The following is a 65,694-nucleotide window of genomic DNA, read 5'->3' as shown; positions in this document are numbered from 1 at the left end:
AAAAAAAAAAAAAAAAAAAAAAAAAAAAAAAAAAAAAAAAAAAAAAAAAAAAGAACTACAGGCCAATATCCTCGATGAACACAGATGCAGAAATCCTCAACAAGATCCTTGCAAATTGAATCCAACAGCACATGAAAAGAATTATCCACCAAGATCAAGTGGGATTCATTCCTGGGCTACAGGGCTGGTTCAGTATTCACAAATCAATCAATATGATCCAACAATTCAACAAAAGAAAAGATTAAAGCCATATGATCCTGTCGATAGATGCAGAAAAAGCATTTGACAAAATACAGCATCCCTTCTTAATAAACACTCTCGAGAAAGTCGGGATAGAAGGAACCTACTTAAACATCATCAAAGCCATCTATGAGAAGCCTTCAGCTAACATCATTCTCAATGGGGAAAAACTGAGAGCTTTCCCCCTGAGATCAGGAACACGACAGGGATGTCCACTCTCCCCACTGCTGTGCTGGAAGTCCTGGCATCAGCCACCAGACAACAAAAGGAAATCAAAGGCATCAGAATTGGCAAAGAAGAAGTCAAACTTTCACTCTTCGCAGACGACTTGATGATACTCTACATAGAAAGCCCGACACACTCCACCAGAAGCTTACTAGAACTGATCCAAGAATTCAGCCAAGTTGCAGGGTACAAAATCAATGTGCAGAAATCGGTTGCATTCTTAAACACCAACAATGAAGCAACAGAAAGAGAAATCAAGAAACTGATCTCATTCAGAATTGCACAAAAAACCATAAAGTACCTAGGAATAAACCTAATCAAAGATATAAGAGATCTGTAGGATAAAAACTATACAAAACTTATGAAGGAATTGAAGACACAAAGAAATGGAAAAACATTCCATGCTCATGGATCGGAAGAACAAATATAGTTAAAATGTCATTACTACCCAAAGCAATCTACACACTCAATGCTATCCCAATCAAAATTGCACCAGCATACTTCTCAAAACTAGAACAAACTATCCTAAAATTTGTATGGAACCACAAAAGACCCCGAATAGCCAAAGTAATATTGAAGAAGATAATCAAAACGGGAGGATAATCAAAACCATCCCAGACTTTAGCCTCTACTACAAAGCTGTCATCATCAAGACAGTAGGGTATTGGCACAAAAACAGACACATAGACCAATGGAATAGAATTGAGAACTCAGAATTGGACCCAAAAATGTACAGCCAACTAATCTTTGACAAAGCAGGAAAGAGTATCCAATGGAAAAAAGGCCGCCTCTTTAACAGATGGTGCTGAGAGAACTGGACAGCAACATGCAGAAGATTGAAACTAGATCATTTTCTCACACCATACACAAAAAGAAACTCAAAATGGATAAAGGACCTGAACGTGAGACAGGAAACCATCAAAACCCTAGAGGAGAAAGCAGGAAGCAAACTCCTTGACCTTCACTGCAGCAATTTCTTACTTGACACATCCCCAAAATCAAGAGAAACAAGAGCAAAAATAAACTATTGGGACCTCATCAAGATTAAAAGCTTCTGCAAGGCAAAGGAGACAATCCATAAAACTAATAGACAACCAACGGAATAGGAAAAGATAGTTGCAAATGACATATCAGATAAAGGGTTAATATCCAAAATCTGTAAGGAACTCACCAAACTCCACACCTGAAAAATAAACAATCCAGTGAAGAAATGGGCAGAAGATATGAACAGACACTTCTCCAAAGAGGACATCCAGATGGCCAACAGACACATGAAACGATGCTCAGCGTCCCTCCTCATCAGGGAAATACAAATCAAAACCACACTGAGATACCACCTCACACCAGCCAGAGTGGCTAAAATGAGCAAATCAGAGGACTCTAGATGCTGGCGAGGATGTGGAGAAATGGGCACCCTCCTACACTTTTGGTGGGAATGTAAACTGGTGCAGCCCCTCTGGAGAACAGTGTGGAGGTTCCTCAAAAAATTAACAATAGAACTCCTCTATGACCCAGCAATAGCACTGCTAGGAATTTACCCAAGGGATACAGAAGTGCTGATGCATAGGAGCACATGTACCCTAATGTTCATAGCAGCACTCTCAACAATAGCCAAAACATGGAAAGAGCCTAAGTGTCCATCAATGGATGAATGGATCAAGAAGATGTGGTTTATCTATACGATGGAATACTACATGGCAATGAGAAAGAATAAAATCTGGCCATGTGTAGCAACATGGATGGACCTTGAGGGTGTTATGCTGAGCGAAATAAGTCAGGCAGAGAAGGACAAATATCATATGTTTGCACGTATAGGAGGATTAGGAGGAACTTAATGGAGGACCATGGGGGAGAAGAAGGGGGGAAATAGTGGGGGAGAGGGAGAGAGGCAAACCATGAGAGACTCTTGAATGCTGAGAACAAACTGAGGACTGATGGGTGTGGGGGGGAGGGGGGTGATGGGCATGGAGGAGGGCACTTGTGGGGATGACCACTGGGTGTTATATGGAAACCAGCTTGACAATAAACTATTTGTAAAAAATTAAAAAAAATAAAAAATTCTTAGAAAAAAATGTTAGGGGAGCAATTTTTAAATTGTTTTTATAGATTCTTAATGTTATTATTATTTATACAATTCAAACTTCTTCTAGCTGCAGAACCCTGGAGGTATGATTAAGTTATTTCCTGTCTCCTTTGACTTAACTGTATACCCTTTGAGAACAAAGACTTCTTTATATTTCTGTAACCAAAAATATTTAAAACCATGGGTTCACACTAATACCACTAATTCAAATGCAACACTGTAAGGTTCATTCTACCTTTCTCCTTTGCATATTTGTAAATCATTTCTCTGAGAACAAGAAGCCTAGCTCTTATTATCCTTAATATATTTATTTATTTGCTCAAGTCCCTTATATGTAACCAACCTCCCAACCATTAGGCTGCTGCACTGCCTATCTTCTCTCTCTGAGCTCTGACACATTCTGGGTAGCTTTCCTTAAGTCTGCCTGATGGCTTTTAACTGGTGAGGAAGGGAGGATGGAAAGGAAGGAGGGGAGAGACATGGAGGCTTTACAGGCAAAACTGTAAGCATAGAATATTGATCCTATTTTCATACTTATTGATTCTTAAATAAATGTTTTTTTCATTTTGAATCTATCAGCCTTCAGAACAAAATTTACATAAATTTTCGCAAACTGAAGACATTCTTAACACAGTCTTTCACATAATTATTTTCAAAGTAGTGAGGGATATGGTTTTGAAGCCAGTTTGAACTTGACACAACTGTTTTGAAATGGGAAGTATTTACATGATTTAGAAATGATGGCAAACTTTCAGTAATTAAGTGCCATGTCTGTATTTACTTTTTTGGGTGGTTAGGGGTAGTGGATGGTGAAAGGTAGTGAGCAAGACACAGACTTTTTCTTGTTATGTGGAATTCTGTCTCTAAATGACTTGGAAAATCTCAGGAGAATATTCATTCACTTAGCTTAGAGTTAAAATGATTCTTGTCTTTCTAAAGACTACTAGGATATTCAAGATTAAAATATGTATGATAAAATGATCTTGTGATGGCTTTACACTGAACCAATCAAGTTCTCTTACATAGCCCACTTTGTAATTGCTTAAATTTGAGACAATTTAAATTGCTTAAATTGCAGTGAACAGGATTTTGACATAGAGTCCTTGTGGAGAGGCTGAGACTTTGGTTTTCTTAGCACCACACAATAACTGCATGGTTCAATAGTTAAAAAGGATAACTTTATCAGCTAAAAACTATGAGCATTTAGAATGATCATTCAAGTGGATTCTTCCTAACTATAAGGTTTCAAGGTAGATGCTGAAAGAGGTCTTTGAAGACCAAAATAGATGAAATTGATAAAATGTGAAGCTCATCCCAGTAGAAGATGGTAGTGTTTAAGCTAGAAGCTGGAAAATAAAAGAGACAAGCCGAACTGGGCTGAACCCTCAACTTCTGTTCTGACCACAGAAATGAATTGAGTTAAGGACATCTTAGTAAGTTCAGGGTTTCTCCTCTTGATCTCTGTAGGAGCTACTGGTCTTCGGGAATGATCAACATAGGAAGGAGTAGGGATGCCGCCTCTCATGCACATGTTAAAAAGAATAAAATGTAAAATTTTATTCTCTCATGCAGGAAGTTGTATTGTTAATTTTTCCTTTATTCTGTATGGTAACAGTGTTTTCTTAATTCATTGTGGACAGATGAACTACAGGAAAAATGATTTATTAGAGCACTGAAATTAAAAACGACAATCCAGAAGTCATTATTAGATTGAGCAAACATAAAAGTACTCTTTTAAAACTGCTATTAGATGCTTCCTCCTAATCTCTGACTAAACTTGTTGCAAACAGGTTAACAGTTTAGAGTCTGGCATTAGTGTGCAAACCGCACTTTGAGTGGTATCACTTTATACTAGCAGAGCTTCTCAAACTTTAGTGAAGAAAAGGCTCACTGGGGCTCTTGCAGAAGTGCAACTCTGGGGAGGGGGGGGTGGTCCTGTATTTCCTCACAGGCTCCCGGGTGATACTGATGTTGCTGGCCTGCAAGCATACTTTGTGTAATAAGTCACAAACTGTTTTGATTTTCACAGTGATATTTTGAACTAAATTCTTTTTCTGTTTTACTCATGTTTAAGTCAGACATTAAAGTCAGATTTATTAAGGTATAATTTCCATAGAGCGAAATTAAACGTTTTTAGTGTACACTGCTGTGTGTTTTAATGAAGTCACAGTTGTGTAACCACCACCATAATCAAAACCTAAGCAGCTCCACCACCCTCCCACCCCCAAAGCACCCTTACGCTCTTACATACACCTCCCACCCGCCCCAGCCCCTTACAACCCCTGGTCTGTTTTCCGTCCCTTTAGTTTTCCTTTTCCAGAATGCCATATAGCGTGTTGTGTGGTGTGGGGATTCACTCCTTGTTATCACCGAGTAGTGTTCCATTGTATGAATGCAACACAGGCTGCTTATCTATTCATGCATGTAAGGACATTCTGCTTGTTCTTGGGTTCTGCTGATCATGAATAAAACTGCTATAAACTTGCTTGTACAGGATTTTGTGTGAACATAAATTTTCTCAGTCAAGGTTTTGACAGGTCATTCCTCGAATTACTACCAAAAAAAAGAAAAAAGAAAAACATTAAAGTCTGGGATGACGGTTACATGCAGTCTCTCTTTGAGTACAGAGTATCCACAGGAGAGGTTAAAACAGGTTTTTAATGACAGAAAATCTGATGAGGTTTGAAGGTGTTTCCAAAGGAAGAGGATAATTTTTAACAAGATTGGAAATCAGAAGTGACATAAAGAAATAAATTGGTGTCACAGTGATTTAACTAAACAGGCAGTCCTCAATTTACAAACTCTAGATTCACCTGTGCCTTAATGTATATAAAATGGCATGAGGGGAAGTGAATTCAGGGTCTGAGTTCCTGGGTTTTGTTGGAAGAGCTAGTCTTTGTTTAGTTATTCAGAGGATGTGGGTAGAGCCTTATAAGTACAGAGTTGTATCTCCTGCAGATAAGAGCAATGCAACAATAGTTTCTATTAAGCAGCTGGTGGAGGAACAGGGAGTTATTACAATTGGTTATATCTCATTTTGTTCGCATTGAGAGTATTAAAGTCTTTCCCATACAATGTAAAACCCTGTTGTTATGAGGCAGATATTCATACTCTCATGTTCTGATGAGAGGCTACTCAGAGAAGGTATGCCACATTTCCAAGTTTACACAGCGGAAGAATTAGGACCCTGCCATTTTCTCTATCCCCAGTGTTCCTTGTCTTCTTCCACGTTATGAAGGAAGCCCTAAGCCATGTAACTGCACCCATCGTGAAAGAGAGAGGGCTGAGGTTCTCCTGGTAACTGCTGTTGGCAAATGCTCCCCCTATGATTTATCAGGGGCAGATCTTACTAAGCTGTAGGGCTAAGTAGCCTCTCTTTTGACCACTGCCCACCTGGATGAACGTTGATCTTTTCTGCCAAAGACCCTTGAGTTTTTCCTTTTTTACCCCAAGTTGTATTGAGACATAACTGACATGTAATATTGTATTAGTTTTAGGTGTTCCTTTTTGTTTTTTAAATTGCTTTCAGCTTTAACTTGTTTCTTTTTTTAATAAAAATTTTTAATGCTCATTTTGAAGAGAGAGAGAGTGGGGTTGGCGCAAAGAGAGGAGACAGGAGACAGCAGACAGAGGATCCGAAGCAGGCTCCGTGCTGTTCGCTCAGAGCCCATCGCAGGGCCTTCCATCCCACGAACCTGTGAGATGCCGACCTGAGCCAAAGTCAAGAGCGGCGCGCTTAAGGGACTGTGCCACCCAGGCGCCCCCTTAACTTCTCTTTCTTAAAGAATTCCCATCCCAGGTGTGCAAGCACCGAACTTCCTCATTTTTGTTCATGGACAACAGGCCCGGAGATGTGTGGTGTCTCTGGAGCCACACGAGACAGAAATCTGTGCCGACCCACACGGTTCACTTTCCATGCAGAGAGGACTAGGTCTGGGCAGCCTGAGACTCCAAGCTGTTAGGGAAGGGAAGGGGGCTTGAAGGTTAAGTAACCTGAGCTTCGAACTGCCCTCTCCCCGTTCCCCAGCACTTACCCACAGCCTCTGGGGGGCTGGCTCCTCTGACCGCCCCACTGAGCCCGAGCAGGACTCATCCGAACCCCCCCCCCCCCCGGTTCCACCGCCCCTCCGGAGACCCCCCGCTGCCCTCGCACTTCCTGCTGCGTTCTCGGCAGCGCCAGGCCCGCCCCTCCACGCCTCCGAGGGAGGCTGGCGCCGGGCGAGCTCCTCCCCGAGCAGCAGCCGGAGCGGCCACTCCCTGCGCGCCAAGCGGGGCTGGGTTGGGGGCTTTGCTCCTGCTCCCTGCACCTCTCAGCCGGGCGGCGGCCGGGGCGCTAGTCCTCGTGGCACGCCCCGCGCCCCAGTCCTCTCCCCGGTGACTCCCCCCCGCGCTGCGCCGCCCCGCGCCTCCGGGACCATGCTGCGCTGGCTGCGGGGCTTCGTGCTGCCCGCGGCGGCCTGCCAGGACGCGGCGCCGCCGACGCGCTTCGAGACCCTCTTCCAGAAGCTGGACCGCAACGGGGACGGCGTGGTGGACATTGGCGAGCTGCAGGAGGGGCTCAGGGGCCTGGGCGTCCCCACCGGCCAGGACGGCGAGGAGGTGGGTCGCTGCCGGGCGCGGCGGGAGGGCTGCAGGAAGGCGGAACTGTGCGGCTGCCGAAGCTCGGGGAATGGGGCGCGCGGCCAGCGACCCCCGGAACCGCTGCGCGTCGGCACCTCCGAGCCTCCTGGTATTTTTCCAAAGGAAACCCTGCGGCCCACTCTTAACGATTTCAAACGTCTGTGCCGCAGTCCTTTTGGTCTGACGTATCTCGGCCCCTTTACCTGCCTTTTTTGCGAAATTTAATCATAAAGATTTTTTTTTGTTTTAGCTCTCATTGAGTTTATTGTTTTCTTTTTCTTTGTTTTTTAAGTTCTCAGACTTCAGTGGGCCCCAGAATCTGTAAAAAAAAAAAAAAAAAAACCAAAAAACTCACATTTTGTATCTCTCAGAAGCTGCTTTGTTATACCAGCTAGTTTTGTCTAGCGTTTCAGAACTTGTGAAAACCAGTCGTGCGTTTTTCCCAGCTTCCTGTTGAGGAGAGGCAACATTCCCTTGTTTAAGACTTTCGTAATGTCCTAAGTACATACATTGACCTAAAGCGTTGGCTTGTCGCTGAGCAGTTTCAACTCCTATGAGTCATTTTGATTGTGCCTCTGAAGTTCATTCCCCTTAGCGGGGTGGGGATACTTGGAACCCCGCCAACCGCTCTGAAACCTAAGAGGACACTGCGACATTCCCCATCCCAAGAGGGAAGGTGATTTAAACTATAAGAGCCAACAACTGTTTCACAGTTATATTTTAAGCTACTCATTCAATGTCTTTAGTAGATCCCTTTAGTTTACTATTTCTTAGCGAGTCAGGTGTAGTAAGTTACAACTTTTAGAAAACTGTCCATTATGTCCACAGTTCATAATATTCACTTACAATTTTTAAAAGTTATGCCTATCTGTAATTAACTTGCTCTGTTTCATTTTTGATATCGATCTCAACTCCTGCCCCTTCAATTTTGCCAAAGATTTTTTTCTATTTTATTTATACTTTGAAAGAACCAACTTTTGATACTTTTTGCTGATGGTCTCTTTTTAATTTTTTTTTCCCATTAATTTCTGTGTCTTTTCTTCTACTTTCTTGGGGTTCATTTGCTCTGTTTCTAATTTTTTTTAAGTTGACTGCTTGATGCCTTAATTTTGAACTACAGTATCCATTTAATTACTTTTTTTAGCTGCATCCCACAAATTTGTATTTTTGTTATTTAATTCCAAGTATTTTCTCATTTCCAATGTGATTTCATCGTTGATCCATGAATTATTTATTATTTAAAAATTTTTTAATGTTTTTAATTTATTTTTGAGAGACCGAGAGAGAGAGAGAGCACAAGTGGGGAAGGGGCAGAGAGGGAGACACAGAATCCGAAGCAGGCTCCAGGCTCTGAGCTGTCAGCAGAGCTGGACGTGGGGCAGGAACTCATGAACTGTGAGATCATGACCTGAGCCAAGGTCAGACATTTAACTGTCTGAGCCATCCAGGCGCCCCTTTATTTATTTAAAGAAAAGTTTTAATGTTAATTTTTTGAGAGAGAGAGAGAGAGACAGAGTGTGAGTGGGAGATGGACAGAGAGAGAGGGAAACAGAATCTGAAGCATGCTCCAGACTCTGAGTAGTCAGCACAGAGCCTGATGCGGGGCTCAAACCCAAGAACCATGAGATGATGACCTGGGCCAAAGTCTGATGCTTAACTGACTGAGCCACCCCGGTGCCCCAGACTTATGAATTATTTAAGTATGTACTTTAAATTTCCAAAGATATGCTGTTTTGGTTGGTTCTTTGAAAATATGAATAAAATAGGCAAACCTCTGGTAAAGCTGATTAAGAAAATAAGAACTCAAAATCAGAAATAAAAAATGTCTTTAGTTTTCCAAATTTATATGTGAACAAATTATAAAGTAAGTTATATAAAAGTATGTGAATGCAAACATAGAACAGGATGGAATATATTTATCGCTATCACACACAGACATATATTATACATAAGCATAAAATGTATTTTATACATACATATACATATATATAGTATTACTCCCGTGCTTATGCTAGATATTATTGATTATTCCCAGCATTTTTACTTTTTTTTAATCTTTATTTATTTTTGAGAGACAGAGACAGAGACAGAGAGTGAGTGGGGGAGGGTCAGAGAGAGAGGGAGACCTAGAATCTGAAGCAGGCTCTGAGCTGTCAGCACAGAGCCCGGTGTGGGGCTTGAACTCCTAGACTGTGAGATCATGACCTAAGTCCAACACTTAACCAACGGAACCACCCAGGTGCCCCTTGACTTCTTCAATAAAATGTTAATAATGGTAGTGACACTTGAGTGACTCAATTGGATAAGCTCTGACATGGATTCAGCTTGAGTCATGATCTGGTGGCTCATGAGTTTGAGCTCCTTATTGGGCTCCACACTGACAGTGTGGAGCCTGCTTGGAAATCTCTTTCCCTCTCTCTCTCCCCTTCCCCTGCTTCCACACTCTCTCTCAAAATAAATAAACTTAAAAAAAAAAAGGTTAATAATAGTTATTTATGGATGGCAGGAGTTAAATTACCTTTTTACTTTTTTCTTAACAATTTTTGTATTCAATTTTGAAAAATAATTGTATATTATTATAATTAGGGGAAAATAGAGGTTTTTGTTTTGTTTGCATAAGTACCACCTCCTCTGAGATGAGCCTATCTGGACCACCCTCTGTGGAAAAGTTGACCCTACTATATGTAGATCATTTGTTTCACATGTCACTTACTGTCATCATTTTCAAAAGGTATTATTTTCAGTTACTGCCTGTGCCTTCCACTAAGACCAAGCATCTGGAAGATGAGGGTCATGCCCTAGTCACCTAAACACAGTAATTCAGAAAGATTTAGGGCTTTGATTGGAAACAGCCTAAATAAGGCAAGTGGCTCATTTGAGATAATTACACAGAAAAATATAAAATTTAAGTGTAAAGCAGTTGTTAATGCTTGTATTTCCAGCCTCCGTAGGACAAGATAACCGAAAATCTTCTTATTGCAAGACACCAAGAAATGCGGGATAAAATAAGATAAATATATATTTTTTTAATGAAGACTTATTTTTTAAGATCAGTTTTTAGGTTGAATTGAGAGGAAGGTGCAGAGATTTCCCATATGCCCTCTGCCCTCACCTGTCACACACGTAGCCTCCCCTATTGTCAACATCACTCAACAGAATGGTCCTTTTTTTTTTTTTTAACCAAGAGTGAACCTACACTGACACATCATTATCACCCAAAGTCCATAGTTTATCTTAGGGTTCACTCTTGGAATGTATATTCTATAGGTTTGGACAATTGTATAATGACATGTATCCATCATTACAGTATCATACAGAGAATTTTCACTGCCCTAAAAATTCTGTGCTCTGCCTCCTCATCCGTGTCCCCCACTGCTAATCTTTTTATTGCCTCCATAGTGTTGCCAGATAAAACATCTTTTTACATGCATAAGAAAACAGCAAAAATCTAATCAAACTGTCTTGGTTTGAATCTTGGTTCTGCTACTTACTAGTTAACTTTGGACAATTTTCTTTTTTTCTCTTTTTTTTTAAATTGAAGTACGGTTAACACACGTTACATTCGTTTTGGCTGTACAGCATAGTGATTCAGCATCTCTGTTCTGTGGTGTTTATCACAAGTGTAGCTATGATCTGTTACAATACCATTAACCATATTCCCTATGCTGTGTCTTTCATCCCTGTGACTTACTCATTCTGTAACTCCCCTTCACCCATTTTGCCCGTATCCCCACCCCTCTTTGGACAATTTTCTTAATCTCTCTAGTCCCAGTTTCCTCACCTGTGACAGAAGCAACACTAAATCTTACCTCATAGGGTTATTGTGAAGAATAAATGAATTAAAATATGTAAAGTACTTAAAAAAACTGCCTGGTACCTAATAAGCAATCAGTTAGCCATTAGCCTTTATTTTTTTTAAAAATTATTTATTTATTTTTAGAGAGAGCAAGCATGAGTTGGGGAGGGGCAGAGAGAATCTTAAGCCCCGATGTGGGGCTTAAGGGCGGTAGGACCCTTATTTCATGACTTGAGCCAAAATTAAGAGTTGGATGCCACTCAGGCACCCTAGAATTATTTCTTTATCAGACAGGATCTATGAAAACAGCAAAAGGATTTGTTGAGAAAGTTTGGTGCCCCCCTCTGAACTGTAGACCATCATATCTATTTACTTCATGAGTGCAGTGTGTGTAGTGGCTATTATTATGAGCTGTGGAATCAGACCACTTGTGACCTTAGGTGAGCTATTTAATGCCTGGGAGCCTGAAATGTAAACTAAGAATGGTTAAGAGCTGCATAGTAGGAAGCACAAATATTAATATCATTCAATTAATGTTTTTGAATAGTGCCAGACATTGTTCAATGAACTGGGGATATACTGGTGAACAAGAAAGACAGGGTCCCTCAACTGTGTCCTTACAACTTTATGTATAGGAGGTCTATGTTGGATAGGTGGGTGGGAGGTAATTATAAGCAAATAAGGAACAAGATAATTTTTAAAAGTGGGAAGAGCTAGCTATTCAGCAAGAATAGTTGCCTTTTTATTAATGAGACTATCAACTCTATGTTTTGTTTCCTCCTATCAGTTCTGTAAGATTCTGTCAGTCTGTTTTCCTTATTGCTCTGGCCATTACTTTTGTCTTTTCTCCTTGGACCACTGGACTCCTTTTGTCTTGTTCTAATGTTTATCTTTTGAGAGAGAGAGAGGAGAGGGAGAGAGAATGTGAATGGGGGAGGGGGAGAGACAGAGGGAGACAGAATTTGAAGCAGGCTCCAGGCTCTGAGCTATCAGCACAGAGCCTGATGCAAGGCTCGAACTCTCGAACTGTGAGATCATGACCTGAGCTGAAGTCTGACACTTAAGCAGGTGCCCCTGGGCCACTGAACTCTTGTGTCCTGTCTGGATGTCTGTCTTGTATGACTCTTTGTGACTACTTGCCTTCCCTGTGGACTATACAGTTCTTTTTTTGTGGGAGAATTCATTCTCAATTTGGGGAGAGAGAGAGGATCCCAAGCAGGCTGAGCATTGTCAGCACAGATCCCGATGCGGGGCTCCCTCTCATGAACCAGGAGATCATGACCTGAGTGGAAATCGAGTCAGACAGTCCACCGACTAAGCCACCTCAGTGGCTCCTGTTTGGATGTAATTTTTTGGCTCTTTTGGGTAAATACCAAGGAGTGTGATTGGGCCACACCACATCTAATGAAACAGCGTTAGATGTTTGCCACTGCTCAACAGCTCTGGGGGGGAAAGTGTTTATTGCAAAGCCTACCATGGTACTTAGAACTAACAGTAGCATAACCTCCACCTAGAGGCAAACCTGTGGGTGTTTCACGGACATGTGACAGACCTCGTTATGCTGTCAGTACTTGACAGGGTGAATGAATACAGTAAGAGCTAACAGATAATGGTCAGATTAAATTTTCTTTGTGAATTAAAAAAAAGGTATTTATTTTTGGGGGGGAGCAGTTTTAGGTTCACACCAAAATGAAGAGGTTCTAGAGATTTCCCATTTACTCCCTGCCCCCACACATGTATAGCTCCCCCCATTATCAATATCTGGCACCAGAGTGGTACCTTTGTTATAACTGATAAACCTACAGTGATACATCATTATCACCTAAAGTCCATGGTTTATCTTAAGATTCACTTTTGGTAGTGTCCTCTGGGTTTGGACAAATGTATAATGACATGTATCCATCTTTATAGTATCATGTGGAGTATTTTCACTGCTCTAAAAAAATCCCCTGTGCTCTGCCTATTCATTCTTCTACCCTTTCCCCCAGCCCCCTGGAAACCACCGATCTTTTAAATGTATTCGTAGTTTTGTCTTTTCCAGAATGTCATATAGCTAGAATCATATAGTGTGTAATATTTTCAAATTAGCTTCTTTCACTTAGTAATATGTATTTAAGTTTCCATATTTAAGTAATATGCATTTAAGTTTCCTCTGTCTTTTCATGGCTTGATAGCTTATTGCTTTTTAGTGCTGAATAATATTCCATCATTTGGATGTACCACAGTTTACTTATCCATTCACCTACTGGAGCCCATCTTGGTTGTTTCCAAGTTTTGGTAATTATTAATAAAGCTGTTATAAACATCTGTGTGCAGGATTTTGTGTGGACCTAGGTGTTTTTTTTTTTTTAAGTTTATTATTTTGCGAGATAGAGAGCGCACAAGCAGGGGAGGGGCGGAGAGAGAAGATCCCAAGTAGGCTCCGCACTGTCAGCACAGAGCCCGATGCGGGGATCCATCTTATGAACCAGGATATCATGACCTGAGTGGAAGTCAAGAGTCAGTCAACCAACTGAGTCACCCAGGCTCTAGTGTGGACATAAATTTTCAGCTTTTCTGGGTAAACACCAAAGAGCATGATGGCTGGATTGTGTGGTAAGAGTGTGTTTAGTTTTGTAAGAAACTGCTAAACTGTCTTCCAAAGTGGATGTGCTGTGTTGCATTCCCACCAGCAATGAATAAGAGAGTTCCTGCTGTTCTGCATGAATTTTAATATTCAACTTTTTAAAGAGTACTCCATATTTAGGAAAATAAATTACATAAAAAGTGGAGTTTTTACTGTGAAAGTATGCTTCTACATTTCCAGTGGAGCAGGGGAGAGACCATAGGTATATGCATAGGGGAGCCAGAGGCTCTGGGGAGTGGGATGAAGAAGTCACAGACATTGTTTATGAAGATCTCCTGATTTCTCTCTGGGATCCCAGCTGACTTAACTTATGTCCATTTTGAGATTATCCTCCTGAGCATGCTGCCAACATCTGCAAGGACAGAGCTGGGACCCTGGCGTTGGAGCAGCCTTGACCCGGAGCCATGGCAGATACTGGCTGAAGTTAGGGAACTGGGGGTGGGGGTGGGGTAGAAGGAAAGGCTCAAGTGAGCTGATTTTCATTAGGTCCCCAATTCTTAATCTTTACAACAATATTATGCGCCTCAATCTTTCTAGAAGGCTTTTCTAAGATGGCGTCACAAAACAACTTAAAAAAATGTTGGACATCAACCACCAGTCATTATGGCCCCACAGTCCATGCCCTAACCACCACCCCCTCCCCTTCACCTCCAACCTTTTCTCCAAAAAGATCCTCTATCTTTAGAGAAAGTCCTGTGCAGAGAGGTCTTTCCAGAAGTTTGGGTGAAGGACATGAGTTGTCCCTCCGAGGCTCCTCCTGGAATGGCGTGAGAACCAAGGCATCTTATCCCCCTGACATCCGAGCACAGCCCGAGCACCAAGGCCTCTGCCTGGGGCCAGGCCCCAGAGGGTCCTAAGGGAGGCTCCCAGCAGTGAGTCCCCACGGACCAGACGCACCTCACGCCTCTCTCCTAGAGCCGTTGCGATGGTCCCTCCCCTTACTGTTTTAATCTCCGCCAAGGAGCCTGGGGGGGGCGGGGGGGGGCGGGGTGAGGGGGACACTGATATGATAGGTCCCTGCCGGCTGGAAGTGTGGTGCGCAGTATCGCCTTCCTCCCTCTCGCTTCCACTTCTGGGAGACTTGTAGGGTCCACAGCATGGTCCATGTCGGCCGCCAGAGACATCCCAAATGGATCCCCTTTATGAAGAACTCTTTTGGTACATGGATCATAATGAATATGGGACCCTGGACATCCTTGACCTTAAGGAAGGCCTGCAGGATATAGGGGTCATTGATTTCTGGGAGGAAGGGCAGGTGGGGCCTCGGGGCTGTGTTCGGAGAGGTGTGGGGCTGGGAGGTCTGGACAGGTCCTGGGCAGAGAGGGGTGAAGCCAAATTGACATATTCCCAATTGACCGGCTGATTACCCATGTTTTACCATATTAAGAATAACTCACCACAGTTAAAACTTTTCTCAAACATTTTTCTCATTATTTCCCCTGGCCCTCATAAAACTTCCAAATTCAGATGGTTCTCAAGATGTTGACTACAACCTTGTTTTGGGGGGGTCACCTCATTCAATGTACTCACCTGTTATTAGCAGCCTCAATAGGCATCTTGGCCTTCCCACTTTGGGGAACTGGGATAATCACTATATGTATGTTTGGGAGTGAGGTGATAGTTAGAAATTGTCTAATACTATCTTTTGGTTTTTGTCTCCGGAAGGAGGGCGTTCAGCCTGAGTGGCTTATAGTCCTGGGGTTTCACCAGTACCAACCTTTCCTCATAGCAAGCCTTAATTAGCAGACTTTTGAAGACTGAGCTCAGGCATCATTACCTCTTAGAATCCCTCTTTTTTCCCCAGCTGCCTAGATTCCAGGTTGCTTCTCAGTATATAATGCCTTATACCTGTTTCAATCACTGTGTTTCCAAATTATTTTTTGTTTGGAAATTATTATTGAATAGAATTACTTTCCAATTATATTTGCTCTTTGAGTGTAGAATGGGAGATTCAAGAGTATGAGGACCATTGAATTCATTTCAGATCATTTGGTACTTTGTGCTCAAAAATCTCTTGGCTGAGTTCTGTCAATGTTAAGATTTAGTAAAACTCTTCTTACTAGCTGTGTGATCCTTGGGATGATGATCCCAAGCAGATCAATCCAGCCAGTGATTGATCAATTGTATTTTGGGTATATTCTCTATGTCAAGCACTATGCCTCAGTTTCCTCATTTGTAGCATCAGAGGCCTGGATTGGGTGTTGTCTATGGACTAGGCCAACCCAAAATGTTATCTTTGAAAAGTTCACTTAATTTTTTTTTATCTTTTATTTATTTCTGAGAGAGAGACAGAGAGAGAGAGACAGAGAGACAGAGAGACAGCATGAACAGGGGAGGGTCAGAGAGACAGGGAGATACAGAATCCAAAATAAGTTCCAGGCTCTGAGCTACCTGTCAGCACAGAGCCTGACACGGGGTTCGAACCCACGAACTGTGAGATCATGACCTGAGCCCAAGTCGGACGCTTAACCGACTGAGCCAACCAGGCATCTCAATTTTTTAATCCCTAAAACAAAAACTAAAATGTTTTTCTTTTTAAAGCTAAATATCCTTTAGACTTACTTAAAGCCACTCGTGCACTTAGGTTTTCAAGTGTGACTTGTATTTGTTTATTTGATACAAATATGCTTTCATAAGAAAGTCTGGTAAGCCATTTCAATTCTTGAAACACATTTTTTCCTTATCAAAAAAAATTTATTTTTTTTGCAAATCTTTTGGTTTTGGTAAGAGATGGTGTGAGCCATGTAAAGGCTTTGTATATCCAGTGATGACTGACGAGGGCTCACGTATTAAAACCAAGGAAGAGTTAACTCTAGAGGGTTTCAGCAACTACACAGAACCTTATACTTGAGGGGAACACTGATGTGGCTTTTCCTCAGGTAACAGTGACATCTTGAGGGGATTCTGATGTGAGTTTTCTCCCACATGTCTCCAGTGTCCCTAGTAGACAATTCATTTATATAGATTAATAATTCAATCAATTAAAAAATAGAAATGGTACTTATATAACATAATGATAAACAAGAAAAGATGTAACTTTTTGTTCTGATAACTCATAGGCTTCTTTTTAAAAAATTTTTTTTAATGTTTTATTTATTTTTGAGAGAGAGAGAGTGATCAGGGGAGGGTCAGAGAGAGAGTGAGGTACAGAATTTGAAGACAGGCTCCAGGCTCTGAGCTAGCTGTCAGCACAGAGCCCCACACGGGGTTTGAACTCACGAACCATGAAATCGTGACTTAAGCCAAAATCAGACACTAAACTGACTGAGCCTCTCAGGTGCCCCACTAGGTTTCTTGAATGATGTTTTATTTGGCTTTTTACCGTGAAGGGGGAGAGACTGAATATACAAGAATGAACAATGGCTTGCCTGTATTTAAAATTGAACTTTGGCTCACAACTTGTAGCAGTCCTCTCAGGAAACCAATTTTCTGTAATAACGACCCTGGGAGCCAACCTGCTATAAGTAAGACTCACAGGAGGCCAGACTGCAGTCTCTGGACAATCCTGGGAGCAAAATAATAACTTCTGTAACAGCCCCAAATGGCCAGAGATTGATCGATAACTGACAGCTTCCATAATTTTTATCTCCATTTCCATATCAGGACCAGAAAGCTGAATAGGTACACCTAACCAATCACACAGGATGCCCCCACTTCTATTTAGTTTGCTCACAGCTTCCCCAGGCCAAGAGCTGCCAATCAGGGCACACCCGAAGCCCCCCTTTTCCCCACTGTAAAACTTGCCCACTCCGTGCCTGCCTTTGAGCCTCAGCCAAAACTGACCATGGCTGATTCCTTTGTTCTGTCATAAGCTCAGAACAAGTAGCCTTTGCTTTTCTCATTTGATAGGTCTTCATTTATTTCTACAGAGGAATACAAAAGAAAGTTCAAATGGGAAACCCTGGTCTTTCATATTTTTATAAGTTGGAGTCCTTATTTACCACAAGAAGGGTTAAAGTAATATGGATTTAAAAAATCAAGCTGTTCAAAGATAGGGTCGGGGATGTCTTTTAATTTGTAATTTCTGAAATGATAATTGTTCTCTGATATTTCCATTGACCAAAATACAAACTTCTGAGATGAAACTTTAGTTATGTAAATGGGGCCCCAGAATGCATCTCAGTCTTTGTGTTTGAGTGAGTAATCAAGAAACAATGTCCAGATGAAAACGATCCTCAGTCTAATTTATGAAAGTAAACAGCAGTAATTATTTTGCAGTGATAATATAAATGTATTTGCTTTCAAAACTGTAAGGAATAATTGATGGTTTTTGAATTCACACTGTTTAGGTTGCAGATGAGAGAATCCTACTCACACTATGTGAAGCAAAAAAGGCTAGAATTCTTTGTAGATACCTTTTATCAGATTGGGGAAACACCACTGTTTCTAGTTTGCTCAGAGTTTTTGATCATGAATGATAATTGAATCCATCAGATGGTTTCCTGCATTTATTAGGATGATCATATGATTTTTATTCCATTAAGTGGTAAATTACAAGATTTTTTTATACTGTTAACCTAACCTGATGTTACTGGAATCCATTCATCTTGTTATATGTAACCATACGTATCGTATATAACTGTATATATAAAATCATATATGCACGTATAACTATATATAACATATAAAACTACATATATAAATATAAAACTATATGTAAGTAAATATCCATTTTGTATGTAGTATTACAGTTTTATATATTGTTAGATTTGATTTGCTACTTATTAGATTTTTGCGTCTATTTCACTAATGACATTGCTTACAGTTTTCTTTCCTGGGAATTTTTTTTTTTTTTTTTAATTTATTGCTAGGAGAGAGAGAGAGAGACAGCATGAGCAGGGGAGGGTCAGAGAGAGAGGGAGTCACTGAATGAAACAGGCTCCAGGCTCTGAGCTGGCAGTCAGCACAGAGCCCGACGTGGGGCCTGAACCCACGAACAGCGAGATCATGACCTAAGCGAAAGTCGGACTCTTAGCCGACTAAGCCACCCAGGCGCCCCTCCTGGGAATGTTTTAAAATTACAGATTAAAATTTCTCTAATACTTATAGGCCTACTCAGATTTTCTGTTGAATTTTATTTTGATAAGTTCTTTTTTTCTAGGCATTTGGCTATTTTATCTTGATTTCATATTTTTTGATATAAAACTTTATAATATCTTTCATATCTGTAGTATCTAGTGATTTTCACTGTCACTGTCATTGGCTATTTGCCACTTTCAGGGGTTTATCAGTTTTACTGATAAAGAGCCTTCATTTGTATTATTGATTGTTTCAATTATACACTGTCTTCATTTTACTCTTTATTTTTTTCTTTCAACCTTGTTTCAAACTTTCTAATGTTTTGAGATTGAAGTAAGCCTTGTTGACTCATCATTGATTTCTAGCCTTTCTTCATTTCTTTCTTTTTTTTTTTTAAATATTTTTATTTATTTCTAGGAGATAGAGAGAGACAGCGTGAACAGGGGAGGGTCAGAGAGAGAGGGAGACACAGACTGTGAAACAGGCTCCAGGCTCTGAGCTGGCAGTCAGCACAGAGCCCGACGCGGGGCCCGAACCCACGAACCGCGAGGTCATGACCTAAGCGAAAGTCGGACGCTTAACCGACTAAGCCACCCAGGCGCCCCTTCATTTCTTTCTTTTTAATGTTTGTTTATTTTTGAGAGAGAGTGTGGGTGAGAGGCAGAGAGAGAGAGAGAGAGAGGGTCTGAAGCAGGCTCTGTGCTCACAGCAGAGAGCCCGATGCAGGGTTCCATCTCATGAACCATGAGATCATGACCTGAACCAAAGTTGGACGCTTAACTGACTGAGCCACCCAGGTGCCCCTAGCCTTTCTTCACTTCAAATTAGGCATTTAATTTTTAAAAATTTTTTAAAAATATTTTTGAGAGAGAGAGACAGTGAACAAGTTGGGGAGGTGGTGGGCAGAGAGAGAGGGAGACACAGAATCTAAAGCAGGCTCCAGGCTCTGAGCTGTCAGCACAGAGCCTGATGCAGGGCTCGAGCCCACAAACCACAAGATCATGACCTGAGCCAAAGTCGGATGCCTAACTGAGTGAGCCACCCAAATTATGCATTTAAAATCACAAATTTTACTCTAGGCTTTTATTATATCTTATGAAGTTCAGATCGTTTTCTTTCTGAGTTTGAAGCTTAGAGGCCTGGCCATTTCACATTCTGCCACAAGAAGGCATTGTTTTCCCCGAAAAGTGTGACCATTAATCCAATAGAGTCTATAAACTTTGAGTGGGTGATTATGAGTATCTTAACAGGCAGAAGGTTTATATTTTGAGTGGTGGTGGTTGAAGGCTTGCATGTAGTATCAAATAACATAATTTTATTTCTTTCTCAAAAGCGGTGATTTGTATTAATAGAGATAGTTTGATATGACAGCTGTTTATAAGGATCGCTTTTTGGAAAAGATTATTTAATTATTAATTATTTAACTTTGTAAATCAAAGGGAAAATACTGTTAAAGATATTTAAATCAAGTGTGTGTTTTTTATATTGGAGTTTATAAAATGCATGTCTTCTGGAAAACAGGCAATCTGCTCAAAGTGTATGTATGTCTCCAAATAATTTTGCAGATTAGCCTATTAAAAATATCTCTTTTTTTTCTTTTTTGTAGAAAATCTTAACTACTGGTGATATCAACAAAGATGGGAAGCTGGATTTTAAAGAATTTATGCAGTACCTTAAAGACCATGAGAAAAAAATGAAATTAGCATTTAAGAGTTTGGACAAAAATAATGATGGTGTGTCTTTATTTTCTATTCAGCACCAGCTATGAAGAAGCCCTTCTCATACTTCCAAGAGTGTAAAACAATGTGTATTTGGTCTCTTTTTTGGGGGGAAAATAATTATTAATAGTGTTTATACCTGTTTTTCTTAGAGATGTGATTTTTCTATAGGATTTATGTGTTAGTGAAGAAAAGACAAAGACATAGCTTTGTCTACTGAATTAAAAACTGAGTAGGGCTGTTTGTAAAATTTTCACTAGAGAATATTATGCTTATTTGACTTAAAGTTATAGATTAAAAATAGTTATGTTTCCTTGTTCTCTGGTCAAGAGATATTTATCTTTGTTCATATATATTCTAAAATTTAAAATGTTACATATATCCTAAATATAAAACGTTATATATTCTGAAATTGAAAAAAAACTTTCAAGTTATTTTACATTTAATAAGAACCAGTTTAGAGCAACTACTCTCTGATCATGGAAATTGGGGGGGAAAGTACTAGATAGACATTTAAATATGTATCTTTTTTCCTTTTGTAATTAAGTGAACTCTACCCCCAATGTGGGGCTCGAACTCACCACACTGAGATGAAGAGTTGGGTGCTCTACTAACTGAGCCAGCTGGGTGCCCCTAACTATGTATCTTCTCACTGGGATTATGGTTTCACTATTTAGATTAACAGTTAATGGAGTCCCAGTGGATAGAGCCAAAACAAGTGCCACTGTAGGAGAAAGGGAGGGGTCACGAAACCCTTATCACTCGAGGCAGCCTTTGATAGGAAGTGGAAATTTATTTTTTAAAAATTATAATGCGTAAGAAACTTAATTTAAAAAATGCATCCTCAAACCCCTCCCCATATATGAGTAGCCAGGGGCATTCCATTCACAGACTTGTTATTCAAAAGCATGTTAAATAGATTGAGGAGAAAATATGGGTCAAACTTGGGGTGGTTAATTTTTTTTGTAAAAGGTCAGAGAATAAATATTTTAGCTTTGTGGGCCATGTGGTCTCAGTTGCAGCTACTCGTCTCTGCTATCATAGTAAAAAAACAGCTTTAGGCGGTATGTAAATGAATGGACATGGCTGTGTCTCAATAAAACTTTATTTACAAAAGCAGGCAACAGGCCTTATTTGGCTGGAAGGTCATAGTTTGTTGCCCCCTCGTTTACCCTGAATATAAACTTTAGTTAAGCATAAAGCAAGTTTCTTCAAACAAACAACTAAACCCTTTGAATGGGTTTGATGATAGTTCAAGTCTGTGATGTTCATCCAGGGAGCGGAGTTTGTGGTGGAAAGTAGTATGATTCAAACATTTGTTACCTCCTCCTTTAAGCCTTACACACTGGATGTCCCAAGTCTAGCCTTAGTCCAGTCTTTTGGCAAAATGCACTTCGTACAATCAGCTTTACTCCTCTGCAAACTTTCGTCCTTTGTTGAACCCACTACGGTTCAGTCAAGTAGCTAGGACTGTGTCTATAGTGGTAGGACAGGCGGTAGCAGGGAGATGGGGCTCCCTCCCACCATCTGCCAGATAAGCAGAGGGGAGTCATCCTGGTATATAAGTTGAGCACATATCAGTTGCCCATTTCAGAACATTCTAAATGATCCAGAGGTAATAATTAAAGGTGGAATTTTATGATACATTTGTAGTAAATGAAAACAGGTTTTCCTTAATTTATCTTATTTGTAGATTTTGAAACAGTTTCTTACTGTAAGTTCATGTTTTTATTAGACCTCTTTTTTAATGGGCTCATGAGACTCTATTCTCATATATATATATTTAAAGTTCATTTATTTACTTTGAGAGAAAGAGAGTGAAGAGGGAGGGGCAGAGAGAGAGAGGGGGAGAGAGAGAATCCCAAGCAGACTTCACACTGCCAGCACAGAGCCCAAAAGGGCTCAAACCCACAAACCATGGGGTCATGACCTGAGCCTAAATTGAGTTAGCCACCTAACCATCTGAGCTACCCAGGTGCCCCTGTCTATCAGACTTCTTACAGCAAAGCATATACACTCTTTCCTTATTATTTGTGGGTTCTACATTTGAGAATTTGCCTACTTGCTAACATTTAACCCCAAACTAAGTCCAAAATCAATGCTTGCAGCACTTTTGCAGTCCTTCACAAACATGTAGAGTAGAAACAAATTTCATTAGCGTGATGAACACATTTCTAGCTGAGATAGAAGAAAGTGATGCTCTGCTTTCTGGTTTTAGCACTCACACTGTAGACACGTGTCCTTCTGCAGTCTACTTAGTGCCATGGTTTTTTTGTTTTGCATTTTTGTGTTTTTGTTAGTGGTTTTGCCATTTAAAATGGCTCCCAAGCATAGTGCTGAAGTGCTGGCTAGCATTCCTACATGCAAGAAGGCTGTGATTGGCCTTAGGAAGAAAATATTTATATTAGATAAACTTCACTCAGGCATGAGTTGTTTTACTAAGAGCCATGAGTTCAATGTTATTGAATCAATAATATAGTATGGTATTGTGTATTACCATATATTTATATACACACAAAACCAGGTTTTATATTGACAAGGTTTTATATTGACTGGTCGCTGAAAATGTTGTGACCAGAGGCTCACAGGAACCTACCCCTGTATTTCCCATAGGAATAATGGTTCAGTATTTGATAATTCAGAGTTTATATTGACCTTGTAGAACATAGCTACCATGAATAATGAGAATACACTCTGTATTTAAGAGTGTAGTTATAAAGGAGAATATTCAGAGTGGCATTGGAGGAATTTCATTGCTAACAAACAGATGCGTCTAACTGTTCTTATATTGCACAGATTCTCATGTTTTACTTTTCCTCTCCCCAGGAAAACACTCTCCAAATTCTGGGATTTCTTCAAAGTCCTCTTAAATGAAGTCTTTCATTTCACCACTAACAAGTCATTTTTGTCCTCTTTTCCTGGAGAGCCTTGCCATTAGTCCTAGTTTGGCATCAGACTCTCATGCTTTGTTTTGTTTCATCCTATTTCATGCATATCGGTGTAGGAATCATGAGTCTGTGTGCTGCTCGAGGGGAATTCAGTATTTAATTTTATTGCTTCTATTTTCTCTTTCTTCCTTTCTTCTGATTCTTCTCATTCTGTCTATAATCATGCTCTAATTTCTTTAATAATAATTTTCCCTCTTCCATCGTCCTACTATCCCTGCTTTCTTTAATTTTACTGCCAGATTTCTCAGTGGAATAGTCCCCACTCTTTGGCTTTGTTTGGTCATTTTCTACTTCCTTTTAAGCCAATGCAGTGCATCTTTATGCATATGAGATGCCTAGCCATTTATTAAAATGTAGAGGTGCATACTTGTGAAATGAATAGATCCTAGCTTAATGGAATTTACTTCAAAGTCAGAGCATCTTGATTTGAATTTCAGTTCTTCTGCTGCTTAATGTTACTCGGTCATGCCACGTAAGCCCTCTTCTCTAGGTGGCATATCATCATTCACCTCCCAAGGCTTTATGATTTCTAAGTGAAATAATGTCTGTGTACTTGTTTAGTATATTTGTTAAATTTTGAGCTGGTGTTGTAGCATGTATTTAAGCAAATCTGTAACTCACCTAGGTTCATAAAATTTTGCCTTTCTGAGTCCAAGGCTTTCCCTTAAAAAATGAGAGATGTAAAATTCATGATTTCTAAGATCCTTATCAGTTCTGAATCTCAGTTTATGCTCTTTTTAATTTTTTAAAGGAATAATTGAGGCTTCCGAAATTGTCCAGTCTCTCCAGAAATTAGGTCTAACTATTTCTGAAAAACAAGCAGAGGTGATTCTTCAAAGGTAAGAATTCTTGAAATTCTCTGACAATTGTGGAGTTTCTTTGGTGCTAATTTTATATTTTTTATTATTTAAAAATTTTTAGTATCTTTTGTTAGAGATCTTCATTTTAAGTATAGCTTAAAACTCCCTACACCTTGCCATTCCTCATTATGTACATTCAGTATCTTTCTTTGTCTTCCTTTTTATTTTGTATGAACATGTTTAAAGGGTAGGAGTGGAGGGTGTGCCTGGCTGGCTCAGTTCAAGGAAGGTGTAACTAAAATCTCACGTACCTGTATCCTACCTTCTGACCCTTCTTCCAGATTTACATAGTGTTTCTCCTATTCTACTTGCTTTTTGACTTACAGACCTCTGGCCCCTTCGTTTACACTGGTTCCTCAATCTCTTGATCCATTTCCTTCTACTTTTCCCCTCCTCCTTGCTTTCTCCCATCCCCGAAGCATCCTACCCGTTGCCTTCTTTGCCCCAACATTTGAGCTATTAAATGTTTCTAGAGAAAAATGAGACTGTACAGATTAGTACCCCTAAAATGCACAGCCTCTATTCTCTGCTAGACAGTCAGGCTGAAGCTTTGCGTGTCTGTGTTCCTGGCCACCCTTGTCTTCCATTCCCCTCAGTGATTCCAAATGTTTACTGTGCTGTTCCCACCTGCTGCTCTCTCAGTGACTGTCTGTTCTCTGTGGCTTCAAAGGGCAAGTTCAGCTCAGCATGGATGAAATCTGTTGACTCTGCTCTCACCATGTTTCTTTCAGTTCTTTGAATTCTCTGAAAGTCTTTTGCAACTTTGGAGCCTTTCGCTTGTAATTCTCCCTGCTTAAGGGACTCAACACCTCCCCTATGTTTGACTTCCATTTTCACGTCAGAGAATCTACCCTGTCTAAATCAGTCCCCTCCACCCTATAGCAGTTTTCTCTATTTGTGCAACTTATAAAGTTGCTGGTTCATCACTCTTATGAATTGTAACCATAAGCTCATTTGTATAGCTATTCTACTCTACCTACCACGCCTGTGACTTAGGACAAAATACTTAGCCTCTCTCTGTCTCTAAGATAGAGACAATAGAAAGTATATAGAATTGTTCTGAGGACTAAATGAACTTGGGAAGTGCTTAGAACAATGCCTAGCAAATGTTCCATGAATATTAGTTATTACTTGCTACTGTTTAGTGCCTGTTTTTCCTGCTACACTATAAGCGTTGAGGGTACAGACCACTTCCATCTCGTTAAGTGTTCTGCACTCAGCGCCTTGCAATAGTGGGCCCTCAGAAAATATTGAAGAATGTGGTAAAGAATGAGTAGAAGTCATCGTAGTGAAAAAGAGTAGGGGGAAGGACATTCTAGATAGAGGGAGAGACCTGTGCAGACATGGAAGAATATGAACAGCACACTCAGGAAATGGGTCAGGCAGTGTTTTTCAGAACACTTTCTAGACCACTGGTAGTCTATCTCTTAGCCAGTGGTCTATGAACTGTTGGGAGTGGCCCATTGGAAACAGCCATGAATATAATAATAATGACCAATTTATGGTATTTAAGAAAAAGGACAGCTGAAATAGTAGACAGTAATAGTGAATCCGGAGAGAATAATTTGTTTTAAATTGTTCTAAATTCTTATTCAGGAGAGAGAGGTCAAATAATATCTTTAGATTTTGTTATATGTACATGGCAAAAATTCAAGATAAACCTTGAAAGTATAAGTTTCTGAGTATATAACATCTAAACCAGAGGGAAAAAATGGAATAAGAAAATAAACAAGCATGAAATTCAGGCAATTTAACAAAGGAGGAAAACAATTCAAAGAGAAAAAGTGAGACAAATAGAAAGCAAAAGATAAGATGGGAGAAATAAGTTCAAGTACAATAAAACCCTACCAAAATGTGCCCAGAAGTAATGTTGGGTCCTGTTTTCACGTCCATTCCCAAATGGGGCAGGTTAAATGAAGTTATTTATCTTTTTGGGAGGTGTAGCATGGGAGAAGAGTTGGTTAGAGGTTATTATTGCCTCAGATCTGTCAGGATTTTTTTCAGTTTAGTGTACAATCTGGGGAGGACAAATAATTTCAATATTTTCATTGTATTATTGTGACCAAATATACTCACTGAAAAATATAAACGTCACAGTGACATGAAACTATATTACATTTTTTATGCTCCCTACTTATAGTGAACTTTTAATGTATATCAAAATAAAAATTAACATCAGATTTGTTCGAACAGAGAGATTGTCAGATGAAAGAAAAAGTAAAACAAAATCCTGCAAACTAAACGCAAGCTGATGTAGCTAATTAGTATCAGATAAAGTTATAAGGTAAAACACACTAGTGGGAAATAAAGTTGTCCCCACATTTAAAATTCACAAAGACATAAAATGTTAAGCTGGTTGATAGAATTCTGGGGATAAATTGACAAATCCTTCAGGGTAGTGAGAAATTTTAACATACATCTCTCTGTACTGTACATCAGATGTAGAAAAAAAATTTAGTGAAGACGGAAGAGAAATAAATAAGAAGCTTCATTTAATGGGTGTACAATAGAACCTTGCGCCAAAAAGTTAGGAAGAAACATTTTTTTCTCAGGTACATAGGGAGCTTGTATAAAAATTGATTTTATGGTAGTCCATAAAGCCAGGCTCAACACTCAAAGAATTGGTATCACAAAGACCATCTTCTTTGACCACATGTATTAATTTATAAGTTAATAGCAGAAAATAGTTCTAAAAATATCATTGGTTTTAGAAATGATAAATACTTCTCAATAATTTTGGGGTCAGAAAGGAAACTATAGTAGACATTCATGGATACTTTGAAAGAATGTCATATATGAAAACTTGTGAGATACAGCTAAGGTGGTACTTAGGGGGAACTTTATAGCCTTAAAACTTGTTTTGGAGAACTATTAAGGGGCATGTGGGCTGCCAGAGCAGAGCCATGAGGAAACCAAGATCTTCTACAACCTGGATGGGCAGGAGACGTGGTAGCTAGCAGAGCTGCCTTTGCTCGCTGAGTGTGTCACCTTCGCAGACTTGAAGGGCATCCTGCAGCTACCCAGCTCTGTGTTCTTCTTCGAGGCTGTGGACCACGGTTTCAGAGTGGTGAAGGGGGAGCTGTTGGACCACAGTGCCTAGCTGAGGTTGGTGTCCACTGATGGCTTGCACCCAGAGCCAGCTCCCTTCTGTGCTGACAACCCACTGTAACTGCCATCGCCCGTGAAGTGCACAGGGCACTGGGGACTCCCGGCCCTGTCTTTCCACTCTTGTGCTGGCGGGGGCAGCCAGGAGAACCTAGAGAAGGACACGGAGATGGACTCCTTGGTGTCCGCCCAGCATGAACGGCCATGAAGGAGGGACGGCCCAGAGCACACAACCCAGGTAAACGGAACAGCAAAGGTGGAACAGCGGTGAGAGGGGATGGACTAGCCCGTCCACCCTTGTGAGCAGTGAGGCGGAGATCCCACCTTCTTTCCTTCAGATGAGGATGACTGCACCTGCAGCTTCAGCAGCTCCACAGAGCAGAGCAGCGCCTCACACCTGATGAGAAGACGGGCATTAGCAATGGCAGCAGGAAGTTTTGCGGTTGAGTAGTCCTGATCCTTCAGCAGCACCGCGGACTCCAGTGTCTCTCAACATCATCATGGTCACTCTCCTGGAAAGGCCCCAGTTTTCTGGGCATCTCCACCGTGGGCCAAGGCAACAAGCATGGCAGTGGAGGCATCCTCATTGGCTCTGTCATGAGGCCTGGGGCTATGGCTGCTGATGGATGCGTCATGCCAGGAGGTACACTGTTACAGGCAAACTGGTTGAACTTTGAGAGCATGAATTATGACAGTACGGTCCGGGTTCTGCTGAAGACAGGGCACAGACCGTGCCCATCGCCCTGACTGTAGCCAAGGTGATGGGACCCAGGTCCATGTGGCTGCATCACACTGCCCAGGAGCAAATCCATGCAGCCCACTGACCCTGCAGCCTGAGTCTCCCACACTGCAGCCATGACCAACACCTTTCCTATATATGCTGTGAGCCCCTCCCTGAGCACCATCACCTCCATTGGCCCTTCTATCACCAGCTCCAACCCTGACACAGAGCGCCTGGAGGACTTACACCTGTGCATCCACAGTGACATGGTTGCCATCGTCAAAGCCATGGCCTCCCCTGAATCTGGTCTAGAGGTCTGTAGCCGCATGGGGCTCAAGAGTACCATCCTCAGTGCTTTCGTTGGCTCGGATGTGGGGGACTGGCTGGCTCTACCACAGCGTGGAAGGCGTCACTGGTAGGAGACCAGCAAGAATGCCTGCAACCTGCTGAATGTGACTTCATCCGCCATACTGTCAACAAGGTCACCTTCTCTGACCAGTGCTACTACATCTGTGGCAGTATGGCCAGCGTGTCCCTCCATGATCATGATGGCTTCAGCAGAGCCTCTGAGTAGGACATGCTGGCTTCTTTGCCACACCTGGGGGCTGCTTCTTGATCCATGGGTTTCCCTTACCAGTATCTGCTGCCCCTGCACCCCTTCAACCTGCACCGGGGGTTCCCAGGTGCTTCCCACCAGCTATAGTAGGGGCAGAGATAGCGGTCTATATAGTGAAGGCAGCTGGAGCAGTGGCTCCAACCATAGTGGCAGTGACTGGTGGAAGGAGGAGGACCCAAAATTGGGCAGCAATAGCGGTGAGTGGGACCACACAATCCACAGTAGCCTGCGGGACGGTGGGAGCCAGCCCCCAGCGAGCATAGCCTCTGCCGTCAGCACTCAGTGACTAGCCTGGGCAGCCACCACATGCATCTGAGCCACAGCCTCCTGTGGCATGCCTTGTTTCTATACAGTCCCCTCCATGCTGATGATGCCTCCACCTATGGCCCTGGGGCCCCCAGGAACCCTCCAGGCAAAGACCTGGCCTACATGCCCACCAAACTGACCACCAGCACACAGTTCTTCTGCATGGCCATGGGACACCCCAGTAATTTCTTTGTGGATGTCACCCCACTCCCATCCTATTCCTACCCCAGGGCCAGCTGTGTCTCTCTTTCCGTCCATCCATCTTTTTTTTTTTTTTTTTTAACTTTATCTGGTACCTGAAAGAGAAATAAATAGAAATAAATTCAAAAGAAAAGAATGAAGGCTGAAAATTAATGTGCTAATTTGAAGAAAGAAACCAGAATAATCTCAAAGAAGGTAGAAAAGAGGAGATAATTAAGGAAGCAGTGGAAATAGAATGTAGAGATCAACAAAGGCAAACATTGGTTATGGAAAAGACAAACTTCTGAAGAGATGGATGAAGAAAAAGAGAAATGAGATGTAAATAAATAATGTTTGATTGTAAGTAGACACATCAGAAATTTTTCAAAAATAATAAAATATCATGAATAATTTTATGCTAATAAGTTTGATAACATGAAATAGAATTTGCAGACACATATAATTTACCAAAACTAAATCAAGAAATAGCCAGCAGTGCCTAAGCAAACACATTGCACCAGTAATTAAAATTTTTTCCATAAGAAAAACTTTAACCCCCGATGGTTCTCATAAACTATCAAAGAACAGATCTACCAATATATGTAGAATGTACAAGAACAGCATCTGACCCATTCTGTGAGGCCATTATAATTTTAACAGCAAAGGCTGACAACTAACGATAGAAGGAAATTATAGGCCAGCATCGTTTATGACATAAATGTAAATATTTTAGAGAAAATATTCGTGATCTGCTAGCTGTATAGAAATAAAATAGCTGTACATAGAAAGCATAGTGTACCACAATCAATACTTTTAAAAGAGCAACTTAAAATTTTTTTTCTTAGAATACTTAATACAGGGAAGCTGTACCTTTTTTCCAAACTGATAATGATTCAGCGCCATTGAAACTTGTCCAGAAACTTGTCAAGCTGAATATCAAATGTATACCAAAGAGCAAAGGCCCATGAATTACCAAGACACTCTTGAAGAGCCATGAGAAGCAGGTGACCTCCTATGCCAGATACTGAGCTGTAATTAAGCTATAATTCAGCTGCTGCTGGTGGTACATGGAGAGCCAAGTTGACAAGTGGAGCATAATATCCCAGAAACAGACCCATCCATATTTAGGGTTTGGCACACAAGAGACAGGGAAAGGGAAAGGGGAGACTGCGGTACTTGGGGCTAATGCCTCCGGTCGTCCGTGCAGACGCAGGTGAAACTGGACACCTTCCTGACGCCAGCCACAAAAATCAACCTAAATGTGAAAGTTAACCTGGAATACTTGTAGAGGAAGAAAAGGTCTTTACCTCATGTAAGGAAGGATTTGTTTAAAAAAAAAAAAAAAAAAAGACACAAAAGGCAGTAGTGCAAATAAAACAATTGATAAATTCAGCTATCCTAAAATTAAGAGCATCTTTTCACAGATACCATAAACAAAGTGAAAAGATGAAGAGAAGATATTTGCTAATTTATAACTTGAAGTATAAGAATCAACTTAAAGAACTGTACATATTAAAGAAAAGACACTTAACACAGTAGAAAAATGGGGAAAAGACAAACAGTCATTTCAAATAAAAGGAAACATGAATAGCAAGTGAAGATGGTAAGGGGTGCTTGATCTCATTAGTGATCTGAAGAGAAATATGATTTAAATCCACAATGGGACTGTTTTATTTAAGTTTGTCAGTGTTCTGTGACTTTAAGCTCCAGAATTTGGAATCCATTTGCTCATTTAGTGAATATTCTCTCTGCCGGCCACTGTTCTAAACACTTGGGTCATATCAGTGAACAAAATCAACAAAAATCCTTGCCTTATGGAAGATACTCATGAAGGCATGTATGGGAGGTGGAGGGGTAGGGTCAGATGATAAACAATTGCATTAAAATGGAAAATAGAGGCCATAAATATTGCAACCCATGATAATGTTATAAACATAAGTAGTTACTAGTAGAATGTTAATACCCATGTGTTGAGACAAATGAAAGTTTAAGCGTAATTTCACACATGCAGGTCAAAATTAAAATTGGCACTAGAAAACACGATAATAATGCCTGAAAATTACTTTTGATTTGACTGTCCTCAAATGTATCATTTTGACACAAACTATAGAATAATATAAGGTTTGGAGGAGATATTCAAACTTTTTTTCAGAGACATTCATTAATTCATCAAATAAATGAGCACATTCTTTAATGCCAGTCACTTTAGGTCCTGAGTCTAGATAGTGAACAAAACAATTAAAGTCCTGGCAGATGACAGAGTGGATCTTAGGAAAAAGCTGGTCAAATGGCACACTATCAAGAAACTTGTAAAACAAGCAAAAGTTAATGAGAAATATCTAAGGCTACAGCATATTAATGTTACATGTTGAAAATGAGGTATGCAGATTTCTTAAGACTCAGAAGCCTAATCAGTAAGTTAGATTTTATTTTTACAATTACTGCTAATTTTCTTAGCTCTGAGGACGTTGGAGAGGGAAATTGATAGAATATTTTGTGTATATTCCCAAATCACATCCGAATGTTTTAACGGAGCATTAAGAAATAATCTTTCTGGGGTGCCTGGGTGCTCAATCGGTTAAGCTTCCAACTTTAGCTCAGGTCATGATCTCACAGTTTGTAAGTTCGAGCCCTGCATCGGGCTCTCTGCTGTCTGTGCAGACAGAGCCTGCTTTGGATCCTCTATCTCCCTCTCTCTCTGCCCCTCCTCTACTCATTCGTTCTCTCTCTCTCTTTCTCAAAAATAAACATTTAAAACAAAACAAAAAAGAAAAGTCTTCCTGAGCCAGTGCAAGAAAGAAAATTGATCATAAATCCATTCATTACTAATCCATTCATTACTCACATTATTAGTGTTTGATAGCACATTGTTTTGAGTTTGATACAGTGCCAAAAGTAGTCTTCAGTGAGATCTCTCTGTAACTTTGGGACCCTTCTTTATCTAAATGATTAAAAATAAAGAACACCAAAAGCTTGCTGCCATTTCCAACAACCCATTATTGTGAACTGGGATTTTTTAATAAGAATATTGGCTTGAAAAGGAAACTATCATTCTGCAAGATGCCCAATAATGTTTTACTTATAAATTTTATTTTGGTTTTTAATTTGCTTCTTTTTATTTCTAGTATTGATACTGATGGGACAATGACAATAGACTGGAATGAATGGAGAGACTATTTCTTATTTAATCCTGTTACAGACATTGAGGAAATTATCCGTTTCTGGAAACATTCTACTGTAAGTATGCTATGTGCATTACATTATACTTACTTGTAAGCCACCCAGACATCCCTGAAGTTTATGCCATTATGTAATCTGCTCTCCAAAACAATGGGAACTCTCTGAGGGAATTTTAACTTTTCTAATGGATTTCAGTCAATTTTATACATAATAAATGAAACCTAGAGTTCACATTACTGCTGATAACAATGCCTAAACTTAAATAGAACATTGTAAAATTATTGGTGATTAAAGACTCTTCTATGAGTATAGAATAACATAGTAGTTCAGTTGCCTAGATGAATTTTCTACTTATATGAAGTTATATTCACATAATCAGATGCTTACTGTATCATTAGAGATAGTTGATAATAGTTGAGGCTACAGTCATGTATTCATTTTATTGATAGTAAAATTAAGAAAGAGAGGGTTACCAGTGTAGCATAGCCTCTTACCCAACACTCCTACCTATAAAATTTTTTACACCAGAATCACTCAGTTAATAAAGTTGTAAAAATACTATCATTATAGGACTTGATTTGCCTCAAGCTATATTTGTAATCTATGGTAATGTGAATAGGATGGAGGAAGGATTATTTTTAAACAGTAGTTCCCTGTTAGCTAAATTTTATAAAGAATTTGTTACATGCTTTAAATGACAAGTCTATAAAAATATTTATAGGCAATCTATATAGCAGATGAGTTGCGAGATGTTCACATATATAGCTTTTTTTTTATTTACAGGTCTATAGCATATATCATGGTATAAAGAATAACATGCATACAATTTTGAGAAAAGGGGAGTATTTTTGAAGAATTGACAAACTAATTTCTTTCTGTAGCTAAAAAGGATTCACAGTATTTGACAAAAAGCTGATTTTTACTTCTGACTTAGACCAAGAGAAGAAAAATTGTTCTGAATCTATTAAGAAAGAAAGTTGTAGTTTTGGTTTTGTAAATTTGTAATTACTGTTAGCTTTCATTTCCTGTGAACAGATACTGTACTTCATTTAGTATGGATAGGGTGTTTATAATCATCTATATGCTCAAATTAGTTCAGTGTACTTTCTTTTTTTTTGAACAAAAGAGTTCTAAATATTTTTATTCTCTTATAGTAATCTATTGTAAAATATTTGCTTGAAAAGTTTTGCAGCTTTTGTATTTGTTTTTTTATTTAAATTCAAGTCAGTTCACATATAGTATAATAATGATTTCAGGAATAGAATTCAGTGATACATCACTTACATATAACACTCAGTGTTCATCCTGACAAGCACCCTCCTTAATGCCCATCCCCCACCCAATATCCTGCAAACAACCCTCAAGTTGTTCTCTGTATTTAAGAGTCTCTTACAGTTTGTCTCCCTCTCTGTTTTGATCTTATTTTTGTTTCCTTTCCCCTTTGTTCATCTGTTTTGTTTCTTAAATTCCACATGTGAGTGAAAACATTTGTCTTTCTCTGACTGACTAATTTCACTTAGCATAATACCCTCTAGTTCTATCCACTTCGTTGCAAATGGCAAGATTTTATTCATTTTGCTCACCGAATAATATTCCATTGTACATATATACCACGTCTTCTTTATTCACTCATCAGTCAGTGGACATTGGGCTCTTTCCATATTTGGCTATTGTCAATAGCACTGCTGTAAACATTGGGATGTATGTGCCCCTATGAATCAGCACTCCTAGTAGTGCAATTGCTGGGTCGTAGGATAGTTCTATTTTAAATATTTTGAGGAACCTACTACTGTTTTGCAGAGTGGCTGCACCAGTTAGCATTCCCACCAGCAGTGCAAAATAGATCCTTTTTGTCCTCATCCTCACCAACATCTGTCGTTGCCTGAGTTGTTAATGTTAGCCATTCTGACAGGTGTGAGGTGGTATCTCATCGTGGTTTTGATTTGTGTTTCTCTGATGATGAGTGATGTTGAGCATTTTTTCATGTATCTGTTAGCCATCTGGATGTCTTCTTTGGAAAAGTGTTTTTTTCCAAATATTTCCAAACACCAAATAAAAAAGTGTTTATTTATGTCTTTTGCCCATTTCTCTACTGGATTCTTTGTTTTTTTGGGGTGTTGAATTTGATAAGTTCTTTGTAGATTTTGGATACTAACCCTTTATCTAATATGTTGTTTGCAAATATCCTGTCCTATTCTGTTGGTTGCTTTAGTTTTGCTGATTGTTTCTTTCACTGTGAAGAAGTTTATATCTTGATGAAGTCCCAGTAGTTCATTTTTGCTTTTGTTTCCCTTGCCTCTAGCGACATGTTGAATGAGAAGTTGCTGTGGCCAAGGTCAAAGAGGTTTTTGCTTACTTTCCCCTCTAGGATTTTGATGATTTCCTGTCTTATGTCTAGGTCTTTCATCCATTTTGAGTTTGTTTTTGTGTAAGGTGTAAGAAAGTGGTCCAGGTTCATTCTTCTGCATACTGCTGCCCAGTTTTCCCAACACCATTTGCTAAAGAGACTGTCTTTATTCCGTTGGATATTCTTTCCTGCTTTGTCAAAGATTAGTTGGCCATACATATGTGGGTTCATTTCTGGGTTCTCTGTTACATTGATTTATGTATCTATTTTTGTGCCAATACCATACTCTCTTGATGATTACAGCTTTGTAATACATCTTGAAGTCTGGAATTATGATGCCTTCAGCTTTGGATTTCTTTTTCAAAATTACTTTGGCCATATGGGGCCTTCTCTGGTTCATTACAAATTTTAGAATTGTTTGTTCTGTCTCTGTGAAGAATGCTGGTTTATTTTGATAGGGATTGCATTGAATATAAATATGTAGATTGCTTTGGGTAGTATCAACATTTAAATAATATTTGTTCTTCCAATCCATGAACATGGAATGCTTTTCCATTTTTGGTGTCTTTAATTTCTTTCATAAGCTTTCTAAGTTTTCAGTGTATAGATTTTTCACTTCTTTGGTTAGGTTTATTCCTGGGTATTTTATGGGTTTTGGTGCAGTAGTAAATGGGATCAATCCTTTGATTTCTCTTTCTGCTGCTTCTTTATTGGTATATAGTAATGCAACCAATTTCTGTACATTGATTTTATATCCTACAACTTTGCTGAATTCATGGATCAGTTCTAGCAAATTTTTTGGTGGAGTCTTTTGGTTTTCCACAGAGTATCATGTCATCTGCTAAGAGTGAAAATTTGGCTTCTTCCTTGCTGATTTGGATGCCTTTTATTTCTGTATGTTGTCTGATTGCTGAGGCTAGGACTTTCAACACTATGTTGAATTAACAGTGGTGAAAGTGGACATCCTTGTCATGTTCCAGGCCTTAGGGGGAAGGTTCTCAGTTTTTCCCCATTGAGGTTGATATTAGCAGTGTCCTTTATGTATCGTATATTATCATATATGTCCTTTATGATCTTAAGGTATTTCCTTCTATCTGTACTTTCTTGAGGGTTTTTACCAAGAAAGGATGCTGTATTTTGTCAAATGTTTGTTCTGCATCTATTGAGAGGATCACGTGGTTCTTGCCCTTTCTTTTATTAATGTGAATTATCACATTGATTGATTTGCAGATAATGAATCAGGCCTACATCTGAGGAATAAATCCCACTTGATTGTGGCGAGTAATTCTTTTAATGTATTGTTGGGTCTGGCTGGCTAGTATCTTGTTAAGAATTTTTGCATCCATGTTCATCAGGGAAATTGGTCTGTAGTTCTCCTTTTTAGGAGGGTCTTTGTCTGGTTTTGGAATCAAGATTCCAAATCAATTCCCAATCAATCATTTTATGCTGGTCTCATAGAATGAGTTTGGAAGCCTTCCTTCCATTTCTTTTTTCTTTTCTTTTTTTTTTTGGAGCAGCTTCAAATGCATAGGCATTAACTCTTCTTTAAATGTTAGATAGAATTCCCCTGGAAAGCCATTTGGCCCTGGACTCTTGTTTGTTGGGAGATTTTTGATTACTGATTCAATTTCTTTACTGGTTATGGCTCTGTTAAAGTTTTCTATTTCTTCCTGTTTTAGTTTTGATAGTTATGTTTCTAGGAATTTGACCGTTTCTTCCAGATTGCCCAATTTTTGACATATAATTGCTCATAATATTCTCTTATTATTGTGTGTGCTTTGGCAGTGTCAGTTGTGATCTTTCCTCTTTCATTCGTGACTTTATTTACTTGGGTCCTTTCCTTTTTCTTCTTGATCAGTCTGGTTGGGATTTATCAATTTTGTTAATTTTTTCAAGGAACTAGCTCCTGGTTTTATTTCTCAGTTCTACTGTTTTTTTTTTCTTTCAAAACCATTAATTTCTGCTCTATTATTTATTATTTCCCTTCTTCTGTGGGTTTTGGGCTTTATTTGCTGTTCTTTTTCCAGCTCTTTGAGATGTAAAGATAGGTTGTGTATTTGAGACCTCTCTTCCTTCTTTAGGAAAGCCTGGATTGCTGCATATTTTCCTCTTATTACTGCCTTTGCTGCCTTCCAGAGGTTTTGGACTGTCCTGTTTTCATTTTTATTGGCTTCCATGTACTTTTTAATTTCCTCTTTAATGTCCTGGTTAGCCCATTCATTTTTTAGTAGATGTCCTGTAATCTCAAAGTATTCATGGTCTTTCCAAATCTTTTCTTGTGGTTGATTTCAAATTTCATACTATTGTGTTCTGAAAATACGCACGGCATGATCTCGATCTTTTCGTACTTGTTGAGGGCTGATTTGTGACCCAGTATGTGATCTATTCTGGAGAATGTTCCACGTGCACTTGAGAAGAATGTGTTTTCTGCTGCTTTAGGATGAGATGTTCTGAATATATCTGTTAAGTTCATCCAGTCCAGTTTGTCCTTCAAAGCCATTGTTTCCTTGTTGCTTTTCTGCTTACTTAATCTGTGCATTGCTGTAAGTGGGGTGTTGAAGTTCCTCTATTATTATAGCATTATTATCCATGAATTTCTTATGTTTGTGATTAAGTGATTTATATATTTGGGTTCTCCCATGTTGGTGGCATAAATATTTATAATTGTTAGATCTTCTTGTTGTATAGACCCCTTAATTATGATGTAATGCCCTTCTCTATCTCTTGTCACAGTCTTTATTTCTAAAATCCAGTTTGTCTGATGTAAGTATGGCTTCTCCAGCTTTCTTTTGACAACCATTAGCACAATAGATGGTTTTCCTCCCCTCACTTTCAATCTGCAAGTGCCTTTAGATCTAAAATGAGTCTCTTGTAAGCACATATAAATGGTTATTGTTTTCTTATCCATTCTGAAACCCTGTGTCTTTTGATTGGAACATTTAGTCCATTGATATTTAGAGTGAGTACTGAAAGATATGAATTTAGTGCCATTCTGTTGCCTGTAGAGTTGGTGTTTCTACTGATGTTCCCTGGTCCTTCTGATCTTTGTTGTGTTTGGTCTTTTTTTGTTCTGTTTTGTCTTTTCTCCACTCGAAGAGCTCCCTCTTAAAATTTCTTGCAAGGCTGGTTTAGTGGTCATGAACTCTTTTAATTTTTGTTTGTCTGGGAAACTCTTTGTCTCTCCTTCTAAATTTTTTTTAATGTTTTTTTATTTATTTCTAGGAGACAGAGAGAGAGACAGCGTGAGCAGGGGTGGGTCAGCCATAGAGGGAGTCACAGACTGAAACAGGCTCCAGGCTCTGAGCTGGCAGTCAGCACAGAGCCCGACGCGGGGCTCGAACCCACGAACCGCGAGATCATGACCTAAGCGAAAGTCGGACGCTTAACCGACTGAGCCACCCAGGCGCCCCTCTTTGTCTCTCCTTCTAATTGAATGACAGCTTTGCTAGATAAAGAATTCTTGGCTGCATATTTTTCTGATTCAGCCCATTGAATATATCCTGCCACACCTCTCAGGCCTGCCAAGTTTCTGTTGGATAGGTCTGCTGTGAACCTTATCTGTCTTCCCTAATAGGTTAAGGACCTTTTTTTTTCCCCTTGCTGCTTTCACAATTCTTTCCTCTTCTGTGAATTTGACTATGATATGCCTTGGTGATGGTTGGTTCTTGTTGAATATAATGGGAGTTCTCTGTGCTTCTTGGATTTTGATCTCTGTGTCCTTCCCCAGATTAGGAATGTTTTCCACTATAATTTGCTCATGGGTTCTGCCCTTCTTCTCTCTCTTCATCTTCTGGGACTCCTATGAATTGGATGTTATTCCTTTTCAATAAGTCACTGAGTTCTCTAAGACTTATGATCTTTTGTCTTTGCTTCCTCTTTTTTTTTCTGTTTCATTACTCTCTGTAAGTTTATTTTCTATATCATTTATTCACTGCCCTGCTTCGTCCATCTTTGCCGTCATGGCATCCATTCAAGATTGCATCTTGATTATAGCATTTTAAATTTTGGCCTGACTAGATTTTATCTTTCTTTTTTTTTTCCCCACAGAAAGGGATTCTCTGGTGTCTTCTATGCTTTTTTCAACCCCAGCTAGTATTCTTATTATCGTGTTTCTGAGTTTTAGTTCAGACATCTTATGTCTGTGTTGTTTAAGTGCCTTGCATCATTTCTTCCTGTCTTTTCTTTGGGGGTGAATTCCTTCATGCTGTCATTTTGGAGGATGAAAAAATTTTATAAAATAAAAATTTAAAAATTAAAAAAAAACCAAAAAATCAAATAAAGGAAGCTAGCTCCTAGGTATGTTTTGAAAGAAGCTTGATAGAATAGAGAAAAAAGGGAAAGGAAAGGAAAAAAAGGTAAGAAAAAATATAAAAATTGAAAAAAAATATATAATAAAATAGAATAAAATGAAATGAACTAGAATAAAAATTCTTTAAAAAATAAAAAATAAAGAAAAAAAATAAAAATAAAAATTCTCTTTGTATCCAAGAAAGAGAGAAAGAAAAGAAAAAAGAGGACAATTTAAACAAAAACAGAAGCAAACAAATGAACTAGCTAGCAGAATGAAACCGAATGAAATTACATAGTTTCTCCTACAACTGAAACTCTGAGGCACTCTATAGTTCTTACACTAAAGAGGTGGAGGGACTTGTGTGCGTCCTCTGGGGGATATGCTTGGAGGGTACAGTTGGAAGGGGCTTGGTGTAATGGCTTTCATTTTCCACTAGGTGGCGCTGCTTAGCTTACTGAGGTGCATCCCTGCGCATGTGCACGTGTGTGTGCATGGGAGGTGTGAAAATGGTTTTATCCAGCTCCCTAGTATCTGACACAGGAACTTTGAATTCTCACCGACCAGTGATCAAGCACCCCTCCTTTGTCTCAGGCCTCCGTTCACTCCCTGCCTCTAGCCTATCCAGTTGTTTGCCTGCTAGGCAGCACCTCCTTACAGAGTTTTATCTCAGATGGGGTTGGGTTTCAAAACCCCACACTTCAGAGACCCAACTCCCTGGGGAGGGTCTTGCTGAACAATGGCTGGGTGCTGGCTTGCCCCAGAAAACATTCCTGTGATCATGCGGTGGCTGAGGTTCAGAAATTGTGGCAAACCACAGTACCCACCTGGCACCAGGTTTCGCTGTACTCTGGTATCTTTGTCCAAATACCAGCAAACATAGCTGCTCTCCAGGGTCCACTGGGACCTTTGCCTGGGTGGAAGCCATATGGCCTCTACCAAATACATTCCATCAGGGGAACTGCTTCTCCTTATGTGGCACATGGACCCCTCAGAGCCTGCTGCCTGCTCCTGGGATTCAACCTATTTCCTCACCAGAGCACCACCACGCACTGAGCCCCCAAATTTCAGACTCTGTGTGCCACTGTTTATAGAATCCTAGTGGCATTGAAACCCTCTCCTGTCTCCCCATCAATGGTTTGGGGGAACAGATTTCTTGTTCAGTCCCCTGCAAGTGTTTACACTCTTTCTCTCTCTTTCTCTCCAGCTGCTTTCAGGGGGAGTAGTGCTTTTCTTGCCCAATTCTGTTGCAACACACTCTCCCCCTTTCTCTGTCCTCTCTCTGGGAAAATGGCTCCCTACCCTCTGTGGCTATTCTGGCCCCAGTTCACCTCTCTACACCACGTTCCTGCTGAGTTCTATGGCTCAAGTTATGTAAATTGTGGTGTTACTCCTCATATCAGTTTCCTAGTTGTTCAAAGTGGTTTGGTGCTGACCTAGCTGCATTTCAGGGAGGAGACAAGCTCAGGGTCTCTATGCTGCTCCGCCGTCTTCCGTGGACTTTGGTTTAGTATACTTTCTAGGGAATGCAGTTGATCTTAACTATAAATTAACACATGATTCTTCTCCGAAACCTGGAATGATCTATTTTTAATTGAAGGGGCATGGGGATCTTTCCATTTTAACAGGGTATTGACATAGGAGACAGTTTAACTATTCCGGATGAGTTCACTGAAGAAGAAAGGAAGTCCGGACAGTGGTGGAGGCAGCTTTTGGCAGGAGGTGTTGCTGGTGCCGTCTCTCGAACAAGCACCGCCCCTTTGGATCGTCTGAAAGTCATGATGCAGGTGAACTTTATGACCTTGTGTCTAAGTTTCTCCTACATATTCTGAAACAATGAGAAATGTGCTGGTTTGAAAAAGAAGTTTTAAAATTTCTCAGTAATATTCTTTCATACATTAAAAAAGAAAGAATGAAATCTGTTTTGTTGCTATTAAGCCTGAATTCAGTCCGTGTAAGTACTTCAGTGTTCTATCAAACCTTAAGTTGTTGGTACACATATGTGATGAACTTTTAGTCTTTGCCATTCTATGACTTTTCAAATGTTTAATGAGAAAAAAAAATCTCTAGGCCATTATTGTTGGGTTCTCCTTAAATTCTTTGTATTTTCTTTCTGTTTTGTGTACTTTCTCAAAAGTGGGATGTTTCTAAAGTTTAGAATCTGGGAACAGGGATGTAATTTTTAAAATTATCCTAAAAATGAGGAAAGACCTGGATTTATAGGTTGACTTTGCTATTTACTAGCAGTGTGGCTTTGGCCAGTTCTAGTAGAATGAAAGAGAGAAAGGAAAGGAATTGATACTTATTTGGTGCTCATTATGGTAACCCACTTAATCTTCATAGTAAATGGGTATTTTATCCTCACGTTATCTCTGGAGAGCCTGAGGCTCAGAGAAGTAAATGATTTTCCTTCATAACAAATTACACGAGGAATGGAGTCTCTTTGGCAGTAGAGCCATGTTCTCACACTGCATGGGACTGCTGAGGTCTCATTTCCTTCATCTGGGAGTGGGATTAAGAATATCTAACAAGGCTGGTTGTAAGAATTAAATGATTTAAAGTATGTGCGAATGCCTGCTACACTGGAGTACCCTATTGGAATATAGTAGTTGCTTAAAAAATAGTTTTTACAAGTCATGTTGTCATACCTTTGGTCAACATTTTTTATACGAGTCCTTAGGTTTAGGTATAAAAACATTTCTGACAATATTTTAAACATTGTCAGAATGTACCATTCAGAATGTACCTAAATCTCAAGATATATTTAGAGGTAATAATAGGGCATTAAAGAAGAATGAGAAAGAATTGGAACTAGTATTTTTCTTTAGGAATAATAGTAAATTGACTTTGAGAGAGCTTGAATAAGATTCATCTTTTCCTTTGTCATATTTTACTGTGAAGTTTATTTAAAATGCAATGGATATCCCCAGACTTTATTTCCTACAAGCTCTGTGGGGTAGATGGGTGGGTGGGGTTTTTCAAAACTACCTTCAGTTTCAATAATTCAGGAGGGCTCACAAACACACTAGAAGCTTTGATACTCATGGTTGTGGTTTATTACAAGGAAAAGACACAAATTCAAATCAGCCGAGGAGAGAAGCATATAAGGACAAGTCCAGAAAGTACCAAATGCAGAGTTTTTGTTTTCTTCTCCCTGGAGAGTTGAGATGAGTTATTTTCTGGCATTGATGTATGACAGTATGCAGTGTCACAAACCTACCAAGGAAGTTCACCCGAGTCTTTGATGACAGAGTTTTTATTGTGGATCAATCACATATTGCCCATGTGGCTCACCTTTATTCTTCAGGCCCTCACATCTTGTTTTTCTGTTTTTTGTTTTTGTTTTTGCTTTTTTTTTTTTTTTTTACAGTAGCCAGAACAATCAGAAGAAGAGCTGATTTTTGTAATTGTCTTGGCTTATTAGATTAGTCATTTTTATGCAGAGGCAATTCTAAGGTCTAGTGTGTTTATTTTTAATTTTTTAAAAAATGTATTCCTTTTTGAGAGAGACAGAGAGATAGAGCTGTTCATAATAATTTTAATTTTGATAATGTCCCATCTGTTAGCTTTCCCACACTGAGGATACTGATTTTTCTTAGTTTTAGATTTAGAATCAGGCCTCTACAATGTGGTAATAATTCTTCCTATTATTATATATTTTCTGAACTTTCTATATTCTATTTTTATTTTTTTTCTAGATTTCATTTTTAAATGTGTCTTCTTGCAGTAATAAATAGTATTGAAATAAAGAGGGTGGTTTGTATGGTTACCTTAGAAATAGTAACATTAACATGCCACCACTATTTTATATCACTTTCCTTTTATTTTTAGGTCCACGGTTCAAAATCACGCAAAATGAACATATATGACGGCTTTCGACAGATGGTGAAGGAAGGAGGTATTCGCTCCCTTTGGAGAGGAAATGGTATAAATGTCATTAAAATTGCTCCCGAGACAGCTATTAAGTTCTGGGCATATGAACAGGTAAATGTTACCACCTGTGGGATTTATTAACAAAGAGGAACTAATAAATTGATTCAGTAGCAGTGAACATACAGTGTTTTTTGGGTTCTTGTTTTAATGCATAATAATTTTCCACATCTACTCCAGGAGAAATTTCTCTTACAGGAGATTAGACTAGATTCCTTCTGACTCAACTCTAGGATTTGTTTTTAATGTTTATTTTATTTTTGAGAGAGAGAGAGAGAGAGGGAGACAGAACACAAGCAGGGGGAGGAACAGAGAGAGGGAGACACAGAACCCCAAGCAGGCTCCAGGCTCTGAGCTGTCAGCACAGAGCCCCATGTGGGGCTCAAACTCACAAATGGTGAGATCATGACCTGAGCCAAAGTGGGATCCTTTTTGTTTTTAAAATATAACTTATTGTCAAATTGGTTTTCATACAACCCCCAGTGCTCATCACAAGTGCCCTCCTCAATGCCCATTACCCACTTTTCCCTCTCCCCCACCCCATCAACCCTGTTTGTTCTAAGTATTTAAGAGTCTCTTATGGTTTGCCTCCCTCCCTCTCTGTAATTCACCCCCCTTCCCCTTCCCCATGGTCTTCTGTTAAGTTTCTCAAGATCCACATATGAGTGAAAACATATGGTATCTGTCTTTCTCTGACTGACTTATTTACTTAGCATAATACCCTCCAGTTCCATCCAGGTTGCTGCAAATGGCCAGATTTCATTCCTTCTCATTGCCAAGTAGTATTCCATTGTATATGTAAACCACATTTTCTTTATCCATTCGTTGATCCTTAACTGACTGAGCCACTCAGTGCCCCTTGCTTATTCATTTTGAAGTCAGAATAGAAGCTTCATGCTAACCTAATTTTTATGAAAGTATCCCAAACTAAGATCTGGAAGGAAAACTTTGAAGTTGTATAATTGACATCGCTATAAAATCAGTTGAATTAGAGTGAAAGCTCCATGAAGGCAGGGTCATGGCTTCTTCTCCATTGACTCCAGCACTTGGAGCTTGGCCTGTGAGAAGTGCTCAATAAGTGTTTGTTGAATGAGTGTCATATAGTGGCGAACATCCTTCAAGACTTTCCTCAGGAGTTATTTCCTCCAGGAAACCTTCTTCATTGTTACAGGTCCTACACTTCCCTCTGTTAGAATTTTCACACTAAATTCTGGTTATCTCAGTGCTTCCTTCTTTTCTTAATGAGACTGTGAGTTTCCTTAGGCAATATCTGTTTGCAGGTTTGTATTCCCAGCACTCTGCCCAGTAACAGTGAGTCCTTGCTGATGAGTGAAAAGACAGAGCTCACAGAGCTGGAATTTGAGCCCAATCCTGCCTACATCTCAAGCCACTAGGGTGAAGGAAAGATGTGTATTTCAAGCAGGAGCAGAAATGCAGGCACAAGGGAGCAGGCGTAAGGAAACTGAAGGTGGTTCATTGGGCTCCAGTGTAGTGGAGTGTGTTTCTGGGAAGGTAATAATGAAAGCAGGCTGGACAGTTAGGAAGATGCCAAGTGTAATAGGAATCTTGATTTTGTCCTGAAGAGAGTGAGGGGGCTAGTGCGGCATCTTCTATAGAGAAGTGAAATGAGTATATTTACCTTTAAGAACGATTAACCTGGAAAAAGTGGAGAATGTATTAGAGGCAAATGAGGCCAGACTGGAGGCAGGGAGACTAATATTTAAGGAAATATTTCTATAATTCAGGTAAGGAAAGATGAGCACCAGTGCAAGGTGGTAGCTGGAGAAATTAGAGAAGAAGGAAATCAACTGAAAAAATATTTTGGAAATAGAATCAGCACAACTCACTGACTGAGTAGATATGGAAGTGAGAAAGAAAGAGTAATCAAGGATGATACTCTGGTTCCTAATTTGAGCAACTAAAATACAGAGCATACAGTAGGAGGAATAGATTTTGGGGTTAAATGACAAGTTCCCTTTTGGACATACTGAATTTGGGACATCTCTGTAACATGAGTAGGTAGTTGTCCAATGGGATTTTTGATCTCTGATGGAGAGGTTGTTTTTGAAATGGAGCCATTGAAATGAATCACTGAGGAAGGCTTAAAGAATGGAAGAATTCTGGGAATATGCCAGGGAGAAGTAAAAGGAGCCCCTTGCAGAGGAGACAGAAGGAATGGCAAGAGGGACAGAAGGAAATGCAGAGAGTGATGGACTAGAAGACAGAGGATGAACAGGGTTTCGTGAAGGGTCAAGTGCCACAAGGTGGTAAATACAATAAGGAAAGAATCTTCTAGGCTTTATCAACACAGAGATAGGAGAGCTTGGTATAAAGGTCCCAGTGAAGTAAAGAGGTGAGAAGCCATTCTGAAATGAGTGAAAGTAAACCAAGAGGTGGTGAAAATTGTACAGTGTAGACACATTTTTGGGAAGTTGGTCTTAAGTGAAAGGAAGGAGAAGAAATGAGGGAGAATGATAGAAAGATGGTGGACAGAGGGAGGGCTTTGGTATGTTTTATTTTAATGTGCCCATTGCTGAAGCAAGCATGTCTACACAAAGAAGGAAGTTTATAGGTAGGAGAGATTGGTAAACGCAGCAGGTGTTCACAGGAAGTGGGGTGGGGGTGGGGGTGGGGGTGGAAGGGCTGGGGAGACATAGATGTTATCCAGATGCCCTGGGAAGAATTGGCTTTGATGGCATGGAAGACTCTTCTGATGTCACTTCAGGAAGAAAGAAGATATATGTGGATGTGGATAATTTTGTGGAGAAAGTGAGCAGGAATATTCTTGCCTGGTAGCCTCTGTTCTTCCTTGAGTGCCCAAGAAAGGACATTTCCTGAGGATGCAGGAGGAAGTGGTTTTGGAAGCTGGAGGAGAATGAAAACGGTTGAAATAGGTGTTGTAACACATGGGAAAGGATACACAAAAGGATTTCAGGGTGGCTTTGAGGCCCAGTTAGTCTCCTGCTTCTCTCTGTTGATTTATCTACGTCTCCCTCCAGGGTCAGTGGTTAATTACCTTTGTAGACTCACCTTACCGTCCTAAAACAAGGAATCTGATTTGCCTGGTTGATGACCACAGTCTGTTTGGGTAGAGCTTTTCTTTCCAAGTTGTAAGAAGTGAATAGTAATAGTGATCACATTTGCTGAACATTTGCCATATCTTCAGCACTCTGCTGTATTATATGTATTATCTTATTTAATACTTTTAGCAACCTTGTGACATAAGTAGTGTTATCATAGATGAGGAAAAATGCTCATGAACTTGCTCTGGGCCACATGTTTCTGAAGATCCAGCCCAGGTCTGCCTCACTCTGGAGCCTGTGATATTATCATCCTGGTCTGTGGATATTCTGGATGCACTGAGGTCAGATTTTACCCTCAGCGACATTGGCTGTGTCGGTTGCTTTAGTACCAGTGGGCCAGATGGGCTCTGGGGTTGACGTGGTAGAGTAATTATATGTATCACCTACAGAAATGTCTTTCTTAAGTTGTTTCGTTAATATTTGTCACTTATTTATACTGGTGAAAATAAGTCATATTTTTTATTTTAAAAAATTTTAATGTTTATTTCTTTTTGAGAGGCAGAGAATGAGAGAGGGAGGGGCAAAGAGAGAGGGAGACACAGAATCTGAAGCAGGCTCCAGGCTCTGAGCTAGCTGTCAGCACAGAGCCCGATGTGGGGCTCGAACACACGAACTGTGAGATAATGATCTGAGCTGAAGTTGGACGCTTAACTGACTAAGCCACCCAGGTGCCCCTAAACTCATTTTAAAAAAAGAAAAACTATGAGGAAAATATCTAAAAATTGTCAACACTTCATCAACCGTATATTTTCTAGGGAAGACTGCCATTAATTGTGTTTTAGCAAAGGAACAACTGGGTCCATCTGTGGAACATCTGTGTTCTGTGGAAATCTAACTTGAAAACCACCATCCAGTAAACGGAGTGTATTAGCATTTGAGCCTTGCTTTTCTGTGAGGTATTATTAATGCGCTGTGTGTATTTGGGAAAGGATCATCATATTGTCAATGAATTGATTAGCAGGAGCTGATTTGTATTTTAATATTTACCTGGCCAGCTTGGGCTGCCATAACAAAATACCATACTGATTGTTTAAACAACAGAAATTAATTTCTCACCGTCCTGGAGGTGGAGGATCTAAGACCAGGGTGCTGACCAATTTGGTTTCTCGTGAGGGCTCTCTTCTTGGCTCGTACGTGGTTGCCACGTGTGCTTACATGGCCTTTCTCTCGTACATGTGTATGTAGAAAGAGAAGGAGAGGGGCGGCTGGGTGGCTCAGTCAGTTGAGCGTCCAACTTCGGCTCAGGTCATGATCTTGCAGTTCGTGGGTTCAAGCCCCACCTTGGGCTCTGTGCTGACAGCTAGCTCAGAGCCTGGAGCCTGTCTTTAGATTCTGTAACTCCCTCTCTCTCTGACCCTCCCCTGCTCATGCTGTCTCTATCTCTCTCTCAAAAATAAATAAAACATTAAAAAAAAAAAGAAAAAGAAAGAGAAGGAGAGAGAGAAAACTCTCTGGTATCATTTTTAAGGACACTTTTTTAAGAGCCTCACCGTCATGACCTCACCTGACTCCAGTTATGTCCTAGAGGCCCCGTCTCCACATAGCATCATAGCGGCAGTTACAGCTTCAACATAAGAATATGTTGGGAGGGGAGACATGATTCAGTCTAGAGCAAGTACTAATATACCCTTGAATATGTATTTGTACAGTACAAGAAGTTGCTTACTGAGAAAGGACAAAAAGTAGGAACCTTTGAGAGATTTATTTCTGGTTCCTTGGCTGGGGCAACTGCACAGACTATTATTTATCCCATGGAGGTAAGTACCACCCTGAATTCTGACTGTGTGGGTGCTGTTTGTTTAATTATCTACTGCTGGGTAACAAGTCACCCCCAAATTAGCAGTTTAAAATGAGCATTTGTTATTCCAGGATTTCTGTGGGTCATGATTCTGGGAGTAGCTTAGTCGGGGGCCCTTGGCTCAGGGTTTCTCTGAGCCTAGAGTCAAGGTGTGGGTCAGGGCCACAGCCACCACAGGGTTGCTTCTAAGCTTGCTCCCATGTTTGCGGCTGGGCCTCCCTGGTTATTAGCTGGAGATGCCAGGTCCTTACCACAGGGGCCTCTCCATAGGCTGTGTGAGCACCCTCACAACATGGTAACTGTTTTCCCCAAGTCGTATGAGAGAGAGGAAGGAGAGAGAGAGAGAGAGGAGAGAGAGAATGTGTTAGCCAGCACTCAGGATGGAAGCTGCAGTCTTCTGTCACTTCTATATTCTCTGTCACTTCTTCTATATTCTGTTGGTCACACAGACCAGCCCTGCTGGAGCGTGGGAGGGGACTACGCACAGCGTGAACACAAGGAGGCAAGGACAGATGGGGCCCCTCTTGGGGGCCGGCTGCCACAGTGTTGGTACAAATTATAACACCCATTTCTCTCCAAAGAGGTTCTGTACCGTATATTTAATAATAGATTCGACGAGGTAACGGTAGTCCTAACTAGACATCCTGTCATTAGAGCCTGGGGTTCGCAAACCATGTACCTATGGGATACTTTGTATAGCCCTTGAACTGAGAATGATTTTATACATTGTAAAAAGGTGGCTAAAGAAAAACCGAAAATATGCAACAGACATGATACTTTAGGGCTGCAAAGACTGAAATATTTACTATGAGGCCTTTTGCAGGAAAAGTTTGCTAACGCCTGCTTTAGAGCAAAAATGCTATTGCAGATGTGAGTGTCTTTATTGGTATGACAGAGGGTTTTTCTTTTTCTTTTTTTTTTGATGAATGTATTTATTTATTTTTTTTAGATATATATTTTTTATTTTTAAATAGAAGTAATTACTTTATTTTTTATTTATTTATTTTTTTACAAATAGTTTATTGTCAAATTAGTTTCCACATAACACCCAGTGCTCATCCCCACAAGTGTCCTCCTCCATGCCCATCTCCCCTTCCCCCCCACATCCATCAGTCCTCAGTTTTTGTCAGCATTCAAGAGTCTCTCATGGTTTGCCTCTCTCCCTTTCCCCCACCATTTCCCCCCTTCTTCTCCCCCTTGTTCCTCAGTTAAGTTCCTCCTAATCCTCCTATACGTGCAAACATATGATATTTGTCCTTCTCTGCCTGACTTATTTTGCTCAGCATAACACCCTCAAGGTCCATCCATGTTGCTACACATGGCCAGATTTCATTGTTTCTCATTGCCATGTAGTATTCCATGGTATAGATAAACCACATCTTCTTGATCCATTCATCTGTTGATGGACACTTAGGCTCTTTCCATGTTTTGGCTATTGTTGAGAGTGCTGCTATGAACATTGGGGTACATGTGCCCCTATGCATCAGCAGTTCTGTATCCCTTGGGTAAATTCCTAGCAGTGCTATTGCTGGGTCATAGGGGAATTCTGTTGTTAGTTTCCTGAGGAACCTCCACTCTGTTTTCCAGAGGGGCTGCACTAGTTTACATTCCCACCAATAGTGTAGGAGGGTGCCCGTTTCTCCACATCCTCGCCAGCATCTAGAGTTCTCTGATTTGCTCATTTTAGCCACTCTGACTGGCGTGAGGTGGTGTCTCAGTGTGGTTTTGAGACAGAGGGTTTTTCAACAACTAATAAGATCTAAGCAAAAAATACCCGTAAGTTTCACCTTTGTGCTATGCATGTTCATCTTGCTTTCCTTGTAAGCATCATATTATGGTTGTTCATATTATTTCTCATATCTCTAAAAAAATATCCTAACTGAACACATAGCCTTCCTCGTATATCCTCCATCTCCGTTAACAGCTCCTGTTCCCACCTCCCTGCTGTCTCCCGCCTGTGTTCCAAGCTGCAAACACTGGGGTCACCGTGTATGCTACCATCTCCCTTACCGTCCATACTAGTTTTAAGACCTCTAAATTTTCTCTCTATTTCCTCTGCCACAGCCCTCATTCAGAGCCTCTCTAAAATAAATAGGTCCTATTGAGTCTCCTCGTAGCCCCTCAGTAGTCATGATGTGTAAGGGATAACACATCAACAGACTGGACAGTTATTTGAGTGACACTATGTGCTGGGTATTTTTTCTCTGTAAAATACTTTGAATTCCATGATGGACTTAATATGAATAATGACATTTTGTTACATTCTTTTATAACTAGGTTATAAAAACCAGGCTGGCTGTAGGCAAAACTGGACAATATTCTGGAATATTTGATTGTGCCAAGAAGATTCTGAAACATGAAGGCGTGGGAGCTTTTTACAAAGGATACATTCCCAACTTATTAGGCATCGTACCTTACGCAGGTATAGATCTTGCTGTGTATGAGGTGAGTTTGCAGCAATGTTTTGAATCTGAAAATGTAGTTAAATAGTTCCTATTGTTAGAAGCTGACTTCATATAAAGAAGCATGTATATACCAAGAAATAGTTTGTGACCAGAAGCAGATTCAGGGCTGTGTTATTTAACCTTTTTTTTTTTTTTTTCAAGTGCCTTGAATGTGAGACCCCATATGCCTGTGGTCACTTTTGTATCAGATTTCCCTGTGAATTATTTTTTAAAAAGTTTTAAGGTTTATTTATTTATTTTGAAAGAGAGTACATGAGCAGGGGAGGAAGAGAGAGAATCCCAAGCAGGCTCTGCACTGATAGCACAGTGCCCGACTTGGGGCTTGAACTCACAAACCTGTGAGATCATGACCTGAACCAAAATCAAGAGTTGGAAGCTTAACTGACTGAGCCACCGAGGCGCCTCTCCCTGCAAATTATTTTTATTAATGAAGTGAGAAAACTCACATTCAAGTATAGTTGTTCAGCTTAGAAGATGATACTAACGATTTTTTGAGGGGAGAGGAAATAAGCAAAAAGGACGTATTTTCTTTGAATTGTTAAAATCTGACATTGATAAAGCCAAGAGACTGATGTACAGGACACAGAGTCATCCCTGGTACTGAAAAAACAACTTAGACTACAAATCTTGGATCAATTCTGCCATTTAAACCATTTAATAATTTATGAATCTGACAAACAGCCTCAGTTTTTGCCTTTACAAAACCAAAATTCTGGTCAGGGAGCTAGAGAAACTACTAAAGCATAGTGTGGTTAGCTGTGCTGTGATAGAAGTAAGGCTGGGTGCATTTGGAAGGGACCCCACCTATAGCTGAGAGGAAGGGTGGCATGTGTAATGGAAGTTTTCTTAGAGGACTTTACCTTTTTTCCTAAACAGCTTTACTAGGATCTAATTTACATACGTTTACATACATACATTTTACTCCTTTAAAGTGTAAAATTCAGTGGCCTTAAGAATTTAAAACTTGGGGCGTCTGGGTGGCTCAGTGGGTTGATCGTCCGACTTTGGCTCAGGTCATGATCTCATGGTTCATGGGTTCGATCCTCCCCCCCCCCCCCGTTGGGCTCTGTGCTGACAGCTCAGAGCCTGGAGCCTGCTTCAGATTCGTGTCTCCCTCTCTCTCTGACCCTCCCCTGCTCAAGCTGTCTCTCTCCCTCTCTCAGAAATAAATTTAAAAAATTTTTAAAATGTTAAAAAAAAATAAAACTTAATTTAAAATTGTGGTAAAATGTATATAACATAAAATTTGCCATTTTAACCATTTTTAAGGGTATAATTCAGGGATATTAATTACATTCACAATGCTGTATCCCATCCCCACTATTTCCAACATTTTTTCATGATCCCAAACATAAGCTCTGTATCCATTATGAAAGAACTCCCCATGGTCCCCTCCCCCCAGCCCCTGGTCATCTCTAATCTACTTTCTGTCTATATGAATTTGTCTATTCTATTATTTCATACAAGTAGAATCATATAATATTTGTCCTTTATTGTCTGGCTTATTTCATTTAGCGTAACGTTTTCAGGGTTCATCCATGTGGTAGCATGTATCAGAATTCACTCCTATTAGCTGAATAATATTCCATTGTATGTATATCCCACATCTTGCTTATCTGTTCATCTGTTGGCGGATACTTGGGTCGTTTCTATTTTTTGGCTATTATGAATAATGCTACAGTGAACATTGGGGTACAAGTATCTCGTCAAGTCTCTGCTTTCAATTCCTTTGGGTATATACTGAGGCATAGAACTGCTGGGTCCTACGGTAATTCTATGTTAAGTTTTTGAGGGACTGTCAAACTGGCTTCCATGGTTATACCCTGCCTATTCCATTCCTTCCAACAGTACACAAGAATTCTCGTTTCTGTACATCCTTGCTAACTCCTGAGAGTTTCTGTTTGTTGTTTTATTTATTTTTTTATTAAAATTTTTTTTAATGTTTATATTTATTTTTGAGACACAGAGACAGAGAACGAGTGGGGGAGGGGCAGAGAGAGAGGGAGACAGGATCCGAAGCAGGCTCCAGGCTCTGAGCTGTCAGTACAGAGCCCGACGCGGGGCTTGAACTCACGAACCGTGAGATCTGACCTGAGCCAAAGTTGGACGCTCAACCAACTGAGCCACCAGGCGCCGCTGTTTGTTTTTTTAAATAGTGGTCATCCTAATGGAGATGAGACAGTGTCTCATTATGTTTTTGACTTGCATTTCTCTGATGATAAGTGATGTTGAACATCTTTTCATAGGCTTATTGTCCATTTATATATTTTTTTGGAAAAATGTCTATCAAAAGTTTTGCCAATTTTTTGAAGTATAGTTGACACACAATGTTACACTAATTGTTGGTGTACAACATGGTGATTTGACAATTCTATGTGTTATGTTCACCAGTAGTGTAGCTATAGTCTGTCACCATACAACACTATTACAATACCATTGACTCTATAGCCTATGCTGTACCTTTCATCCTTGTGATTTATTTATTCCACACTGTACTTCCCACTCTCCTTCATCCATTTGGCCCATCCCCCATCCTCCTCCGTTCTGACAACTATCAGTTTGTTCTCTGTATTTTAGAGTCTGTTTCTGGGCGACTGTGTGGCTCAGTCAGTTGAAAGGCCAACTCTTGATTTTGGCTCAGGTCATGATTTTGCAGTTTGTGGGATTGAGCCCTGTGTCAGGCTCTAAGCTGACAGCATGGAGCCTGCTTGGGATTCTCTCTCTCTTCTCACTCTCTCTTAGCTCCTCCATGCTCATGCTCTCTCTCTCTCTCAAAATAAATAAACATTAAAAAGCCTGTTTCTGACTTTTTTTGGTTTGTTCATTTGCTTTGTTTTTTAGATTCCACATATGACTGAAATCATGTGGTAAGCGTCTTTCTCTCTCTGACTTATTTCACTTAATACCCTCATAATACTCTCTAGGGCACTATTCATGTTGTCCATTCATGTTGTTGCAAATGTCAAGATCTTATTCTTTTTTATGGCTGAGTAATAGTCTGTTGTATATATGCGTGTGTGTCTGAATGTATGTTGTGTGTATATGCACATGCATGTGTATACACACACACACACACACACACACACACACACACAGCGTATCTTTCTTATCCATTCCTTTGTCTAAGGACAGTTCAGTTGCTTCCATATCTTAACTATTGTAAATAATGCTGCAGTAAACATAGAGGTGCATATATCTTTTTGAATTCGTGTTTTCATTTCCCTTGTGTAAATACCCAGTAGTGAAATTGCTGAATTATATGGTAGTTTTACTTTTATTTATTTATTTTTTTGAGAAACCTCTATGGCCACAGTGGCCATACCAATTTTCATTCCTACCAATGGTGCATAAAAGTTTCTTTTGCTCCACATCTTTGCCAACACTTGTTATTTCTTGTCTTTTGGATTCCATTCTGACAGGTGTAAGGGGATATCTCATTATGGTTTTGATTTGTCTTTCCCTGATGATTAGTGATGTTGAGCATCTTTTCATATATCTGTTGCTTTACCATTTTAATTTTTTAATTGTTGTTGAGTTATAGGAGTTCTTTATCTATTTTGGGTATTAGCCCTTATCAGATGTGTGGTTTGCAAATATATTCTCCCATTCCATAGATTGCCTTTTCACCTGTTGATTGTTTCCTTTGCTGCACAGAAGTTTTTAAATTGGTGAAATCCATTTACCTATTTTTGCTTTTGTGGCCTGTGCTTTTGATGTCATGTCCTGTGTTTTCTCCTAGAAATTTTATAGTATTAGGTCTTATGTTTAGAACTTTAATCCATTTTGAGTTAATTTTTGTACATGGTGTAAGGTAAAGGCCCAACTTTATTTGTTGTGTGTGGATATTCAGTTTTCCTCACACCATTTCTTAAAGAGACTGTTCTTTCTCCAGTGTCTAGTCTTGGCATCCTTGTTGATGATAATATGGCCATATATTCAAGAATTTATTTCTAGACTCTGTTTTTGTTCCACTGATCTATGTATCTGTCTTTATGACAGGACCGCACATCGGATTACTGTTGCTTTGTAGCATCTATTGAAATAAGGGAGTATGAGGCCTCCAAGTTTATTCTTTTCTTCTAAGGTTATTTTGGCTGTTGGGGTCTCGTGAGATTCCATATGAATTTTAGGGTGGTTTTCTCTTTTTCTTCAAAAAATACCTTTGGGACTTGAGTAGGTATTGCCTTGAATCCTTAGATTGCTTTAGGTAGTGTATTACTATGCTTGCACTAGCATAACAATAATTTCCCCACATATGTGTGTAGATTCTTATACTTAAAATATTGTGTACTTAAAAAGTAGGTTAGTATATGTATTACAGTTATTCTCAATCAAAGCTTTCTAATGGAAATACAAGGATATAGGATGATGGGGAAAAAGGCATGGCCTGGGGATTGGTATACTTGCTTCTGCACTCTTGTTAAAAAAAACAAAACAAAAAAAAAAACAACAACTCCCCTGAGACTCATTTTCCTCATTCTAAAATTGGAAGAAGAGCTCCACATCAGGGAAAGGACTAAATGAAGTAACATGTGAAGTACAAAATGAGATGCAGTAAGTAGAATGATATTGTTTATATTAATACTATAGGAAATGTGCTTGAAATCCTGCATTTGGAGTGTTGTTGATCTTAACGTTGAGAAGGAAAGGAGCAACCAGTGCAAAGCTCATGTGTTCAGAGTCCCCAGTGGCTTCCACACCTGTGTGCAGAGCTGCTGCTCCTGGGAACGTGCTACCTGATCTTGCAGACATGCAGCCTGTCTCTCATAAGGACGAGGGTGTCTGTGAAAATGTTCGCGTGGAGTGAAAGCAGTTGTAAAGTGAGTTGTTCACTGTTTCTCTTCTTTTCTGTTTCTCTGGCAGCTCCTGAAGTCCTATTGGCTAGATAATCATGCCACCAAAGACTCTGTTAATCCCGGAGTCGTGGTGCTGCTGGGGTGTGGTGTCGTATCCAGCACTTGCGGTCAGCTGGCCAGCTACCCCTTGGCTTTGGTGAAAACACGCATGCAGGCCCAAGGTGAGGGTTTCTTTTAATGTTTTTATTTATTTATCTTGAGAGAGTGCCTGCATGTATGTATACGGGTGCATGAGTAGGGGATGGACAGGAGGAGAGTTAGAGAATCCCAGCTGAGCCCGACGTGGGCCTTGATCCCACGTGAGATCCCCGTGAGATCATGACCTGAGCTAAAATCAACAGTCAGATGCTTAACTGACTGAGCCACCTAGGTTCCCCTCCAGGTGAGTTTTTGATGGACGAATGATGCTGATAGAAGTATTCAGCAACATGCTTTGGAGCTTCAGGTTCTACTGAGATAGCAGAATATGCTTTTAAGATAGTGTTTCACAACCTTTTTTTTTCCTTTCCCATTATTGCCTCCCTAGGGAACCCTTTCATAAATTCTTTTCCTAATCACTCCCTCTTCATGAAATTTTAATATCACAAATACACTGTACATGTACTTTGTGTATATCTGTGTTTTATGGGTAAACAGTGAGATTTTGTTTTGCCCATGTTGAGAATGCGTATTTTAAGAGTATATAAGCTTTAGTATCTAGACAGATTTGAGTTCCAACCTCTTTGGATTTTCCTCTTTGCCCCAAACGTCTTTAGATTTTTGTTTACTCATCTGTAAATAGGAATGAGAACTGGGCATTGTTGTGAGAATTGACAACGATATATGTAAAACATCTGGCCTGTGGCAAATTCTTGGTAGATGGTGGCTGGAATTGTTTGTTCTTATTGGACCCTGCAACTTTTGAACTGTGATCCCTCCTCATTGTGACCCTGTCCTGTCCCTTGGCTCTGATTATACTGTGTCCCCCTGGCTCCTCTGCCATCTTATTGATTATTCTCTTTTCTTCAGATTTGCTGGCTTTTATTGCTATTTAAAGTATGTGGTCCATGCCTATCTTTTCTTTTTTTGCTCTTTTGCTGGCCTGTCTCACTCACCTACTATCATTTCTTTAAACAGTACCCCCTGGTTATCTACAGCTCTATTCCCAGTCTGTCCTCTAAGTACCAACCACCTTCCCCACCCCCATCAAGCAGTCACTCATTAATTAACCAATACTTCCAGAGCCATTGTCGGGTGCTGGACACTCTGCCCGATGCTAGGGTTAGAGCAGTCCACAAGTCAGATGTGGTCCCTGCCATCGTGGAGTGGAGAAGACACACGTTCAGCAAGTAAACAAACTCGTTAAATCACCTCCCGTTTGTCAGGGGAGCACAGATCAAGGGGCTCTAACCTCACTGAGGCTCTAACTTCACTTAGGAGCCAGAGAACATTGTCATTTAAGCTCAGTCTAGAAAGACAGGTGGAAGTTCGCTGGGCAAAGGTGGGTGGGGTGGAAAAGAAAGAGCTGTCCAGCCTGAGGAAAAGCATATGTGAATGCACTAAGGCAGGAGAAAATGGGCTCCATTTGAGGAGCTGAAAGAAGATCATATGCCTGGGGAGAAAAATGGAAATTAGTAACTAAATATTTCATTTGTATTCTCTCATTTAACCACCATAACCATCTCTGGGATTGATACTAGTATTACCTGCATTTTACAGGTGAATAACTGGGGCACAAAGAGATCACGTAACTTCTGTAAGGTTATACATTTGGCAAATAGTGGAGGCTAGTCTTCAAACCCAGGCCATCTGATTGAAACCTTCACCTGGCAAGTCCCCCTCTCCTGTCTGCCAGCTCCAATCCAGTCCTCTCGTGACTGATAGATCTATGTTTATTTTTTTAAAGATTTTATTTTTAAGTAATCTCAACACTCAGAATGGGGCTCTGGCTCAAACCCCAGACTCAGGAGTCGTACACTCCTCCGACTGAGCCGGCCAGGTGCCCAGATCTGTTGTTTTTAAAGTCGAGGTCTGATCACTTTACTTCTGTTCAGAAATCTTTGGGACTCTTCAGTGTCCTCAGAATAAATTCCCAAGTTCTTAGTGGGAATTTCAAAGCCTTTAGCCTTTAAAGGCTTTGGAATTAGCCCCACTTTATTTTTTCTCCTCCTTTCCACTTCCCCACCCCTGCCTCACCCACCTCCAGTGCTAGGTACCCTCTGTGTAGTAAGCACATCAGCAGGCAGCAGTCCCATGTAGTACCTCCATGTGCCCTCCCTTGTCTTGTGGTGCCTTCCTCCCTTTCTTGCCTCTTGAGGCCATTTTCAAGGCCCAGGAACCCTACATTTTCTTAAGATCCTCAAAGTGTTCCCCATGCTCCCCTTAATTCCCAGGATTGAACTCTCTTTTCAGTGCTTGGTTAATGGGGAGGGAGGAGGGGTGGCCGTGGCCATGTGGGGTGGTAGAAAGTACATGAACTTTGGAGTCAGAAAGACTGCTCTCAGCTCTCCCACTTGCTGGCGAAGTGTATTAGGCCAAGTTTCTCCATCTTCCTAAGCCTCCAATTCCTCATTTATAAAATAGGTATGATACTTACCTTGCAGGATTGGTATATAAAGTAATAAAGCCAGTATCTAACACATAGCAATCACTCAACAAGTAACTGTTGTTATCATTGTTACTGTAATTATGGAACTCACTCTTAGGTGCCATGCAAGAAGATTTATATAAAGAGGTACGTTATATATTCTAGAATATTATTCAGAATCACAAATAAAACCTATTTGAATATTAAATTAGCCTGGTTTGTTTGTTTCTTCCTTCCTTCCTTCCTTCTTTTCTTTTTTCTCTTCTCTTCTCTTCTCTTCTCTTCTCTTCTCTTCTCTTCTCTTCTCTTCTCTTCTTTTCTCTTCTCTTCTCTTTTCTTTTTTCTTTTTTCTTTTCCTAGCCACAGCAGAAGGAACCAAACAAATGAACATGGTTGGCCTCTTTAGACGAATAATTTCCAAAGAAGGAATACCAGGACTTTACAGAGGCATCACCCCAAACTTCATGAAGGTGCTCCCTGCTGTGGGCATCAGTTACGTGGTTTATGAAAAGATGAAGCAAACTTTAAGAGTAACCCAGAAATGACACGTTGAAATTTGTGCTTTAGGATGATTATTGAAATTTTCATCAATCCTCTGGAATGACTTTTACCACCTAGAATTACGAGCCTACGGCAAAAGAAGCCATATATTTCTCACAAAAACAGAGAGCCTATCAATGATTACTTCAAACATTTGGGCTCAATTTTATATATACAGAAATGTTAAAAATCATAGCTTTGATAAGCTCACACAATTTTTAAAAGGCCACAAAATTGTATTTTATCTTTTCATATTAGTACCTTTCTACAAAGCTATGCCCTGAGTCCTAAATCTGAAAAATGTATTGCTTGAATTATATTTGTTTTGTGTGGTAATTATAAATTATTAATCTTTATTTTGGTTGGTTCAAGTTTATGCCAGTTCCTTAATACTTAAATGTCTTTTTCTAAAAAATAATGATCAGAAAACCTTGAAACATAAGTTGTTTTATGTATTTTGAATGTCTTTGTAGACCTCTTAAAATTTCATTATAGAACCATTAATAGAAAATCATTGCATGAAAACAGACCTTACAGCAGCCAAGAAAGTATAGGACTTATATCCTTGTCTTTCGAATGAGCTGAATGAGAATGAACTGAAGTGGCAGAATTCCTGGGCATGCAAATAACTCTAATCCATTTACATTTTTTGTATAAGGAGGAGTGATGAAATAGTATTTACTTCAATGGGCCCTTTTCCATTTCCCTTGCACTGTTCTTTGGTTCCTGGAGTGACACACTGATTGTCAATATATTACTGTTAAATCATCAATGCAGGGCAACTTATATGAAAGATTCTATTTATTCTGTCATTGCTTTGAAAAGCACCAGGAAGCAAAACCTTTCTACCTACATCTGCTTCTGCAGAGCATCTCTCTTATCTTTGTCCTTCTTTGTTTCCTACTTGAATCAGATTCTATTTTAATCAGGAAGGCTTCTAGGGAGCATTCTTGGCAATCGAACATTTCTTAATTATGTCAAGTAGGTTGATCATGGGTCAATGACGTCTTCCTTCCCCTCTCAGTGTTGAATTTGTTTGAACCTGCAGTTCTCAGTTTGGGCAACACAAACCTAGGAGAATAGTGCATTTTAATAGTAGTGTATATTAATATTATATGTTAGGTTCCCATGTTTAAATGAAAGCCTCAATTTATAAACATTTACATTCATATTCTCCCTTGTGTCGTTTTAGGAACATGTTATGGTACAGAAAATTTATATTATTGATGGCATATTTTTACTTTACTAAAGACATTTTTATAGTCAACCATCTTTTTTTTATTTGTGTGATTAAGACTTAGACAAATATTTAAGTTGAAGTTATTCTGTGGCTTTTTAATGTTGTTTGATTGCTAGAGATTTCTGTTATAAATTGCTAACATTTTTGTGAAAATCTAATGACATAATAGGCATTTACTTTATTTGAACCTACCTCTTATATTTTTTAAACAAAACAGAAATGTTGGAGCTGTGTTTGTGAAACATGTTCTAAAATATATTTCTTAATACATTAGTTATGCCTGATAAATGGCATGTTTATAATACCTACGATAAGCATGGGACTCTATCTTCAGGGCTGTTTGTACTTGGAGTAATACATAAATGACAATGTTAAGGTACATGATTAGCTTTTTCATTTTTTTACTCATAAGAATTACGGATGAGTAACTAAAATTTCAAGCTACTGAAAAATAGTCATTGTTCATCATGAATTTAAATTGTTTGCTATTTAACATTGTGATGTATGAATGTAGTTTACGCATCTTGTATCTTTTGAAAAAATGATCTTGTGTCTTTTGAAAAGAGCCCAGAGTTGAAGATGTTTATTTCTGGTATTATTGCCCATGTACTTTCCATTTCTATTAATAAAAGATATACGTTTCTTTTAAAAATGACTTGTTTCTTCATTTAAAAAAAATGGATGTGGCACACAGCTTCTGTCACCAGCAGCAGTTTGACTGATACTTTTCACATCTGATTCCATATAGTCGGCAAATAGTTTGGCTTTTCCTGACCAGCCACAGCACTTGTTGTCTCTGTCATACATTTTGGCATAAGATGATGTTTTTCTTGATGTCCAAATTCCACATTTACTAGCTAGGGTTATACCCCTGGGGGTTCATAGTGTCAAGGAGAATTCAAAATCATGGGATGATTGTTTTTTGGTTTTTTTTGAGAGAGAAAGAGAGAGAGAGAGCAGGGGAAAGGCAGAGAGAGAGGGAGAGAAAGAATCCCAAACAGGCTCCACACCGTCAGCACAGAGCCAGAAGCAGGAGCTCAAACTTGCAGGGACTCAATCTCACGAACCATGAGATCATGGATCTGAGCCAAAAACCAGAGTCGGATGCTCCACTGACTGAGGCACCCAGGAGCCCCCCAAATCATGGGACTTAATGACACATCTGGATGGAATATCACTTTGTCTTGAAGCTGTGGGAAGCAAAGCTAAGTAAGTTTACTGGTAAGTGATTAAAAAGCTTTATACAATGCAGATTATAATTAAATACAAAAGTTGATTTAAAAAAATAAACTAAAACACACGACTGCAAAGAAATTTCTGCACTCTAACTCAGATGCCACTCAGACTCCAAGAATAAACACATGAGCCCTCCTCTGTTTTCAGGAACCCTTTGTTAGAAATATGCTGCTGCATTTACTTCTCCATCTTATATCCACATCAAGAGAAGAAGCTTCATGGAAACAGGGATCATATTTTATGCTATTTTACACTTTGAGCTTTATATCAGGACACATGTATAAAAGTGTGGCCTGGTTTCCTTACCTCCAGGTAAGAATTTTCCTGGCCCTTTGGTTCTCATGGAATTTTTTTCTTTTCTTTTCTTTTTTTTCTGTTTTGAGATGCAAACCATGGGAGCATTGATATTTGCGGGGAGGGGCAAGCAGCAACCCTCCTCTCCTCCTCCACTTTGCCATGTTCCCTTGTTGGGATTAGCATGGGATGGACTGAACTTTACATTGCTCTCTGGGAGAGCATGTCCTCCCTCCTCCTCCCTCCCATGCAGCACAGAGCTGTGCTGAAGTCCGAGCTGTCCCCAGCCTGGACCCACTGCTGCCCTCTGACCACAGTGCGATTGAAGATGTCTATGCCTGCAGCTGCTGTGAAAGTTGTTCTTGTTCATGTGTGTGTGTGTGTGTGTGTGTGTGTGTGTGTGTGTGTGTGTTTGTTTTTGTTTCTGTTTTTTTACCGGATGTGCATGTCACTGGTTGTCACTGGGCCCCCTGGCCATGAACTCAGATGCTTAGCCACAGCCACTGCCACACGGTTTTCTGTGAAAGAAGGACCTCAAGCCTGGGCCACTTAGGCATCCTATTCCATAAGAACTTCTGTGTTCATTTTTAACTTCAGTATTTATTAAACACTACTTTGTACCAGTCACTTTCAGGAGCTGAGGACACAGCATTGAACAGAAGATACAGCACCTTTCCTCATGGAGATTACTTAGAAGGAAGAGACAGGCAAGAAATGCACTGAGTGAAATAAGTAATACGTCTGATGGTGTAAGTGCAGAAGGCAGTGCTGGGGTTGGGGTTGTGATTTGAGATAGAGAAGGCCTGGCCGAGAAGGTGCTATTTGAGTCAAGACCCAAAGGAAGTATGGGAATGGGTCAGACCAGCGTCTGGGGAGGGGATTCTAGGCAGAGGGAATGCAGGTACAGGTACGCCCAGGCCGCAGGCACCGTGGAGCCGTGGAGCCTGCGAGCAAGGGGAAGGGCGTGGCCATACAGCCAGGGGGCTACGGTGGGAGGCATATCAACAAAGCGTTTCTCTGTTTCTCAGTCTCCAGGACTCCAGGACAAGAGTCAAACACCCTCTGGGGGTGGGACTTTCATTATTGGAACTGTTGTTGGAAAACACGTGCCATTTCTGGGCACCTTCGTGTCCATCTGCATAGTTCTCCCTACAGCAGTCCCAGCATATGGACCCCTTCCCCAGGCAGCTTGTCTCCTAGCTGCTGTTTACCGCTCCCTCTCCAGAGAGGATTTTAATTTTTTAAAAATTTTATTTTGGGGGGGGAGGGGCGAGAGAGGGGGACAGAGGATCTGAAGCCAGCTCTGTGCCACAGCAGAGAGCCCATTGCGGGGCTTGAACTCATGAGCTGTGAGATCATGACCTGAGCCAAAGTTAGCTGCTCAACTGACTGAGCCACCCAGGTGCCCTGAGAATTTTAATTCTTTAAGAAGGAAATTGGAGATCTTAAAATTTTTCCAGATATTTTCCCAAGAATTACAGAAAACTTCAATTTCAGCAAACTAGCAGAGTTATAGTTGTCTTCATGTCCTTCTCTGACCACCTTGACTCTGCCCAGGATTTATTTGCTTATCATTTATACACGTTGTTCAATATTGGAAACAATCCTTTTATTTATTTTTTGTTAGCTGATGCTGTCTGGCTTTGAATTCACTTCCACAAAATCAAGGTAACAGTAACAAAAGAGTGATTAGTGTTTTGTTACTCCTGAAAAAGGTGTTAGTCTGGCCGGGGATTTTAAAACATCCTAAAGTACTCTTTCAAACTTAAACTTAACCACCATCCTCAGTATTTGCTCATCAACCATGTTTTCCAAGAGTTTATTACTTGTGTCTTCGTATCAGTTATACAACACAGTCAGGAACATGGGCTTAAGATGAATTAGTCCAAATTCAAGCACCGAAAATCAGGCCGGGCCATAGGTATGCATCAGTCAGCCCCCACAGGAGGTCCCCATGTGAATCTTTCTTTTTGAAATTTTTACTTTTAGAGAGAAAGAGTACATGAGTGGGAGAGAGAGAAAGAGAGAGAGAGAGAGAGAGAGAGAGAGAGAGAATCCTAAGCAGGCTTCACACTCTGTGTGAAGCCAGAATCAAGAGTCAGACACTGTTGACTAAGTCACCCAGGTACCACTCCCTCCCTCTGTGAACTTTATTGCACCAACTGGGTTCATGCAAAATAATGGACATTTCCTAATTTTCTTTATATCAGCTTAAATCCATTTGAAAGCTCCTATACCACTCAGTGACACAGGGTCTTAGCCCCTCTGGATGCAGGTCATGGTCCAGCATGTGTGCCAGTATTGGCAAGGGGGATCCGTACCTGGCGTCTGGCCTTCCCACTCTGAAGGGGTGAGGTGTCCAATATAAATCTCTTTTAACCCTGGGACCCATCAACCTTTGTTTCCTTCCCAGCATCTGGGTTTGCCTCTTTATCTCTTTGCTCTTGAAAGTATTCCTCTCTTCTTCCTCCTGGGACCCCCAGCATCCTCTCTCCAGGCAACTTAGACAGAAGAGACTTTGATCAAAGTGACTTCTATTTTCCACTTTAAAAAAATCACTCAAGGAAGGAAATACTAAAGGCTTGGTTCCTTGTCTGAAGTGAGATGAAAGGGAATATATAGGGGAATGAACACAAATTAGTATTTCACTAAGTTACCGCACTATAGGCTCTCAAACTTCCTCCTGTTCCTTCAATCAGTCTCAGGGCAAGCCTTGCTGTGCCACAGAGCAGGGCGCTCTCTCTGCACAGGTGAAACATCACATTGTTCCACCTGCTGAATCTCCAAAACTTTAATATATGGCAAAGTAGCTTCATAGGCAGACAGTTCAAAAAACAATGTCTAAAAGGGAAAGTCACTATCACTGAGAGTCGACACCTTCTAAAGGCTTGGGAGGAGAAAGGAAATAGAGGGAAACATTAGTTGTAATATGGAAAAGAATAACTTGGAGTCTAGAACTGATTCTGAATCTTTTGGATGATATAGGGAATACATAAATGATACAGTGCAAGTTTATGTAGTACTAATGAGTCAGGTGCTTGAGACTTTTATGGTAGAGGAATCTGGAAGAAAACTAAAGGTGAGGACAAATTTTTAATACTTTTTAATGCTTATTTTTGAGAGAAAGAGAGAGCGTGAATGGTGGAGGGGCAGAGAAAGAGGGAGACAGAGAATCCTAAGCAGGTTCTGTGCTCTCAGCATAAAGCCTGATGTGGGTCACGAACCCCAAGAATTCATGATCCGAGAGATTATGATGAGCCTAAGTGGGATGTTCAACCAACTGAGCCACCTAGGCTCCCTGAGGAAGAATTTTAAAGTCTATCCACTTGTGGTCTTTGTTCTGATTTTGTTTCCTTCCCACCTTGTTATTTGCTAAGATGTTTCTCCTGGAGAAATATGAGAAAATTTTCCATAAGGGAATAAAACTATGTTAAGGAGAGAAAAGAGTCAGGAGATAATAGAAGAATTTTGCTATTATTTTAAAGTTTTGCTTTTTTATGTGTGTTTTCTTTGACTAGTAAAAATATATGGCTGCTATTTTAGGGAATTTTGACCAGAGATTATGGGAGACTTTCTATGTCAAGCCTTGATAATTCACTTATTGTTTATAGAACGCATGAGCAAAAAGATTCAGCACATCAAGAGACATACATTGGTCAAGAAGATCATTCAGCAAAGTTCTTCCTATTTTTTTTTTCATGGTACTACTAATTGATAATCAGATGGAACTGCTGGTGAGGTATTTCCCTCCCCTTTTTCAGATTCCGCACAGCGGAGGTCTCCTTGGTCAGGACGGCTGGGCAGAGGGAGCATGAGTTTGCCTCAGTGCAGCTCTGTGAACATGCCCTTAAGGTGAGCAGTGAACTGACATCCTGATTTATAACTGATAATTTCTCATGATGTTATTCAATTACAGATTTGCCAGTTTGGGGCACCAAGGACCTATAAATATGGTTTTCTACATTAATATGGCATTGCAAGTGTCAAACATGCATAATTTCTGAGAGAGAGGGAATTGATTTATGATTTTTGCAGCTCATTTCATGCCTTCCCTTGTTGAGCTTGTATAAATTATCTCTTTGGAAATAAATAGCACTGGCTTTGGGAACATGAATACAATCAAGCTCAACTATTCCTAGATGGGCAGATAGTCACATGATAAATGGCCAAGGGCCTCAGCTCAAAGGTAGTATTTTCCAAGGGTTTCTTGCCATGGTCTGTCCTTTCACTGACTGCAAACAGAGATCTTAAAAAACTCTGGAGTTTCTCTCATCCAGTGCAAAGTGAAATAGGAAGGCTGGTTTTTTGTTTTTGTTTTTCTTTGCCTGTTGTGGCAATAGCACTGGGCCAGTAAAATAATAACATCTGGCTCACAATCGTAAGGCTTTGAGGGTACTGGTCATGGGAACTTCCTCCATAGCAGCCCAGTGACCACCATTTAAAAAGTATAAACTGTTAAAACCCAATTTTTTGTTTACTTTTCAACACCATGGTCTATATCGCATTAATTTCTCACATAGTCCCAGATAAGATTGCTATATTTCAGTTGATCCAGCTTATGATGATATACAAATTGAGGGCCAAGTTTATCTCAGTCTGTTGGGTCCAAAGTTTATACTCCTGACGCACATAAATTTTTTTTTAATTTTTTATGTTTATTTAGTTTTGAGAGAGAGACAGAGAGAGAGACAGAGTGAAGGGGAGAGGGGCATAGAGAAAGGGAGACACAGAATCTGAAGCAGGTCCAGGCTCTGAGCTGCCAGCACAGAGCCCGACCAGAGGCTCAAACTCACTAACTGCAAGATCAT

At 40.0% G+C, this 65,694-nt stretch overlaps 1 protein-coding gene and 1 pseudogene across 2 annotated transcripts; both read left to right on the top strand.

Moving 5' to 3' along the window:
* Window positions 1-6,800: 6,800 nt before the first annotated feature.
* Window positions 6,801-59,989, top strand: SLC25A24 (solute carrier family 25 member 24). Of its 2 annotated transcripts, none has more exons than XM_039254975.1 (10): window positions 6,801-7,147; window positions 20,216-20,342; window positions 24,027-24,114; window positions 32,189-32,300; window positions 40,507-40,665; window positions 42,710-42,862; window positions 47,541-47,648; window positions 49,967-50,134; window positions 55,018-55,171; window positions 57,943-59,989. In XM_039254975.1, the coding sequence occupies exons 1-10, from the start codon at window positions 6,965-6,967 to the stop codon at window positions 58,119-58,121; spliced, it is 1,431 nt and encodes a 476-aa protein (XP_039110906.1). In that variant the 5' UTR covers window positions 6,801-6,964; the 3' UTR covers window positions 58,122-59,989. The 2 variants fall into 2 exon arrangements, with proteins under 2 accessions (XP_039110906.1, XP_039110905.1); XM_039254974.1 differs by having other exon boundaries at window positions 57,937-59,989.
* On the top strand, window positions 25,479-30,351 carry LOC120247167 (annotated as a pseudogene).
* Window positions 59,990-65,694: the final 5,705 nt, after the last annotated feature.

Source organism: Hyaena hyaena, unplaced genomic scaffold (genome assembly GCF_003009895.1).
Source record: "Hyaena hyaena isolate Hyena2069 unplaced genomic scaffold, ASM300989v1 scaffold_504, whole genome shotgun sequence".
NCBI classification, from domain to species: Eukaryota; Metazoa; Chordata; class Mammalia; order Carnivora; family Hyaenidae; genus Hyaena; species Hyaena hyaena.
The sequence above is the reverse complement of the archived record's forward strand: the minus strand, read 5'-3'. Positions and strand labels throughout refer to the sequence as shown.

Excerpts from the sequence above, each read along its gene's own strand:
- SLC25A24 (XM_039254974.1), top strand. The coding sequence starts at position 6,965 with ATGCTGCGCTGGCTGCGGGGCTTCGTGCTGCCCGCGGCGGCCTGCCAG. Across the intron at positions 24,115-32,188 it reads GCAGAGGTGATTCTTCAAAG|TATTGATACTGATGGGACAA; the intron begins GTAAGAATTCTT and ends TTTTATTTCTAG. Across the intron at positions 47,649-49,966 it reads CTATTATTTATCCCATGGAG|GTTATAAAAACCAGGCTGGC; the intron begins GTAAGTACCACC and ends TTTTATAACTAG.